General features: G+C 33.5%; 6 protein-coding genes and 1 non-coding gene across 11 annotated transcripts; 5 read left to right on the top strand and 2 right to left on the bottom strand.

Moving 5' to 3' along the window:
* Positions 1-22,079: 22,079 nt before the first annotated feature.
* LOC120270841 (eukaryotic translation initiation factor 2D) lies at positions 22,080-31,831 on the top strand. Its single transcript, XM_039277908.1, is given in 12 exon segments — positions 22,080-22,100; positions 23,285-23,460; positions 25,185-25,296; positions 27,211-27,401; positions 27,524-27,618; positions 27,707-28,031; positions 28,033-28,115; positions 28,828-28,936; positions 29,437-29,714; positions 30,063-30,285; positions 30,287-30,434; positions 31,370-31,831. Coding segments are annotated over 11 exon segments (1,824 nt in total). The 5' UTR covers positions 22,080-22,100; positions 23,285-23,325; the 3' UTR covers positions 31,495-31,831.
* Positions 31,832-31,943: 112 nt separating this feature from the next.
* On the top strand, positions 31,944-38,851 carry LOC120270839 (probable sucrose-phosphate synthase 4). Of its 5 annotated transcripts, none has more exons than XM_039277904.1 (18): positions 31,944-32,029; positions 32,353-32,441; positions 32,542-32,654; positions 32,753-32,785; positions 32,961-33,198; positions 33,289-33,378; positions 33,457-33,665; positions 33,746-33,809; positions 33,893-34,098; positions 35,076-35,562; positions 36,007-36,138; positions 36,246-36,377; positions 36,480-36,656; positions 36,722-36,775; positions 36,856-36,918; positions 36,992-37,828; positions 38,016-38,143; positions 38,243-38,851. In XM_039277904.1, exons 2-18 carry the CDS (start codon positions 32,367-32,369, stop codon positions 38,520-38,522), a joined length of 3,318 nt encoding a protein of 1,105 aa, XP_039133838.1. In that variant the 5' UTR covers positions 31,944-32,029; positions 32,353-32,366; the 3' UTR covers positions 38,523-38,851. The 5 variants fall into 5 exon arrangements, with proteins under 5 accessions (XP_039133838.1, XP_039133837.1, XP_039133840.1 ...); XM_039277903.1 differs by having other exon boundaries at positions 32,348-32,441; XM_039277906.1 differs by lacking the exon at positions 38,243-38,851 and having other exon boundaries at positions 32,348-32,441; positions 36,992-37,847; positions 38,016-38,144.
* A 516-nt stretch (positions 38,852-39,367) lies between these two features.
* Positions 39,368-43,710, top strand: LOC120270616 (glycerophosphodiester phosphodiesterase GDPD4). Its single transcript, XM_039277668.1, has 9 exons — positions 39,368-39,581; positions 39,663-39,749; positions 39,937-40,034; positions 40,522-40,582; positions 41,775-41,855; positions 41,969-42,061; positions 42,719-42,808; positions 42,970-43,097; positions 43,198-43,710. Exons 1-9 carry the CDS (start codon positions 39,399-39,401, stop codon positions 43,361-43,363), a joined length of 987 nt encoding a protein of 328 aa, XP_039133602.1. The 5' UTR covers positions 39,368-39,398; the 3' UTR covers positions 43,364-43,710.
* Positions 43,711-44,832: 1,122 nt separating this feature from the next.
* Positions 44,833-45,373, top strand: LOC120270219 (VQ motif-containing protein 31-like). The gene is made up of 2 exons (XM_039277248.1): positions 44,833-44,973; positions 45,203-45,373. Exons 1-2 carry the CDS (start codon positions 44,833-44,835, stop codon positions 45,371-45,373), a joined length of 312 nt encoding a protein of 103 aa, XP_039133182.1.
* A 2,319-nt stretch (positions 45,374-47,692) lies between these two features.
* Positions 47,693-48,949, top strand: LOC120270218. The gene is made up of 2 exons (XM_039277247.1): positions 47,693-48,175; positions 48,410-48,949. The coding sequence occupies exons 1-2, from the start codon at positions 47,693-47,695 to the stop codon at positions 48,947-48,949; spliced, it is 1,023 nt and encodes a 340-aa protein (XP_039133181.1).
* Positions 48,950-49,155: 206 nt separating this feature from the next.
* LOC120270869 lies at positions 49,156-53,232 on the bottom strand. Its single transcript, XM_039277942.1, has 4 exons — positions 52,937-53,232; positions 50,044-50,386; positions 49,906-49,978; positions 49,156-49,831 (listed from the first exon to the last, which is right to left on the bottom strand). Exons 3-4 carry the CDS (start codon positions 49,928-49,930, stop codon positions 49,275-49,277), a joined length of 582 nt encoding a protein of 193 aa, XP_039133876.1. The 5' UTR covers positions 49,931-49,978; positions 50,044-50,386; positions 52,937-53,232; the 3' UTR covers positions 49,156-49,274.
* On the bottom strand, positions 52,586-52,679 carry LOC120271398. Its single transcript, XR_005540008.1, has one exon. It is a non-coding gene; the product is annotated as a small nucleolar RNA Z159/U59 (small nucleolar RNA).
* Positions 53,233-72,089: the final 18,857 nt, after the last annotated feature.

Genomic DNA, 72,089 nt, shown 5'->3' with positions numbered 1-72,089 from the left:
TTCAGAGGGGACAAAGGGAAATAAAGACTCTGGATTATTTAAAAGCTGATAGAAATGTCTAATGGTAATCCAAGGATCAGCACAATCAGAGAAGATAGTAGGCCAGAAATCTTTAAATAATCTCCCATTATGCCATCGATCAAACCAGAGAAAAGTGTTAGCCCCGTTATTTATGGTTTTCATGATGCTAGATCTAAAGGATAGCAGAATAGTAGTCACTCCCGCCCAAAAAAAGGATTTATTTTTAGGTGGGGAATGAAACAAAATTCCATATGGGTCTCTAACAGAGTAGTTAGCTTGGATGATTTTAGCCCAACCACAGTTTGGATTACGGGATAATTTTCACCACCACTTTCCAAGTAGAGCGTTGTTGAAATGTTGAAGGTTGAGGATTCCCCAGCCTCCCATGTCACGAGGTCTTGTGATTCTGTTCCAGGCGATGAGTCTAAATCCTTTGGAACTCAGGTCGGGACCTTTTCAAAGAAAGTCACGCCGAATTTTATCAATTTCCTAGGTCACCCAGACTGGAAGTTTGAAGACTGACATCTAATAGACTGGGATGGTAGATAGGACATAATTAATAAGAGTTAGATGACCTCCCAGGGATAAGTAATTTACCTTCTAAGAAGAGAGCCGAGATCGAACCATGCCAATAAGCTTTGCTCAATCCATATGTCTGGGCCTTCGACCAGAGAGAGGGACCCCTAGATAAGTGATCGGGAGACAATTTCTGGAACAGTTAAGAATTCTGGCAGAAGTATGATGGGGTTGAAAGTCGTAGTTAGAGGAAAACAAGCAGCTTTTCGAGTAGTTGATTGCTAAACCAGAAGATCCCTCATAAAGATAAAGAATCAGTTTGATGATTTGAAGATCTTCTTGTCCACCAGCAGAAAAAATTAGAAGATTGTCCGCGTATTGGAGATGACAAATATTATCGGTTTGATTCAAGGGGACGCCTACAAGAACTTTGGATTTTAGTGCATAATAAAACATAGCACTAAGGACATCAGCGGCAAGGGCAAATAACAAGGGGGAGAGAGGATCACCTTTCCTCAAACCTCTTTTGCATCAGATATATCCTTGTGTGGTACCGTTAATGATGAACTGAGTCTTGGCAGTGCTAAGGATGGTATAAACCCAAGAAAGCCATTTAGGACCAAATCCTCTGGCAGCAAGAACTTCAAGGAGAAAATTTCAGTCTAGAGAATCGAAGGCTTTTGCAAAATCCACTTTAAAGATATATCCGAGACATTTCCTTTTTTGCAAATTGAAAATGACTTCTTGAGCTCTGACAATATTATCCGCAATGCATCTGCCCTTGATATAACCAGTTTGAGAGTCGTTCACCAGCAAATTGATAACCTCACTAAGCCTATTAGCAAGAATTTTAGAGATAATTTTGCAGGTGGAGTTAATAAGGCTGATGGGTCTGAAGTCCGCAACCTCGCCATGCGTATTAATTTTTGCAATTAGAGCAATATTAATCCAATTAATACGCTCAAGGTTGATTGTACCCTCGTAAAAGTCATTACATAGCTTAATAATTGAGTCTTGGAGAAGGTCCCAGTGTTTTTTGGAAGAAGAACATGGGAAAGGCATCTGGGCCTAGGGCTTTATCAAAGTTAAGATTAAACAGAGAAACTTAGAAATTAAACAATAAAAATGATATTTAAACAAAATCAATTATATTTAAATGAGATACAATGTTATTTATACGGTAATTCTGTTTTACATAATTACATATTAATCTTTTTTTCACATCGGTGGAGGAATCCCCTTTCTCAGTGATACCGGTTGCGCTCCCTTCCTTAAGTAAGCACCAATACCGGAGGAATTCGTGCGTGGGTTGGGTTGTCATTAAGTGAACTGCGTCGAGGACGCCTTGAAGAGGATGGCCTCTCATCCTGCCTTCGGGCTAGTAGTTCAGGAGCAATAGCATCTCCACACTGGATGGCGCGAACGAAGTTTTAAACAGTTAACTCAAATATTTAAACGGTTTACATATGTGTTTAAACGATATACAAAATAGTTAAACAAAGAACTGGTAGTTTAAACACTAAATCACATTTTTTAAACAGAGACTCATGATTTATTACCTCCTTTCCTTTGAGCGATAACAATATGGCTTCTATCGTCACTTGCTTTCTTCCCAACGCATCTCGCTTGCACTTGAGCGGCCGCTTGTGGGACGTCCATCATATCTCTGCAGCAACAAATCAAGGAGGGCCCTCTCTTGGAACACAACTTCAATCTCGGTGAATGTTGCAAACAGTGTCCTCCGGATTATCTCCCAGTGTCGTCCATTCATGTGAACTTTCAACTCAGCCATAGTCTCCACTACCGGTGTCAAGTAGCATCGCCCATTAATTATGTTGACCCCCATAATCACAAGCCTACGACAATAACCATAATTTAAACAGTCTTCAGATAAATTTAAGCAGTAAGCAATATGTTTAAACGGTGACCTAAATTTTTAAACGGGAAGATAAATATTTAAACAGAAACAACAACTCTTAAACATAAACATCAAATGTATAAATAAAATCCAATTATTTAAACGGAAACCTCATTTTTAAAACTGTAACCATATCAACGTAAAAGGGAAAACTTCATTGTAAACATTACACAATATAACAATCGAAAAATCTCTTTCGATCATATATAAAACCCTGGACAAAAATGAAAACGATGTCAAAACCCTATCCGATAAATCTCCCAATATCATCCAATAAAAATAGAACCACAAAACAAAACTGAAAAATCTCTTTTTCTAACATAATCGTTTATAAAAAAACCATAAACTCAACTTCTTCAACGGCGTCCGCCTCGACTCAATACCTCACACTGCAAATTGATGAAATGCCGAATACCTGAGCGAGAATTCTTCTTCGAGACAATGGTGGAAAGCGAAGAAGAACTTTGAGACAAGGATGCCTAGGCGAAAAGAAAAGTGAAGAAAAAGTTCGAGATAAGGATGCCTAGACAAAGAAGAACTTCGAGACAAGGATGCCCAAAAAAAATAACCCCCACTTTCTCTCAAACCGGAAACATGATTGTACTGCCACAACTTCTCATGCAAGGGGCAATTTCATCCATAAAATTCAAAATTAACTCTGTTAATGCCGGTTACAACCTTTGGGAGTTTGAAAATTATTGATTTTAAAAAGAAGGTGTTTTTAGGGATACACAAAGTTAAGGGGTGTTTTTGTGCATATTGCAAAGTTAGGGGGTTTTTCTAGCAATTTCCACTTATTATGATATAAAATATTATATTATATATTAAAACTATGTATACATGTAAGTATATAATATATATTATAATATAATCTTCTATTATGTACATTTTATTATTATAATAATATTATTGCCAATAAGTATATAATATATTTATCTCATATTATATTACATATTAAAATAAGAACAACAATTTCTCTTACAAATGGAGAGTCTTGTTGTCCTGTAAAGTTACTTAAAAAGTCTTCATATTACTTGCAGCATACCAACAGAGAGCAAATTAAAAGATTACATAAACATTCTCTGCAATGATGATTATTTATTTTTAACAGGAACAATCAAATTGCTAAGGGAATTAAGATGAAGAAGGTTAATCTGGTTGTCGTTCTGGAAGAGCAGCTTGGAATGCAGGAAGTTCGTTGTATGCAGCATGAGTTATGGCCAATCTTGGGTATTGAGTCTTGGGAAAAACAAAGAAACGAAAACAAACTTATGAGTCATGAATCTGCATTAAACATATTAATTAAAAATGCACAGTAATATGTAATTTATTGGTGCTTGTTCTTCTGTAAATTCATTGATTTCATAAAAGTAAAGTAAAATGAAATATTACCATGTCAATTCCTAGCCATGTTATTGAAAACTGAATCTGTGGAGCCAAAAACACGTCGGCCTGCATATGATAACTGTCACTGACATCAGTCAAATGAAATTCACATGTTGTCATTCAAGTTGAGAAGTTAGTTTGGGTGGATGAAACTGTTATATGTATGTAGATAGTGGGGTACATTGGTATCATTGGCTTTCTATATGTAAACCCATAATCACACTTGTTCACAAGTAATGAAGATTGATTCTTTCTCTTCTATCATTCATATCAGAAACATGGTTTAAAAACTCATGTATCAATTGGATAACGCTAGTTATTATTGTTGGCATTCAAAGCTTGATGAACATCAGATCTTTATGTGGTGCAAGGCAAAGCCTGGGAAAAATAGATGGTTTTTATAAGCTGGAAAGTGCTTGAAATGGTTCTATGTAAATGTCATCCAAACTGAATTCATTGGAAAATAAATGTGAATAGGAAAAATAAAACCAAATTGACAGCACACAAACCAGTAGGACTTCATCTCTTGTAGCATATTTTCCAAGAACATCCTTTAGGAGCTTCTACAGAGTTGAAATGCAAGTAAAGACCGTAAGCACATAGATGCCATAGTCCTTTCCAATCATATCCATGAATCAGTTGGAAGGATCATTATGTCATAAAATAGATAAACTAAGATCGCTAACTGAAAAAGCTTGATTTTTCACTAAGTATGAAGGACATCATGAGGTGTTGTTCAGCTGGAAACTTAAGAAGAAACCATTAGTTCAACACCGTACAGCTGCAGTACTGTTATTGAAATGAAGTAGAGAAGGAAAAAAAGTGGTAGACAGGGCATGAAGGATTTTTGTAACAATTACAATGGATAGAAGTTTGATTTCAAGCCTCATGGTGGCTCTAATCAGGAACTAGAGAAATCCTAATGGTTGAGTTAGACATTTTAAGTGGAGTTCCAATGGCTGCATATGGGTCTTTCTCAAGTGGTCAGAGATCCAATATAGGTAATTCACAGAATATTGATTGGAGCATCAGTAATATTAGGGGTCTCAAATAGAACAGAATCATAACTTTCTGGCAGAGTTCACACTGCTTAGTAGATTTCAGCGGTAAAGACTGTTTAAGATTGTACTACTTAATGTCATTTTGTTCAAAACAATAGGAATTTGTCAATTTGGCTGATAAGGAAAAGAAAAAAATTCAGTCCATATACCTTATTTTGACTGATAGTTTACTGGATTAAAGCATCCTGCTGTTTCCCACAGAAGTTTGCAATTTGGACTAAAATTACTTAGCATCTGCAGCACCTTTGCTTAGAATCATATTAAACTACTCTTGAAGGTGACACATCTTCCTGAACAATGGCTGATTGCATGTGTGACAATATTTCCAATTTTGTTTGTATTTTGCTTAAAATCACAGGCAGACCCTGTTGCAGATTAGAGAAAAAGCATGCACAACAATTAGAAGGATAAGCGTGAACAATGATATTATCATATTAAAGTTCAGAATGTCACCATAAAGGCCTTTCTCAACATGATGTTGAACCAACTTTAGTTTCTCATCAGCATTAAATTTAGTTTCCATGAATTTCTGTCAAATGATACACAGCATATTAACAGTTGAGAATGCTGTTTAAGAAAAATGACTAAATTCTTAAAAGCAATTGCTGGAGTTTTAAACTTACTTGTATAAGCAGATTGTGAAAGGGTTGCTTGAACCAACAATGCTTGCTACCTGAAATATTGGAGACTATTATCATTGCGTGCGTTGATACACTATAGACTAAATCAAAACATGGATATTTAGAACTGTCATGGAAAAATCTAATCAAATTAACATATTCTCTTTGTTTCCAATTCCTTTATTTCCCTAATGAATTCAACAATTCCGAATTGAGAACGCCATGCCCACATTGTTAACGGGGTATTATAGCATGCTTCAATTTGCATCAGGCCAATTCGGATGCCTTGAACCTGATGTTTTCACAAAGGTATTCACTGGATATACTTCATCATCAGTGGTAATGATATCATTGATCAAATATCATATAGATGGGGAAAAAATAAATTTATAGCCCGTGCATAGTAGAGTACAGAATACCATTTTCAGATTAAAAAACATGAACCTTTATGCCTCATTTAATGGTTAAGACTTCCACACACACACACACAAAGACTAACCGGTAAAAATTGAGTTTCATTAATGTACTAGTGGTTAGGCCTGTTACATAGGGACCCATCACCCTAATTTCTCCATAACTGCAGTTGTGGGAAAGGTTTAGTGAAAGTATATGAAGCTGTAGAGAATGCGCCTCACGCGCGACGTGGGACTATGGACCGAAAGTTAACCACTCACGTCCCCAACACCCTCCCCGGGCCCACAGCGGATGTGGGACCCAAGATCCTAGCTCATCCAAGACACGATCCGCGTATCGACGTGGGACCCAGCCTCGATACCATGTTACATAGGGAATCCACTCACTCTAACTTCTCCATAACCGCAGCTTGTGGGGAAGGTTTAAAGTGAGTATATGGGCTAGTAGAATGTGTCCTGCGCGAGCGATGTGGGACTATGGACCTGAGTTAACCACTACGTCCCAACAAGGCCATGATATGATTTCAGGCATTTAATTAAGCTTTCATGCTTTGCTACCAGTCTCCTATAGAATTTTCCATAATTTTTCCTCCAAAATGAACCAAAAAAAAAAAAAATTCCAAAACTTAGTTTCTTCTCTATTTTGAAAAGTCGCACCTTAATGATTAACTCTTACACAATGACACAAAACGCAAAAGATACACAAGACATTTTAATCTAAAAACAAAAACAAAACAAAAACAAAAATAAAAAGGATGTAAAGGACAATGAACTCATTCATTAAACTTCCCTCTACTAGTTTTTAATGATTAACTCTTTCACTACTTTTATGAAATACCCGATATCACTGATTTGTAGTTTTTCGGACCTTGTCTGATCTTTTGGATCTATTTTTCTTACCATCTTCAGTTTGATTTTTCAAAAGAGTAATTGCAATTTTTTTGCACTTTGAAAGCATTTCCCGTTGAAGTTCTAATATGCAATAATGCCTCTTCCAAAGTCGTAGCAATTTATATTTGTCTCATCAGGCCAATATGTTGGGCTAGTAGAATAGTTCTTTTCTCCCCTGGTTTTTTTATTTATGATAGTATTGTATTAAAGCCATTAAGGTTTAACCTTGGTATAAATTTGGGTTTCCATTTTCTTCTTTGCAGGCATACTTAAATAGTCCTCATGAGCTTGTGGCTGGAAAGTATTCAAATATTGAGTTACAACAATGTGACTATATTGACAAAAATATTATCTTAGTTCATTTTGTCTATATTTATAAATTTACCTCAATCACTAAATTGGTAAATGTAAGTATGTAACTTTGTCTTAGTTCTTGAATTATAAAGAAAATATTTATTATTTTTAATTTGAATTGAATGTAATTCTTTGGTATATGATAAAAGGTTTAGAATTTTTATTATTGTAATGATAAAATAAATTATCATTAATAAAAAATAAATAAATTGCAACGTTCAAATTCCCATAAAATGCCAAACCAATAAACAAAATTAATTAATAAAATTTAAAAGAAAAATTAAAATCTTAAAAATTGTGGCTATTGTAAAATTAGTGTTAAAAAAAACGTAGACGCTAGTCGGGCGGTTAGTCACCTTCTAGCGCCCAAAGAGCCTAGGCAGGGTCTAGGCGATTTTACCTTTTTAGAAAATATATATATTTATAATATAAGTTTAATTCTATATAATACCCAAATAGATATTTACCAACAAGGCAACAACCAAATTAATGCATAACAATCAAATAATAATACAAAAGCTTCCAAAATCCAAACAACTCTAAAACAAAGACTTATCATAAAAACATACATATATGCATATATATTATTATAGTTTATACAAAATAATATAATTTTTTTATTAAAGCCGCCCAGCCAGACTTAACCCGTCTAGTCCGCCGCCCAGCCCGCCTAGATTGTGCCTGGGTGTCTGTTTTGGAAAGCCAACGCCGATTTTTCACCGTTTTTTCACAAAAATAGGCCGGCCTGCCATCTTCCAAAGCCTAGGCGCAGTCTAGGCCGATTTTTTGAACATTGTGTAAAATAACTTGTGCCTTGTATTTGACGGCCAAACCAGATAAGATGATTATTTTTTCATTATTTCCAAAAAAGATATTCAATTATCAGTTTTTTTTATCTAAAAAGATTTAAATGTTAAATAATTTATAAAAATTAAATTTTAAAAAAATTATTTAAATAAATTCATATAAAGTATCTGTAAAACAACAGCGAAATAAAAAACCTATTCGGGTTCAACCAATATAAAAAGGTTGATAATTAAATATAATGATATAATATTATTATTAGCTGGCTATTCTACGTGATACACGTGTTTGAAAAAGATGCATAAAGTTCTTAAATATTATTAAAGTTTAACAAAACCTATAAGGCTATTGCTATAAAATCTTCCAAGACTAACATCACTGAGTGCTTTATATCATTAGTTTTTTTTATAATATAAAAGAGCTTTTTTAAGTATTTTGAACCAAGTGTTTATGAAGTAATTTTTCTAAATACTTTTAAAATGAGTTAATATGTCATATGAGTTATGTCAATTATAACATGAAAATCTCATCTTAATTTATTAGATCCACACACACATTCATACCCTAATAAATATTGTTGGAGAATAATTCACACATTCATATTCATACCCTAATGAACTCTGTTGGAGAATAATTTGAAGTTGTTAGATGATATCTTTGTTTGTTATTTAGTTCAATAAATAGTGAAGTCTGATGCTTTGATATTTATGTAGGGCATTGAGATAATAAAAATTTATTTCTTTATTATTATTATTATTATTATTATTATTATTATTTATTTCTTCTTTCCTAAAAATTCCAACAAACTCTCCACTTTTCACTCCATTAAAACAACATTAGTTCTTAAATATGCAAAAACCAACAACGATGAAAGTAAACATATAATCAGCTGTTAAAGTTTGTAAGCTGTTAATTCAAACGCTATGATGTAGTAAAGATATATACTAAGAGCGACAGATCAGATAAATTGACAGATGGGGGACAGATCAGACAGATTGACAGATGGGCCCACAGGCCCCCTCATCACAAATCAGGTACTGTACATTAGCCGTGAAATTCATCCCCTCTAAGGATCGAACCCGGGACCTACTCTTTATCTCGCTCTTATGGCCAGCGCCTCTCAGCCCGTGTGCCCATCTGTCTGTTTGTCTGTCTAATATGTCACTCTTAGGAGAATGGTCTCTCACAGCTGCCCTCTCAGGAACTTGCTAATATTGTAATATCCTATATATCATATCTTCAGTATATAAAAAAAAAACTATGCACATCTTCTCAGAAAAGGCTAGTGATGGTTTTTTGATACTCAAGAGAAGAAGACATATCCTTAATTATTTACTATGTCTTCTGTAAAACCTATCGGCCGTAGTCATCCGACTTGCTGCGAAACAACACGCTGATACCCCCATTTGAGGGTCCAAGCCAGATGCCGAGGAGCTTATCCATCAGCCCGTGAAAGTAATCCAGGCTTTGTCGTCGATCACGCCCGAAAACGGTGGTTGGTGATAATGGCCATTTTTGACTGCAGCTGGGAGGCGGTGGCGGGGGTGTTTTTCGGCTCAGTTCTGCGCTTGTGTCCTCCTCTTCTCTTTGGTTTCAGGCCTTTCAGCTTCACGATTTTCACCCAACCCTGGACTCCGAAGTAGACTCTGGTTACTGCCATCTGTAAGACTGAAAACAAGCATAAATGTTTAGCGATGAATAAATGAAGAAGAAGAAGAAGAAGAAGCGAGATATCAGTGCACTTACCGTCAAGTGCAAACCCTAACGAGAAGAACTTTGATACTATCGGTGGAGTGAAAAAGAATGTGAAAATCCTTAGCGAGGGGAAGTCTCTTGCTATATATTTATAAATATTTACCAAATTATCCTCACTATTCGGACAAAATTACTAGGACAACATGTATGTTTTGGACATTTATTATTAGGACAAATTTACCATTTTTTTTAAAAAAAAACTAAAATATATTACTGATTTTTTTTAAATAACATATAATTTTTAGAAAATCAAGTTGTCAAAAAATTATTATTATTATATAACTAATTTATTAAATACCAAAAAAGATAAACAATAATATTTTATAAATATGTTTGGCTAAAATTATAATATTTTTAGAATATATATACTAGTTTGAAAACAAATATTTTTTTTTTATTTTAAAAAGGTGGATAAACCACATTCATTACTTAATAAAAAAATGAAATAGAAAATCCACTGGGTGTGGACAAGGACCAAAACATACAAAATGACTGCAGAAAGATACATAACGGCGTAAGCATCTTCCACCGCCTAGAAAAGAAGGGGAGCGAGGCTAGCACTTCAGCTGAATCATATTCCCCCTATTGGCAGCAGGAATACTGGCATCAACAATAGTAAAATCCATCAAATCTAGATTGTGATAGACATGAGAAATATACTTCTTTAGCTTTTCTCTTCTAGGTCCACAAATTATAGAGATCCAAGAAAGAAGTAAAAAAATATATATGGGAGTAACCGGTTTTGAGAATTTGGTTATAATTATTACAATGGCCTTTAGTTATATTTTAATGATACCTTTAATTATATAATTAAATAGTTAATTATATTTAAAAACCATGTTCATTCATTGGCATTAGATTCTAATATTATTATAAAAAAAATTAAATAAAAAGAAAAATAAGTTAAGTATTACTAAATGAAAAACTAAAAAATTAAATGATGCTAAACAATTATAACAAAAAAAATATATAGCAAAAAATACGTAAAATTTCACTACATATCAAATTTATAAAATCAATCAACGACAAGGAAATATAAAAAAATTAAAATAAGAAAAATAATTGAAATAAATTAAATTACATTAAATGCAAAATTAAAATAATTAAATAATATTAAATTTTATTGTAAAATTTAAAAGATAATTAAAAAGTGAAAAATTGAGAAAATTAAACAATGATATCATAATAAGGATTTATATATTAATAAATAATAAAGCACAAACAAAATAACTTTACTCATCTTTATGTAAAATAAAAATTATTAAACAATACTTCAAAATTATTGTCAAAGAAAAAATAAACACATTTTAATAAAAATGATATCAAAAATGATGTCTTGTTTCTTCATCATAAATATGGTGATCTCAACACGTGAACCAGTAGCATTTTTGTTCATTGCTCTTGGTTTTATAGATGTTTGTGCCGTAATGCTAACAGTATTAAACCTTTTCTTTGGATGAGCACTATTAATCTTACTAGGACTTCTGTTCTATATGATCCGTGGTATTGTGAAATTTCCATTGCTTTCAAACCCATGTTTCTTGACATGGATATGGATTAAGACTTGATTTAAATCTTTGATTTGTTGCATGACACACTTTGGAACATTTATTTGCTTTCTGAACATCTTTGGCATGCATCAATCACAAGACAGAAAATTTTATAAAAGAACAAATTCTACTCACTTTTTTATTCACCTCTTGATCTTGTAATAAAAAAAGAAAAAATACAAATGAATTATATTCTCATATAAAATTTTTAAAGTTAAATTGTATAATTTTACAATAGGAGTATATAAGTAATTATCCATTTAAGTAAATTTCTTAAAAAACAAAAAATAAGAAACACTGCTACATCAATCACAAGATGTAGACAAAAATTTCAAAACAGAACAAAAACTAATTAAAGACCTCAAAGAATGCAGACAAGAAGTCAAGTACTAGGCATCCATTTACAGGTAAACATGTTCTTGTTATTAATATGATTTTGAAAGTACAAACAATCAAACAAAGGTAGAATACCCCAATCAGTCCCTCTACTTAGGTCACTCTGCCTATTTAGTATCCCTACTATGATTTGATACTTTTTAGTCCCTCTACTTATTCATTTGGGTCAATCAAGTACACCTGGGTAACGGGAGTTAGTTTTGCCGTTTGACTTGGATGACATGGCACTGTTTTGAATAAAATATCATTAAACAAATAAAAAAAATTAAAAAAAGATGGATTAGTTAATCGGATCCTTTGCATATAAACCCGGATCCGATAAAATCCCCCATCTCCTTTTCCAGTTCCCTAACCCTACCAGTAATCCATCATCATGTAACCTAGCTCCCTCTCCATCTCCGGTGAACATCATCTCCTTCCTCACCCCTCATCCGACCTCACCGCCAGCACTCGACTCCAGCCAATACAATGAAGCCTCCCCCTCAACCTGAGTCACATCTTGAGGAGAAGAGTCATTTTTGCAAGGAAGAAGACATTCCCAAGCTAAGCTTTGCATATAAGCAACTGCAGGCAAAGTGGTTTGCAACTGTTTGTAGGGAAGGAGAGTAATAATTTAGAGTGTCTAATTATTGTTTCGATAATTGTTTGAATGATAATTTTGTAAATGATAATTGTTTGAATGTTGCTCAAATTTTGCAAAATTTTGTAAAATAGTATATGATTATTTACAAGCTTTGTTGATGTGTTTGTACCTATAAAAAAATGGTTTGGCTTGAAATGATAATTCATTTTTATTCAGGTTCTGCATAGCTATGTAACTAAAAAAAAAGTTAAATTAAATTGTGCAAAACCATTCAAACATGCTAATCTTTTTTAAAATAGATCCTGCATCATTCATAGAAAAAGATCCTGTAAAACCATACAATTCAGCCAAATCAATACAGTGATTTAAAGCATTATCATGCATCATTCACAGAAAATAGAGTTTTAAAATTATAGGTATAGTTTCAGACTTATGCATTCATAGAAAATACAATTTCATCTTTTTCATTCACCACTAACAAAAAATTCAGTTTTGTCATTCACAAAAAATATAGTTTCATCATGTTCATTCACCACTGACAAAAAATACATTTTTGTTATTCACAGCAAATACAGTTTCAGACATGCTCACTCACCACTGACAAAAATACAAGTCATGGAATACCATTCATACAATTTTGAAACCCCCAACAAAACCACAAAAAAAGACATGTCAAAAGCAATTCACTGCTTCAAGGTCCAGGGCTTGCTTCATTTGGAGCATTTGTTATGCTCTGTTGTGTTAGAATTTCTGAAAAGTCCATTGCTTCAGATATCTGGTGAGAAATTCCTCTTGCTTGGTTTTCCCTTTCAACAATACTCTTTCTACTGAGTTCCTGAAATTTACAACCACATATAACATGTACTAATAACAAAGGGTTCAATTTATTTACATAACACAATAGTGAATTAATGAGACTAGTAATCACCATTAATTCACTGGTGGTGAGGAAGGTAGTATTATGCACCCCTTGCCTTCCAACAATAGATGCACCATAGTGAGAACCCTATAAGAACACATAAATAGCACAAATAAGCAGAAAATGTGTGATATGCAAATGAATTTAAACACATGTATTAAATTTACTCTTACCCTGAAAGTGATCAGTGGACCATAAGTAACATTCGGGGTGTGTTTTTCCCTTTTTGATGCACCACATTTACTTTTTTTCCCTTGCCCACTTGAAGAAGCAACATCACCATGGGCATGTGTCTCACTCTGTTGGTTATTAGTTGACATCTACATAACCATATTGATTATGATCAGCAAAGTAATAAATAGTAAGCAAAGTGAGAAACTAATCAAACAACTTACATGTGAAATTTTTTGTGGACAACCTAATTTGTTGTGACCTTGAACATGGCAGAGTGTGCATTTCATGACTCTACCTTGCCTTGAGAGCGTTGTCTGACTTTTATTTTTGCCTTCCAATGGTTCTCTCTTCCTTTTTTTGGCAGGACGACCGGGCATCCTGCTGACAATCGGTGCTAGTAGAGGACCTTCTTCACTTGTTGGCCAATGCATTCTTCCTTTAACTGGATTAACATGATGCTCATATTGTAATACCCTGAACCTTTGGATACCTGTTGGAAAATATATTCAGGGTATTACTTTAGTTGCAGTAAGATTTTTCTACAGAGTAATCTTGTTGAGAAACCCCAAGTGGAAAGAATAAGGACCTAAGTGTAAAAGTTTTTAAAAGATTTTGGGTTAAAGAATAAATGAAAAGGATGGATATGAAATGTTTATGGAAACCAAGGACTGAAAGGTAAGATGGAGGGATCTTTTTGAAATGTTGTGTTATAATCTAGGGACCATTGGATAATTTGAAAGGACCTTTTAAGAATAGTATTTCATAATTCAAGGACCATTTGGGAGTTTTTCAGAGACTGTTTTGTAAGAAATTATGTTTTCAGGGACTAAAAGTGAATTTCGGCTGAAGAGTTAATTGAGAGAAAAATCTAGGGCTTGTGTTGTTCATCTTCTTCTCCACCATTTTTGCTACAAGAACCCTCGAGAGTTATGAAGAAATGAGAGAAATTAGAGGTTTTTAAAGAGAAAAACTTGGAGATCGTCTGAGTGAGCTCACGGAGGGATGACTCTGGCTTGTAGAGAGCTTCCTTGTATTATTTTTAGCATGGATGTATGTATGCATGTATATATATGTATATATTGGTTATTTGATGAAGAAAAATGATAGATTTGAGTAGAAATAATCATGGTTTGTTGTTGACTGGACTGATGAATCGTGCAAGTTATTCTGGAAAAAAATCTTGTATTTGAGTTGAAATTGCTTGAAAATGGAGGATGAGATTTTCGGTTTCATCGTAGCAAAATCACCGTAAAGTACCGAGATTAGGGTTTGGTTTAGTTAATTAAGTTGATTATTCACGATGATTAAGGTGTTAATGATGATGGTTGGATTGGAATTGGTTGGGTTTAGCCAAGTTGATTTGGTTGAGTTGGGCTTGATCAAATCAAGTTGAAATGGGTTGGGTTTGGTTCAGTTGATTTTTAGGTTAAGGGTTTTGGACTGAACCAAGTTGGTTCAATGGATTTTTGAATAAGAATTGAATTGGTTCATGCTGGTTCGTTGAAATTGAGTTTGGTTCAGTCAATTAAGCTCTGGTTCGAGGAATTAAGATTGGTTCGGATTGGTTTAGACTGTGTTTAGTCTAAACCGAGTTGGTTTTAAATACAACCGAAAAGCCAATTGGACTATGCGAGGGTCGGGTTTTAACCGATTGGAGTGAGTGGGCCCAATAGAGAGTTGATTATTATTTTTGTATTTTTCTTTTGAGTTTAAATATGTTATTTATTTTTTTATTATATTATTCTATTAGGTGTTGTTCGGGCTTTTGGAAGGGAGTTCCAGTGCTGTAAGAAACCCAAGGAGACCGGGTGAGTTGGTAGTGGCTATTATTTTTAAATAAATAAATTATTATTATTATTTTGAAATAATTGTTTAATGGCTAGTATTTTGGAAATAAATGTTTAAGTATTTCATTTTATCATGTTTAATTGCGTATAAGGTCGAAATATACTTATATTTATTTTTCCCTACGATGTGCCATGATAACCGTGATTGATACATCGCTTTTGTATAATTATACGTGATTTGTGAATAGTGAAAATACATGTATATGTGATTTAATTATTCAATTCTTGTATTTATTTTTTTGATGGGTATATATGCTTTGATTTGGAGTGATTTACGAAAACCATGTGAGCATATTAAAGATGTTTTATCGAGCATTGTTAGTAGAATTGGTTTTCATTCCTCGGTATAGGAATGGTATCGTGGATCCGGGCTTTACTCGGCATTATGCATTGTTATACTTTTTAGCATCGGCTTTGTGGAAAAATAATGTTTATTTCCGTGATGTGAATACTTGTCCCGGAAAAGGATCCCGTGTTATGATTTATACGGATGGTATTATTCTCAGTATTTACTTGATGGCTTTTTTTATGGGCGACGGGCTAAGGCCCGACTCATCGCAGTAGTGGGTCCCCACGGGCCGACCCTTTTAGAGGTGGCGTGGTGGACCCGGTGTTGATTACTACGAGGGCCGCTCGGTGGGAGCGCAGAGCCCCGACCGGATATTCATCGGGTAGCTGGGGTCACCCGACCGCTGAACCGATGGGTCAACGCTAGGACATGAGTTCTCGACGGCTCGAACCTAGCCGCTGACCACGGCGAAGGTTTAGAGAGTTTTTCTAGACCATGTTATCGTCGGGTGAGTGTTGGGTATTGCTTTATTTTTCAATTTGAGATTTATGTTATATTTTTTTGAATCGTGATGAGACCGGACTCTCACAAAAATTTGTTTTCTCGAGAAAATCAAATCGATGTTGATTTATGTTGAATTTATGTTTCAAGAGTTCTTTAAGAATTGTATTTTTGCTAGAATTCGGTATTTTTGGAAAAAGTTGGAAAAATTATTTGAGCGGTTGGTATTTATATACTTCATATACATCAGTATTTAAGTATTTAAAATTATTAAGCCACTCACCGACCAACCGAATGTCGTCAGAGCATGCAGGAGAAGGACCCTAGATTGCCTGCTCGACTATAGTGCTAGTCAGGTTGAGTCCAAGATTGCAGTGTGTCCCATATCTTTCTTTCTATTTATTGTTGTTGTGATCTTGTAGCGGTTGTACCCGCAAAATTTGAGTGTATCAGATTCATGGTATTTATGTATTTGAACCCTCGTAGTTGGTGTGAAGTTGTAAAATGTGATTTGTAAGTTTGATTTGGTTTTTGAGAGCGCCGCTTTCCAGTTAAAAGGGATTTTTAACTGATGGGTGCCACATTTACCTCGGTGGAAGGGGTGAGTGTGACACATATGCCTTCAAATAAATTTTTTCTTGAACCAGTCTGAGACATGATCAACTGGATTTGATCCTTCAAATGCTATTGCTGCTAGGGCATGTTGGCAAGGAATCCCACATTTGCCCCATTTCCCACAAGAACAGGCCTTGCTTGCTATCTTTACAACATATCCCTCTCTAACATGCAACATCAAATCATCCCAATACACTTCATGGGTTGTAGCACCATTCCACTCTACTTGCCATTTAACACATTTCTTTTTTTCTTTTTCAATCTTAGAAATTATGTTTGGTCCACAAGGTGTTGTCCACTTCTTCGCATGCTCTCTTTTCACTACTATCCTACTCGTTACATACTACCTGATGTCCTCCAGCATAGTGATGCTTGGTTTGTTCCTAGCATCTAGGATGACTCCATTAAACGTCTCACACATTATTATCTATAACCTCGCACTTAACTACGTCATTAAAAAAGGCAGTACACCAACTTCAATTGGCCACTTTTCCAACAATTCATCCACATCCCTCACTCCTCCATTCAACTTTTTCATGCTATCTAAATGTTTTTGCACTTCAGCCTGGTTGGTGGATCTTGCAGCACTCCAAAATAGCATTTGAAGTTCTTTCCCTTGGTGCTTCTTCCCCCATCTAGTATAGATGTGCCTAGCACACATCCTATGCTCAATGAATGGTATAAGTTCTCTCACTGCATGTATTAATCCCTATAAAAAAAAAAATGTGAGTTTATGATGAAGATATAGTAATCATAAAGAAAAAATTAAATGAAATCTAACCTTTTGCATGTCACTTATAAGTGACCATCCAAGGCCCTCCTCAACACAGATGTCATTCTTTAATTGCTCAATGAACCATTTCCAGTTGCCAGTTGTTTCCTTTTCAACCACAGCCCATGCTACAGGAAACATTTGGTTGTTTCCATCTCTACCCACTGCAGTTAATAACTGGCCTTTCAACATCCCTTTCAGAAAACACCCATCCAAGCCAATCACCTTTTTGCATCCAGCAATGAACCCTTCTTTGATGGCTATTAGACATATGTATATCCTCTGAAATGTGGGTATATCACTTGGATTTTGCCTATTTGACACCACATTCACAGTGCTTCCGGGATTAGTGGCCCTTAACTCCATGGCATAATTGTTTAATGCCTTGAAATCTTCCCTGAACTGGGCTTCAATCTGTTTAATTACCAAAATTTTGGCGTTCCTACATACCTTGTTGGTAATAAAGACCCCTAACTCCTTCCTCACCATTACTTTCAGCTGTCTTGGTTTAATAAATGGCACTGCACTGATCATTTCTCCAAAATTTTTGGCAACAACATGTGCTGTGACTCTCTTGTTCTTAGTGGCACCAAGAATACATGAATGTTCTGCAATGTAATGCTTCACCACATACGTCTTTCTCCCATTACACCATGAACACAGTATAATCCATTTGCAACCCTTTGCAGAGCACTTGGCCCGTACCCTCACTTTGTCATTTTTTATATATTGGAACTCAAACTGTTTCCTAGTTGAAAACTCAACAAGCACACTCTTGAACTATTTAAGAGACTCAAACCTTAGGTCCACAAAAAAATCTTTTAAAGGCTCATTAGGATCATAGTATATGTTTTGAGATTTATGCCGCTTTGCATCATCTGCATCAGAATCTTCACTTGTGGACTCATAACTCCCAGGGTCTGAAGAGTCCATGTAATCACTTACATACCCAGTTATTTTGCCACTGTCAGCTATTATTTTTCTTGACATGCCTCTACTGTCACCATCAACAGAATTTGTAGGTTGCACTTCTCCTTCATCTTCATTGGCTTCTTCATTATCATGCTCTTGGATTGTCCTCCTCAGATCAGCATATCTCCTCAACTTATCCCTAGCCTCATCCCTATCTTCATCAACATCTGAGTTGCATTCAACAATAGTCACTTCTAGCAATCTCTCATCATCATCCTTACTTGACTGGCTATCATAACTGTCATCTAGGGTTGCCATCCTACACCATATAAATTCAATGAGAAACTTTAAACCAATTTCACCCATAGACTTTTATTATAAAAAGCCTAGACAACTTTCAAAACCTAATAAATTCAGCTAGAAATGCACCACCATGTTCTAACACTTTAATCTTAAAGAAACCAGCCACTAGTTACAATGACAGTGTGATGGTTATACTAAATTAGGAAAACCTCTTTGCTACTATAGCTGCAGATTTGATTGTCTAAAAAAACTATAGTTTCTCTACAATTAATTTGTGTGTATAACATAATCTGGAATACACGTTTATTTATGAGGCTTAGTGTGTGCTAATTTTAGTCAAAGAAATAATATATACATACATACACACGTTTGTGTGTGTGTATATTAAAATTTTGAAGGTGATAAATGCCGCCTCTTAAAAAGTTTAAAAATACTCTAGAAGGAGTGAAGAATATGATTTTTTTCACAAAGAACTCAATGAACAATAGATGTAAAACAATAATGCAACGTATGAGCTTCTACCCTATGTCACTCAATGGTTTCTCATTTGGATGAGAAACCATTGGACTGAAAGCATATTTAACATGAAGGAAATAAGCCTCCAGCTAAGGTCCTTAAATCCTACAATCTCTAGTCCCTTCACAATCTCTAGTCCCATCAATGCCATTACTTTATTTTGCTTATGAGTTCTCACTTCTTTAGCCTCCATCTTCTGAGAAAAAGAAAGCAAAACCATGGCCAATGTTTCTTAAACATAAAAAAAACCTAGCCAACATTTATTACTACAATATCTTTCAAAGCACTGACTCCAACCATACAAATCACTCACAAGTTGAACAAATTCAAATCCTCTCAGCTACAACTAAACAAAACCAAATTGCTTAAATTACTTAGCTTCAGAATAGCTAAGTAGATCAGAGATTCACAGTAAAGAAGGCATGAAGCATTTCAACAAACACTTGAAGCTCAACATCCAGAACCAATTCATTTCCACCAGACAAATGAGAGAAAAAAAAAGGAGCAAGTTTGACATAAATCAGTACTCTTAACCTAATTAACAAAACAACACAATTGAACATGTCAGCAAATATTTGGACTAGGACAAGGAGACATACATCACTCTTAATCCAAAGAAAATACAAATCCACAAACTAGAATAATGCCATGTAGTCAAAATTACCTTAATACAGATCTGCCAACTAGAATAATGGGAATGTCTTCTTCCTTGCAAAAATGACTCTTCTCCTCAAGGTGTGACTCAGGTTGAGGGGGAGGCTTCACTGTATTGGCTGGAGTCAAGTGCTGGCGGTGCGGTCGAATGAGGGATGAGGAAGGAGATGATGTTCACCGGAGATGGAGAGGGAGCTAGGTTACATGATGATGGATTACTGGTAGGGTTAGGGAACTGGAAAAGGAGATGGGGGATTTTATCGGATCCGGGTTTATATGCAAAGGATCCGATTAACTAATCCATCTTTTTTAATTTTTTTATTTGTTTTAATGATATTTTATTGAAAACAGTGCCACATCATCCAAGTCAAACGGCAAAACTAACTCCCGTTACCCAAGTGTACTTGATTGACCCAAATGAATAACTAGAGGGACTAAAAAGTATCAAATTATAGTAGAGGGACTAAATAGGCAGAGTGACCTAAGTAGAGGGGCTGATTGGGGTATTCTACCTCAAACAAATGCATGTGGATTCATATAGACAGTGATTGTTTTGTTCATGAAAACCTAAAGACAATGAATTCTTGGTTTATGAATTATAAACCATAAATTGCAATGTACTTAATTGTATAAAAAGTATTTAATTTCTCATGTACTTAAGAAAATGAAGCATAAGAACATGCTTGTTTTGGTTTCATTCTAAGTTTCTAACTACTAGGAATTAATGTGGAAGAGGTCCTAATATTTGGCCCTCATTACAATGCTAATTATTATACACACAAATAGGAGTTGATGTTTTGATAAACATGCATGTATTGATTTTCCTTCAAATTTGTTGTTATTGAGCATCCACTTTGAAAGGTCAGGATGGTGTGTGGCATTACATGAGGTGCTATGGTCACCATTATTTTTCCATCAAATCAACTCATGCAAGAAGAGGATTGCTTGTTTTTTTACTTTTCTTTTATTTTTTCCCTGCATTTTAAGCTATATATATATATATATATAGGTGCATTTAAATGGGGAAGGATTTAAGCTAAATTTTATGGATATATATATATATATATGTACAAATTAATCACGGAATTTTATGAGAGCATTACACTAAATTCGTATCATTTTATGTGTCCATTTTTAAAAATTTTTATTTCTAAATTATCTATTCACATAATCACTTTAAAAGTTAAATTTCTTATAAATATGCTTAAATATATTATTCATGCGGTTGTCATATTAAATGCAACTTTCAAATAAACCTATCCGCAAAATAAATTACATTTTATTCTAAAATTGATTTTAACGAAGTATTATAAACTCATATTTTTTTCGTGAGGAAAAATAAATCAATGTGCATGAAAATAATATGTATTTAATAAAAAATATGAGAGTAAAAATTGAATAAAGAGAGAAGTGGAAGAGAGAATTGGTAAAATAAGAAAAATAAAATAAATGTGCATGAAATTCTTTAGTTTAACCATTTTTCTTATATTTTATGAAATGGTTGAAATAGACAAATAAAATGTGGTGAAAGGGTGTATGTTCATGTTTAAGTTGTGTTTTTATTTAAATATTTTTAAATTCAAAATGATTTTTATTAGTGTGGTCAACGATCACTTAGTCTATTGTCATGGATTCATACATATAGTGTTTTATGTCCTTACCAAAAAGATGGATTCGACATATAGTATTTTACGTAAGGTGAGGACATGAGTGTTTTGAACTAATAATTTTATGTATGTATATATTCATGAAATAGTTTGTCAATATTTTATTAATTTTTTTTAATTATTAAAGTGGTTCATATAAAAAAAATAGAAGCGAAGAACTCTAACGTAAATATTAGTTCATATTTTCTTGATTTTTTAAATAAAAAAATTATTTATATGTTCCTACAAAGCTGGTATACACTAAAAACTAAAAACTACCATTTACTTATTATTTTTATTGTCTCCATTTATCTTTGAGAAATGAGAAGAAAAAAATATTTTTATAAAATTTATAAGTTAGTTTTCCTAAAAAGGAATGAGAATTATAATCTTTTAGAGGGGCATGCAAGTAATTTTCCACTCAAATTCAACCCAACTTCTATGAACCCCAAATGGACCGATCCCATTCGGACCCGAGTTCAAACCAAACAGGTCAAGTCACGTGTTATGCACTGACCATGAACCAAGAAACTCAGATGTGGTCACGTGTTTTCCACGTGATCCATCGAGATGCTCCTCTTCCCCCTTCTCCAAGCCACCGCCTCTCTATCGCCCTCTTGAAGTTCTTCATCTTCTCTCTCGCTCGCTCTCGCTCGCGAGCTCGCTCGCTCGCTCGCTGCTCAGGTATACATTAATGCTATGCTCCTTGATTGCATCATCTGATCTCTGTTTGGAATTTGTTTGGTCATGTGTGAACTCGTCTGCATGAATGTTTCTTGTGTTTCCATTTGATCCTGTTTTTTTTGTGCTGATGAATGTGTAATTTGTGATGATGAATTTTCTTTTGATTTTTGTGTTTATTATACTTTGTTTGATTATAGAATTGTAGAAATAGAGGGAGATTTCAGAGGAAATTAATGGTTTCTTAGGAGATTTTCATTGTTTTTTTTAATTATTATTAATATAGAAACGTTCTTGAAGTTTCTTGGAGGGTTGAGATTGGTTGTTTATAGTGGGGATGTTGGGTGCTATATTTAGTTGGATCTGTTTACTGGATACGGTTGTACTATGTAGATTTTTCCTAGTTTGGGTTTTTTCAATGTGAATCTTGGAATTTTTTTTTTTTTGGTGCTTGAATGTTTGATGTTCTAATTTATATTGATTGGTTATTTGATTGAACCTTTTTCACATGAAATTCTGGGACAATTTGTATGGAGTTTTGCATCACTAGGATGATTATTTTTTTTTTTTAAAGTTATTATTATTGTTATTGGTTCTGCTTGATTGCTTTCTTGTGTTTTAAGCTTTCCATGGTAGCCTTTTGTCGTTGGTTCTTGATGGAGACCTAGTGCCTTTTTATGTTTTCTTTGTGGTTGGGTAATGCATATGGTTCTTTTAGAATTTATAAAAGCTTTTCTGGAATATATAACTATAATAGTTTTAATGTTTAAAAGCCCAACAAGTATGGACTATATGTGCTCAAATTTTATCTTTTGGTGGGGAAAAATATTTTCTTGAAGAAAATCCAGAGTGTTAATGGAGTTTCAAGTATGGACTACAAGGCTCTTTCAGCTCATTTTAGTGTAACAGATCCAATCATCTAATAAATGTGAGCATTACATGACATGCAGATCAAGTCCTTTTTCTTTTGTATGGTTACATTTTATGGTTCAAATTCCAATATTTCAGTTTTTTCTTGAAAATACATTAATATAGTAGTTTTCTGAGTCATGATTCTATGCTACAATTAGTGAACATCAATGTTCTCCACATGCAACTAGTAATTGTTTTATGGAAAGCATGGATGGAGTAATTAACCTTTGCCTATGTATATTTAACTTTAGCTGACACTGGGGGATTTTGGTGAGGTTTTGGACGATCAAATATCCAAACTTGCAAGTTAAACATCATGTTTAAGAAGTCCTTTGATGTGAAATCCCACCAACGCTTGTCTGGAGCTGATAAGAAGAAATTAAGGAGAACTGTGAAGGACAAGTTCCCGCATGCTTCAGATGCTGATCTTGATCTCATTCTTCCTCCAAAGGTGACTATTTTGTTGCATTTATGGGTTTCTGTAATCAGTTGACTTAATGAACTGATTTAGTCTAGTTGTATACACCGTTTGCAGGCTGAATTTCGTTGGTTTTGTTTTTGTTTTTTTCCTTCCTATCCTTTTTGTCATGAATGACCTTGATATATAGGAATGAAAGTTTGAAAGCATGCATTTATCTCCTGCGTCTTCGATGACTAGACTGTTGTCTTGGATGGCCTTGTTGTGCATAAATGCATAGTTACATAAAGGATTTCATTTTTTCTTTTTCTTTCATTACATGAGTTAGATGAACCTGTCAGTTAAATATTACCTATTTTTAATGATCTTCTGGTCATTTTATTGCATGGAAATTTCATAATTCTATACAAGTTAGCATACAGATGCACCTATCTCTGATAAAGAAAATTGCTAATTGATGTAGTTAAAAGTTATTGAACTTTTGTGTTCCTGTAGCAATTCTTGATTTGTTTATTTGGAAGATGTGCTAGTCAACTAACCCTGAACCCTTTCAGCATACAAAGAGGTAATCAATTTAGGGAATGTGGGCCATTCATTGATTACTGCATCAGGTTTACGGCACCATTTTTTGTTGGTCTATGCGGATGTTCAACTACTAGTTATAACCTTATATACTATGCTAAAAGTTAAGAATCGGATGATTATTATTTTAAAACTGTGCCATATTTGTATCATAGAGTTGACCTGGTTGCCAGATAAGTGTTCATATTTGAAGGCAACAACAACCGATAAGGAGTTCCATATTCATTCTGTGATGATATGGTTTTTGTTGGTTAGATGAGAAAGCCCCCATGTAAATTGAAAATCTACGAGTGCATCAGCATGGAATGGCTGGGGAAATTAAATTTTAAGAAATAATACAAAAAGAATGCTAAAGGAATTTTATTAATTGTTAGTTTTGCAGTGCTTTCTCTCTTTCTATACATATCTGCAGAATTTTCCTTTTCAGAAGTGATTTAAGTTAGTCTTCAGTTCATTTTGAAAAAAATCTCCAATTCTTAGGAATTAATCATCAATCCTATTAGATCAAATTCAACGATGGGAACACCATATCAAACAACCATGTTTGCCAACTACAATGCTACATTTAGGATTTTTAAATGCACAAATATCATATTGTTTAGAGGTTGCTATTCTCTTTTGGACAGTAGCGCAGTGAATGGTACTTAAAATCAGGACATTGACCATTATGGTGTAGATATCTGTTAGAAGTACCTTTATCCATACATTGAAGTTTAAAAACTTATGTTTTTTTAACTCAAGTATATAAACCACAATTGATTAAAATATGCTGTGTGTGGAAGTGTGCAACTACATTAAAGGTATATCAAGGGCAAATTTGTGAATCAAGATCCCACTTCATGCTTTCAATTCTTAGTGTCTAAATAAGAATTACCTCGTAGTTTCATGCTTGAAACCTATAGATATGATGGTAACTTCTCTTTCAACACACCCTCATACAGAGAAAGCAGGAATTTTATTTACTTTTTGGAAGCTATCATCTTCAGGTTTTTCCAAATGGTGGCTAGTTCTGAGGAAATTTTTATTTCTTCAATTGTTATTGGTTTGTTTTATTATTATTTTCTTGGTTGACTTTTTAAGTGTTGATCTTAATGTATTTCATAAATGCTTATTATACGCAAGGAGTTTTATGTTGAGAATTTTATTTTTGATTATTCAGCTACATGTTTGTTTAGGCGGAGATTGTATTAGCGAAGTACCCAAATCGTGCACATGTGTATAGCATAGAAGGAGGGTTTCCAATATTCTTTGATGTTGATGGACGAGGATCTGAAATATATCCTACAGGTTTTCATTGCTGTCTTTCTATTTGTTTATTCATCTTTTTGCAGTTTTGAATTATTTATACTTGGTGAAGAGGAGCATGTAGATTGTTATTTGCTACCTATGTTGCTGCCTTCCTAAGCACAAAAACTATTTCCATGTTGCCAAGTTTTTAGCTTTACATGGCAGATTGATTTGTAAAGTAATATTATTGTTTGGAAATTTGTTCTAAAGGTCGAAAAGGTTTAGCAGATTAATATTCTGAGGCATGGCCTTTCCTGTAGGGCATAATTATCAAGACACATCAGTGAAAACTGGCCATTATTTCTTCAAGTTCATTATTTTGAGAATTAACTCAAGAAAGAAGTGCCGCATAAGATTGATGAGATGATCTCATTTTGGTAGAGCCCTAAGTTTCCGTGCATGTCTTGACTATGCCTGTACATTGTAAACAGTTGGTCTTACTGTAGTGGACAATACTAGACTTCGTGAGAATAATCAGACCAATAATTTACTATGAAGATTTCTATGATCATATCATTAATTGTCTACAGGATTCACGGATAATATCTTCTCTAAATACTTGTTTTCAATATAATTGGATGTTTGAGTTCTTCTGTTTAAGGATGCTCTTTCAATTCCTTTCATACGTCCAATGTTTCTTCACGTAGGCTTCATGTATTTTACAAAAATCTCATGTTTTCTATTATGATCAGTTCATATAATCTTTCATGCTATTGGCATGGTGTTTCAAGTTCTGAATGAAGACCGAGAAGGCGCCTAAAGGTTATAGGAAATGCACTTTGGTGCATATCTATTAGAACAAAATAGATGGCTGAAGCCTTGGCTTCATGCAATAGAACTTCCATACCATGATACTTTTACCAGAAGCAAAGATGGAGAATTATAGCCTTGTGGAACCAATTTTATTTATAATTGAACGGTGGGCTACATATTTTTTTCCTTATGCAACTGATAGAAAAAAATTCAGAACAGACAGGTGTGCCTTCATTTAACATTTTTTGATTTAGGAAAATAAGTGATTAGGTATCTAGAGAAGTGATGCAGTTGATTTCACTGAAGAAGTAAGTTGAGGTTACTGCAGAGAGAGCAACTCTTGTGAAGCATGACTTGAATTTTCAGCTGAGATAGGATTTTTACCAATGCTAGTATTAAGGGTTTTTTTTGTTTCAAGTAAAGTGGCATTATGGTCATAGATGAGATTTTTTGACTCAATGTTCTGATGACATCCATAGGCTTCTCTTCACGAAATTATTGGGCACCTAAATCGATATCAAGTTGCACATTCACCCCCCACCCACCCACACACACACACACACCCCAAAATGTTGACCGTTGTGTGCAGGGACTACCATGTCAATCACCCCAGAAATCATTCATGATGATGATTATCTGAACTGACAATTTCAGTTTATGATCATCCTTTTCTTTTCAAACCTGAAACCTGTTTGATGTTAAAGTATTTGAATTACTGAACTGCTTTCAGTACTTTCATTTTACTTTGTCACCTATAGTTATCAGTTGAGATACATATCTTTTTTAGGAAGTGTCTGTTTTGATATTATGAGGATGGTTAAAGATTTTAAGTACTTACGATGAAGAAATTGTGTGAGCAACATGATTATGGTGACTTATTTTTGAAATTATAGCATCATTTGTAAGGTTTATTTTGCTATGTTACCTTTGTCGAAAGTTGAAAGAGATGTTTACGTTTTTAATTACAGTTCCATTTATCGATTATTGCTTGTCTGTTGGAGTCTAAGTGGGTGTTAGTTAGGAATGGTGTGCATTTTCTCCCTCTAATTTCGAGGGTTGAAAGGATATTTTTCTTTATTAATCATAAGTTTATCTTTCATTTATTCCTTGGACATCTGATTTTTTTTGTACTGGTGTAAAGTTTTCTTCTCGCTCTTGCAGTGTATGCGCTATGGAAAGCTCCTGAACTTTTACCTTGTTTTCTGCTCAAGGGCGGTGAAGTATCTCGGTTTGTTATTGGAGGTGCTGATTTGATGTTCCCTGGCATCAGCATACCTCCTGAAGGTCTGCCTTCATTCTTGGCTGGGCAGCCTTGGGCAGTGAAAGTTCCTGGAAATCCAGCACCAATTGCAGTATGTATTATTTATTTAAGCAGTTAATATTGCCGTTTGAATGCTATATAATTGATTCTACAGAGTAACACATGTTTCTACATTCTACTCAGCATTTTGTTCCATTCAACCATATTTTACAGGTTGGAAGCACCACAATGAGTAGTCAAGATGCACTTAAAGCTGGTTTGCGTGGAAAGGCTTTGCGGATAACACATTATTATCGTGATTCCTTGTGGCAAGTAGAACAGCTTGGGGACTAAATATTTAACAGCAAATCTCTTAGCATCATTGGAAATAATGTATTCTTGGGAAAATTTGTGCAGGGAATCAGTCGATGTTTGTTATGTTCCAAATGGAGGATTTCTTGATGATGTTGTTATTGAGGACCCTGCTTTGGTTTCAGCTATGCCTCAAAATGATTTGAATGACACACACTATGTCACTGTGAAGGAAGATGAAGGGGACTTGCATGATGTTTCAGAGGCAAATGCTGATGTTGTTATTGATACATCAGCCTCTGCTGACATGCCTAATGTCTCTGAAGAAATAGCCACTGATATGAGTGGATTACATGTAACAGAAAATGCTGCTGGTGAAGAACCTGGTGTTGAGAAGGAAACAACGAGTTTGTCTAGTGAAGATGTTGATTTCTCTTCTGGACAAATGCCTTTTACAAGCTCTACATAGAAGTGTCAAAGATAAAGACCTCCCCATGCCTGGGAGCACGCTATGGTGAACATTTTTATATATTGATTTGGCCTTATTTTAGTAACATACTTTTGTATAACCATAATGCCTTGTTATATCTTCTACTGTCCCTTCTAAAGTAATTCTTTATATACTCACTGATCTCATTCTTTATATACTCACTGATCTCATTCTGACTTTTATTTAATTAAAATTTGTATTTTACATGTAACCTGAGTGTCTTGACATCTGTTTGGCATGCATTTTTTTGTGTAAGCCCTCAAGGATGAAGTCTAATTGTGCCCTTCCAATTGAAACTCGACACTATTTGCTCTATTCATTTCAATATATTGAAAGAAAGTCTTATGTTTAGTATCCTATTGATTAAGTTGCTATAAACCCAATGCTTATTGATGCTACAACATCAAAGCTTACTTGTTCCATTTGTAAATCAACTGACGGGATTGATATTGATTCCTAAATCTTGTATTACACATCTAATTTTGTGTTTTACTTTGTATAGTTAGCTAGTTATCTTTTCGAAGGTTCTCTGCTTTCCCATAATTTTTTACTTATCTCTCATTATTTATTTATTCGGTATTGATTCATAAATCTTAGATCACACATCTAACTTGCAGTTTACTCTGTATAGTTAGCTAGTTATCTTTTCAAAGGTTCTCTGTTTTCCCATAATTTTTTACTTATCTCTCACTATTTATTTATTTGGTGGTTCTCACTTCATGCTTATTATTTATAGGTCAAATCATGTATTACCTTGCCGGCCTTCAGGGATCACTTTGGACATCAAGAAATCATCTCACAAGAAACTCTCCAAGTGGTTGCTGTCAAAATCTTCTGCTGGGCTGGTAAGTATGATAATGTCCTGAGTTTATGTGAATGAATGATGCAAGTTTCCTCCACATGGTTAAAGCTTATGCCATGACACTTTCATGTATTGTCTATGCTGTTTATCAATAGCTGCCAACTTGGGTATTAGTATTCACTGGAAGCCAAAGCACAGTAAGTGTTGATGGTTCTGACATTCGGTTTTGCAAATAAAAGTTGCACACTAATTAACAGCTGCGGAAATGATGCCTTTGTCATGGATTTTCTCTGAATGAAAACATGCCATAATATTGAAAGAGCTGTTATATAGTGTGCCCAGAGAGTAGTGGAATTTGTAGAATGTGATTCCTCATTTCCTATATATATATATATATATATTGGTGTGTATTTCTTAATGGAACATTTGAAGTCATTTCTATAATGATGATTTCTATTTTCTAAGTTCCTGAAAGATTGTCATGTTTATACAGACTTCCTCATTCTGATTTCTTTTCCAACTATAACTACAATTTCTGAACAGATATCAGCCAAGGAAGACAAGTATAAGAAAGAGATTGTGTTACTGGCTATTAACAGAACACATCCAGACTACACATCCTTCAAACCAGAGAAAAGATCGACAGAGACTATTGAACCAAAGCATGAGACATCATCTAGTGAAGGCCTTCGGAGCAGATCGCTGTTTGAGGTTGTTGAGATTTATAAATCTAGTTCACATGTTAATCCAATCTTAACTTCTGTTGGAGCTGATACTGGAAAATATTTTAGTGCATCAGAGGCAATTGATATTGTCTTCAGGTAAGGTGCAGTTAATTCCTCAGTTAATAATACATCATGATATGTTGATTAAAATGTTACTTGTTTATTTATTATTTCTATTACTATCACTATTACTATGATCTTTTAGCTCTCGTTGTTTTTGTCCTGCATATTATATGTAATCCTTGCTTCTTAGATCTCGTTGTTTCTGTCCTGCATATTATATGTAATCCCAGTTAAAGCACAAAACTTGGTTTTTGTAACTTGTGCTTTGTTCAATTGTCTGGAACATGCACAAGTTTTTATTTTATTTCTGAGATTATGAGATATGTATTTGACAAAAGAAATAGAAACAAAAATACGAAATCAAACCTTCTGATTATCCAGATACGTGGAGAACGAGAATTTGGTCAAGCCAACTGACAAGGCAATCGTGGTTCTTAATGCTATACTTTGTGATGCTCTTTACAAGGGGACTATCAAAAAAGGTTCTAGTTACCCAACTGAGATTCATAAGAGGGATTTGGGAGTAACATTTTTAAATCGCATGCAAGTTCACTACAGAGTATCCAGAGGAAATGAAGCTGTGGTGCGCAAAGGTGTGGTTAAACCCTGTTCAAATAATGAGTGAAAGGCGACAAGGTAACAAGAAGGTGACAAAAGTGTCAGGATTGGAAGCTTTCTTGATGGATGCTGAGTTATTGGCTTCTGAGCTCCAAAAGAAGTTCGCATGTAGTACATCTGTTGCAGAACTTCCAGGTATTATTTACCAATTGTGCTTGCTCCTTGATTTTTTCATAAATATCTTTTACGTATGTTTGTGGTCTTCTTCTTTCATGATGAGGACATTTTATTTGTTTGGAAGTATTCTTAGGATACCATCTACTCACAAACTTGATGCCTGTATTTTATTTGATTACTGCATAGCGCCATGACTTGCTAAAACCCACACGTAGTTTGCCTTCTTTGTAATCTGGATTGCCACTAAATGCTGTTGCTTCAAGGGGGGTAAATGATTTATCATCTTCTTTGCAAGTATTTAGATGCTCTTATTGATTTATTGGTATTTTCATCCCTGATTCACGACCACTTTTTTTTTGTTAGTTCATTTTTGTTGGTCAATCAGGTTCATAATTCTGTTAATTGGGCCCCAGATATCCAATGTGTTTTAGCAAACATGTGTTCATTTCTTTCTTGAGATTTATTGCTGCAAATTTATCACAAACCTTTTTAACTTTTGATTGATTTTGGAAGCTCATATCTTTTAAGGGTTGAATCATATGGCTATGCATCTGGGGGAGTTTGCTGATATGGAACTGAACTTTTTCTATGCTAATAATAACATAGACTTAAATTCACATGTATGGCAAATTGCGGTGCTTAAACGGCCATGTGCTGACATTGCTATGTACAACTTTAGCCTTGGGCATATATTGAATTTGGAATTCCACCTATGCTATGTCAAAATTTAAACCAATACCCCATCTAAAGTTTGTCATTTGCAGTTTGGTGTTCATGTGTGAGGGAAGATGTAGTGTCCCCTTCATATCCTCATACTGTCGCATTGCTATTGTTTTTAATCTTCTATAACTTAGTGCATTAAGGCAATTCACCTTATCCAAGTATAAGTGTTCATTTTCCTTGTTTTTTTTTTTTCTGAATAATTTAGGTGGTTCTCTGTGTGCATTTTGCAGGTAAAAAAGGTCAGTATGAGGTGTTAGTTCAAGGTGGTGTCATAGAGGATCTTGCGAAACACCTCATGGATCATTATGGTGTTCCAAAGAGATACATTGAGGTGCTTGACAAAACCAAGAAATGAGAAGCAAAGCATGATCAAAATCAAGGTTCGAGTTTCATAGCTGACTTATGTTCATGAGGCTTTTACTCAAGGCTTCCTCCACCTTGAGGGACCATGCACATCTTCTCTTCATCAGAATGTACTCCCAAGAGATACAGGACTTTGTCCCGCTCAGCTTATGCTCATTGAATTCCTTGTGTAAAATAAAGTATGAATATGTCAACATTAGAAAGTGTTCAACCAAGTTATATATCTTGGTGTATTAGAATTAAGGAAATAGGCCTGATATAAAGCAGAGCGCACTTGACAATAAACTTGAGGCTGTTGAAAGTTGAATATTCTGGTACTTGTAAGATCATTGGTTGTCTTCTGGAAGACTCTAATGTTTTGCTTTTATCAATAATTTTTTTCAGATAATTTGCACATCAAAACTTAATTTTTGCTTTCTCACAATACTTTGTGATTACACAAGCAGAATTTTATGGAACTTTCTGAGAGATAATGCAGGGTGGTGGAGGATGCGGATTGGAAGAATAACAAATCCTCCCTTGAATAGGTGAGTAGAATCTGATTCTAAACTTATATAGGACGCTTTTCTGAATATGCCAAGATTGTTAAATGATATTCCTTTTCTTGCTTATAATATTTTTATTGAAACACGTGTCACACATATTGGATGATGTTAGAAGAGCAAAGCTTATTTTCTGTTGTTGAGATGCTTGGAATAGAAAGTACTGTATATGTTTTCATCTCTGTGAATTCTGCTAAGATTAGCAAATATGAATGGACAAAATGTCAAATTTTGGACGATAATGGTTTTGTTGGATGATAGTGAGACTGTCTAATCAGAGTTCATTCTCTATTTTGCCATCAGGACAGGAGCAAGGCTTGCCATGGAAAGGAACACCAAAAGCCTTGCAATTCTTTTCTCTCAGGCAAATTGGAAGCCGAGGAATATGCAAGCAATGGTACAAATTTGTTTTTCTTGTTTAGGCTTTGCCTTTGTGTATGTTCCTAATTCATGAAAGCTCTACTTTTCATCAAGTGGATGTAACAATATCCTCTTAGTCAAAAGGCAAAGCATCTTATTTTGAGAGGAAGCAAAGGAGGAAGGGTAGTGAGCCAAAGAGGAAGGTCTTGCCAAGATTGGATATTCCTACTGGATATCCAACTCAACCAGTGTCAGTCATTTGGCCTTCAGATGGCAACCACTTGAACTTTTAATGCCATTCTTTATCTGATCTTTTTCGCTAATCTCTTCGTCCTTGTTATCATTCAGGAATGGGACTGGATTTGGAATTCAGTTTTCAAGGTGAGGCTAAAAAAGTAAAATAAATATTGATATGATACTCGCATCGCCCTTCAACTTGATGTTGCAATTCAACATGAAAATTTACTCAAGCAGCTTCTTGTTCTTTGCGCCACTATATATGATGCTGCTAACTATATTTCCTGGCTAACTACTACGCTGTTTTCTCTGACGATAGTCTCCCAGACATGGTGAATAGCATACAGAAGGATAGAGCCATGGCAGGGAATGAATGGATCAACGGTTACTTAGAGGCCATCTTGGATGCAGGCACAAAGCTCTCACGAGAAAAAAACATCTCTTCTCCTCTTTCTCCTCCAGCAGGACGAGCTCCTCCATACAGTCCAACAAAATACTTTGTTGAGGAAGTGGTGAACCATTTTGACGATGCAGACCTCCACAAGACATGGATCAAAGTAAAACAATTCAGTACATATTGTTATAATGAAGTATATTACAGTCAGTAGTTTGAAGTTCAAACTTGTCTTTTAATGTATGTGTTTTAGGCGGTGGCCATGAGGAGTAACCATGAGAGGAACCAGAGACTGGAGAACATATGCTGGAGGATTTGGCACCTCACTCGTAAAAAGAAGCAGGTTCCTTACTTGTTGTTACAAACTGAACTTGCCATGTAGACTTCTCGCATGAACTGTTTATATATTTTCTCATGATAGATTGAGTGGGAGGATGAACGGAAACTGGCAAAGCAGAGAATGGAGAGAGAGCACTTAAGCAAGGTTGCTGCAGAAGACTTATCGGACTTATCTGAAGGCGAGAAGGAGAAGGGAGACCCTGAGGTGCCAATGCTGAGGATTGATTCTAACGTGCAGATTTGGCAGGATGAGCAGGCCCAGAACAAACGGCTCTACATTGTTCTCATTAGGTGAAATTGTGCAGCTTGTATTTCTTATTTTTCTAATTTTTACATGAGATCATGACTGAACTTAATATGAAAAATATCAGTTTGCATGGATTGATCAGAGGGGAGAACATGGAGTTAGGAAGGGATTCTGATACTGGAGGGCAGGTATGATACATGATCAGAGATCATGAAATAGAGTACTGATCACGAGGATGATTGAATGAATGGATGTTTGTGATGTCCATCAGGTGAAATACGTGGTGGAGTTGGCCCGGGCTTTGGGTGGTACCAAAGGGGTGTACCGTGTGGACTTACTTACTCGGCAGTTATCTGGGCCGGATGTTCACTGGAGCTATGGTGAACCAGTTGAGATGCTCACCTACGGTGACAGGAATTCCCATATTGACTCTTGTGGGGCATACATCATCAGACTTCCCTTTGGTCCTGGTCAAAGGTATATGTTTGACTGTTTTAAATTGATTTTTATTTTTTTATTTTATTTTAAAATTGATTTGCATATTTTACATGAACAGAATTACTAATAATCTTATTTTATTTCTAATTATGTGTTTGGTTTTTCTTTTTGTTCTTTTAATTGTTTATGAGGTCTAATGCAAATTTCCTCGTTTCCTGTGACTGTTATCTGGCTTTTAACTTTTTAATTTCTTTTTTTTTTTTTTAAAAAAAAGGATGACACATACTGTAATAGTCTCACCAACAGAAATAATTTATTAAAACTATAATAAAAAGAAAATAATGTGCCCATTGAGCCTGGTTCAGTTTATGTCAAGCAAAAAGATATACTTTCTACTGTATGCGAATTTAGTAAATTTATATTTATAGAATTTCAGATAATGCCCAAATAATAGTATAATATAATATAATATATTTTGGATCTATTTGTTGGGATAGGCTTAAAAATTTTTTATTTCTATTGTTTGACTTAATCGGTCACAATTTTAACCTGAGGAGAGCAATTACTATTTTTTATTTTATTTTATTTTTTTGAGAAAACGCTGCACTTTTATGTATCCATACAGGCGAAAATAATCTCTAAAATTAATTTTCTTCTCATATGGGTATACTTTTGAGATTGAAATTTTTTTATATTATATTATTTTGGTGAATAATAATGATTTATTGTGCTCTAATTTTTATACTTTTTGATATATTGTTAGGTGTATAAAAATAATTGTATATATATATATCTAAAATATAAATTTATTTTGTGAATAGTTATACTTTGAGTAACTTTAATATGTAAACATTATATAAAAAGTAAGTACATAATTTATATAATTATATTATATGTTGTAAAGTATAAAAAATATTTTTATTTTTTATATATTGTAAATGGATAAAATTATATATATATATATATAAATATTTTAACACAATATATGTTTGAAAAACATAAAATATGTGCTGCAGGTATATTCCCAAGGAGTCATTGTGGCCCCACATCCCCGAGTTCGTGGACCGGGCCCTGGCCCATATAACGAATGTGGCCCGCTCTGTCGGCGACCAACTTGAACCCGCCGGAGGGAAACCGATATGGCCGTACGTCATCCACGGCCACTACGCCGACGCCAGCGAAGCCGCCGCCCGCCTCTCCGGCATCCTCAACGTCCCAATGGTGATCACCGGCCACTCCCTCGGGCGGAACAAGCTGGAGCAGCTGCTGAAGCAGGGAAGGCTCAGTAAGGAGGACATCAATAGGACTTACAGGATCATGAGGAGGATCGATGCCGAGGAGGCGGCGCTTGATGCGGCGGAGATGGTGATCACGAGCACCAGGCAGGAGATTGAGGAGCAGTGGGGTTTGTATGATGGCTTTGATGTTAATCTGGAGAGGAAGCTCAGGGTACGCCGCCGCCGGGGTGTTTCTTGCTTCGGTCGATATATGCCTCGAATGGTGGTGCGTGAATCACTAAACCCTAACTAATTTTTTATTTTTATTATTATTTTTTGTTTAACTTCAGCAAATAGTATTCTGATTTTAAAATCTTTTGCAAATGTGCGCGAATCTCAAATTTTGAGTGGTTTTCTGGATATAATTCTGCAAAGTTTTTAATTTGCATGCAATTGTTTATTTATTTTTAGAAGCGTGGATATGCCACTGATCGAACTCTCAATCTTCGACTTGAGAGGGAAATGAATTGCCAACTCTTCCAGTTGTGCTTGCTTTCATAATTTGCTGAAATATATTTACTAAATGTGTGAAATTTTAAACCCTAATTATACATATATATATATATGTGTGTGTGTGTGTATGTGTGTGTTTGTGCTTATAACTGCTTGCTTGGTGGAATTTTTCTTTACTCTGGAGAATATTGTATAATTTTTGCTTATAATTCCTCAGGTCATACCACCAGGATTGGATTTTAGCTATGTGCGCATGCAGGATTTGAGTGAGGGTGATGCTGATCTTGCCAAGATGATAGGCCCTGATGGAGCTCAGAGCAGAAGAGATCTTCCTCCAATATGGGCTGAGGTTACATTTATATACATTTCATTTCTTAATTTTCTCAGTTTGATTTCAGATTGAGTCAAGTCCTTAAATTCTGTTATCATTTTGTCTTGGTTTATATATTTCTATAGATAATGAGGTTCTTTACGAATCCTCACAAGCCAATGATTCTGGCCCTCTCTCGGCCTGATCCTAAGAAGAATGTGACAACCTTGCTTAAGGCCTTTGGTGAATGCCACCCTCTCCGAGAACTTTCTAACATGGTAATATCCTATATATCTATATATCTTCAGTTTAAAAAAAAAAACACTATGCACACCTTCTTAGAAAGCCCAGTGATGGTCTTTAATATGTTTATTTTTCAGACACTGATTCTTGGAAATAGAGATGATATTGAAGAGATGTCTGGCAGTGGTGCGACAGTTCTCACCACTGTACTGAAGCTGATTGATAAATATGATCTCTATGGTCTGGTGGCTTATCCTAAGCATCATAAGCAAACTGATGTGCCTGAGATTTATCGCCTTGCTGCCAAGACAAAGGTATTCTCTTAAGCCTTTGTTCAGCATCAGGGACATGTCTTAATCTTTGTGTTTGTTTGCTTAAGGGGGTCTTCATCAATCCGGCACTGGTTGAACCATTTGGTCTCACTCTCATAGAGGTAGGCGTATGCACTGATCCCCTGGTTCTTGTGCAATGGTAGGGTACGTATAATTTGAACATCAAGCATCTGTTTTTCAGGCTGCTGCTTATGGTTTGCCTGTGGTTGCAACCAAGAATGGAGGGCCGGTGGACATTATGAAGGTAAAGATTTTCGTGAACTGGTAATCAGTTGTAGATTTAAACTGTGTTTAGTGACATTTGCATGTTTTCTTAGGCATTGAACAATGGTGTCTTGGTGGATCCTCATGATCATAATGCCATTTCTGCTGCCCTCCTGAAACTGGTTGCTGACAAGGGACTTTGGATGGAATGCCGGAGGAATGGCCTGAAGAATATCCATCGTTTCTCATGGCCTGAACATTGCCGGAAATATCTATCACATGTTGAGCACTACCGGAACCATCAAACTGCCACTAGTCTGGAAATCATGTCACGCATGGAAGAGCCGATGAGTGACTCTCTCAGGGATGTTGAAGACTTATCACTCAGGTTCTCTGTAGATGGAGGTGACCTCCAAACCAATGGCAGTGTTAGCTCTATTGTGGAAGCTCTCCATCAACATCAACATGATCTTACACATTCCCTGATGAACAACACATACATGTTTGGTCCTGGGAAGAGGCAAAGGATGTTTGTGATTGCAGTTGATTGTTATGATGCCAACGGTCAAATAGTTCTCCATGATTTTTCAGTGCTCATCGGAAAATTAATGGCCATTGGAGGAACTAATGGCTGCACTGGTTTTGTCCTTGCAACGGGAGCCACTGGAAAAGAAACTATCGAGGCCATGCAGCAATGTGATATACCCCCAAGGGGCTTTGATGCATTGATTTGCAGCAGCGGAAGTGAGTTATACTATCCATGGAGGGATCTCATGCCTGATGGCGACTATGGTGCTCATATTGATTATCGATGGCCTGTGGAGCACGTGAAATCGACCATTCTTAGGGTGGCTCAAATGGAGAACAAACCTGAAGAGGATTGTCTGATTGTTGACGAGGAGGCATGTAGCTGGCATTGCAATGCATACTCACTTAAGCAGGGAGCCAAGGTATGTGATCCATAATTGGGTGAGTAGCTGACATGCATTTTCTGCAATACTAAATTGACTTATAAAAATGAATTCATGAACATGACACCTACTTGAAGCTTACATGCATTTTCTTCAGACTGCTTAGATAAATGGTAAACAAGTGGTATTAATTCAATAGAGAGATGATTTGTGGACTCTGTTCCAGGTTAGGAAGCTAGATGCTATTCACCAAAGGCTGCGCATGCGTGGTTTCCGATGCAATCCTATCTATACCAAAGCTTGTACAAGATTAAATGTTGTTCCATTGTATGCTTCAAGGTCATATGCACTAAGGTCAGATCAGCGTTGACTCTCATAAAAGGTTTTCCCCATGAATTTCTCTAAATTCCTTATTAACATCTTGGCTTTTCTACTACTTTTCATTGCAAACAGGTATCTTTCAGTAAGATGGAACATTGATCTATCAAAATTATTAATATTTGTTGGAGAAAGAGGAGACACAGATCATGAGGAGCTCCTTCCAGGTATCCACAATACCGTAATTCTTACAGGCTTGGTCACAAGTGGTAGCGAGACACTACTCCGTGATGAAGAGAACTGCAAGATTGATGATATCATCCCATTGGAAAGCTCAAACATAGCCTGGCTACCTGCTGAAAGCTTTGATGCTTCAGCTATCATGGCTATTATTGAGAAGGTTAAAGCAAAATGATGCTACAAGGCCATCAAATATCTCATCGATATACACATGAAGATGCCAATGATCCTCATAAGAACTATATATACCTTTAGTCCAGTGTTGGATGTTATGAAATGGATCATTTACAGTTGAGGGCCATTAACTCTATTATAGAAAAGGGGATGGCTTTACAGGTCTTGATAAACATGATATACTTGTAGAAAAGCTTTATTGATATATATATATATATATATATTTATATGAGATTGAAAACCATAAACACAATGATTGTACAAGCTGTTAATGGAAGCAGTTACAATGGAAGTGAAGAATATCATGACTGAGTTTTTTTTTGGTTAATCCATACTCAAATAATTATTTGGATTTTGAATATAATGATTTTTTTATTGTTTATTTATTTATAATCAAGCAAGCATATTTATTTCCGTATTTAGATATTTATTACTTTCTCAGTTCTTAAATACATGTTGGATGTTGCATAAGAATTAAGAATAACATTAAATTATTTAAATTTTAATATAAAAAATAATAAAATTATTAAACTATTCATTTTTTGAAATCATGCAATTTTTTTTGGGATTATAAATATTAGTCTCTTCATTTATATAACTTAGAAAATTAAAAATGGGTAAAATTGGAAAAAAAAAAAAGAAAAAATATTACCTTGATATTGTAAAATGACCATTATTTTAAAATATTTTTTTTTTAAACAACATGTATTTAGGAACTGAGGAGTAACAAAATTAAAGTAACTTAATTATTACTCAGAAGATAAATAAAAATCACAACATATTAATTACGGTAGAAATTAATAATAGTCTTGTATTACTGACATTAATAAATGATTAGAAAAAACAGACACGAGAACTCGATAGCACCGAGAGAGGGATGAGCTTCGTCCCTCGGCCATGGAGGAGATCTCGGCTTCCTTCCCTTCGCTCTCCAATGGCGAACGAGGTCCGCCTCCCGAGACTCACTTCTAGGAGGCTGCTCCGGCTTCTCCCAGTGCTGGTCCTCCTCGCCCTCGTTCCTCCCATCTTCTTCCACTTCCGTCTTCGCCGATTCAATCAGGTACGCTTTTGGTAATCGTAATCATTCATCCATGTTTTCTTTGATTTTAGTTGCCGAGAATTGAGTTTTTCAGTGATTCAGATGCGATCTCGGAAGTGCGGATGGCTGGAGAACCCTCCACTTGTGTGCGCTCATGGTGGTGATTCAAGCAAGGCTTTTCCCAACACTGTGAGTGATTAGTAGCTGGTGTGAGTGTGAAACTCATCTGATGTTCTTGACTGGGCTATGAAATTTGTGATTTTTTTATTATGATGTTGGAATTCTATATAAGGAAAGAGACGTTTTTGGTTCTTGATATGTTATCTATATTTATGAGTCTTTGATTCAGTGGTAATTAATGTTTTAAATGAATCAGATGGATGCATATCGATTTGCCATTGATTCTCACGTAGATTGCATTGAGATAGATATATCTCGATCTTCTGATGGAGTATTGCTTGCTCTCCATGACAGGTATATTTTAGTTTCACATTTCTTAAATTCTTTGAGGTCTAGTTATTTAATTATGTTGGTTGTGTTTGGATTGATGGAAAGAGAAGGAAAATAGTGGAAAGTATGTGGAAGCAAATTGGTGCATACTTATTCTTATAAAGGCCTTTTCAGATTGTCATGGATTAAAACCTCAAAAAAGTTTGCTGCTTGCTAGAGACCAATAAGTTTGATATCACTGATACGCTCAACAACATAGCCTTATGCAATTAGCATGGGAGACTTGCACCCTCAAAGAGCAGCCTAAGAAATGAACCGTTCATTTTGACTGAATGTCAATGTCAAGTCTAACCTTCTCTGAAAAAGTTCTTGACTAGTTACTTTTATTTATGCATTTAACCTTAGATTTTATGATTTTTTTAAACTATCTACAAATAGTTTTAAGACAATAATATTTCGAATTAGGTAACAGCGCTTTTGTCTCCACCTGATTCTCACATTATCCAGGCAGGGATCTGCAGAGGATATCTGGTAATGATACAGCAAAAGTTGGCTACATGAGTGTTGATGAGGTGAGATTTTTTCTTTGCGTATAAGTGGGTATTTTAGTTTTAATTCACATTGAAATGTTTGTCAAGGCATTCAGTTGTTTCTAGTCTTTTAACATTCATTTTACAATGGATCATGGGGCTAAATTTAGATTATTCACAAAATTTAATGCAGGCAGTTTGCCTTTAGATTTATTCTTCATACGGATCTTGTATATCCCTAAGTTCATAATTTTAACCACTCACACAACTATGATGAACAACTTTTCTTCATGTAACGCCTGATCTTTAGTGTTTGACAAGAGGCATGTAATAGAAATATTTATATGGATAAGAGGTGAAATCAAATAATCTCATTTGGGATTAATGTTCTGTTTATGACTTAACAAGTTCATCTAGAAGCTTATTTTTATTTTCAAGCTTTGGTTGTAAAACGTAAATGTCAATCATTCAAGCAGATTGAGCCTCGTAGGATATAGGTTCACTGGAATGCGGTATGGAGATGCCCCATTAGTTTAAAGAAGAAATGGTTTTGCATTACTTGCCCAAGTTTTATTAGCACAAAATTTGCTGCAACAAAAAAAAAATTCTTCCTATGTTTGCTGAAATGAAACCGATGTTGAACAGTATAGCCATTGTATCAACTATATTATTATGAACCTTGAAATGTTTGTTTTCTATTTCAACAAGTGGCATACCAGTGCCTGAATTACTTGCAGAATCATTTAAACAGTCACTATTGCAGGTCACGTATGTGATAGAATAATGATAATACTGCTGGAATTTTCTGTATTTTCGTTCTCCCTTCCATGCATGGTGCCCTGTCTTCCACAGTGATATAATTCAACGTTCATCCAAGTGATGCAGCATGTATAAAATGGTTTTGGATGTCTTATGGCTTTTCTTTTATTATCTTCCTTTCTCTTGGAAGCATAATTTGATTTCTGACTATTCTTGTATTTTATCAGCCAAAGATGGTTTGTAGCATAATTCTAACTGGTCATTGAACACGTAACATTCACTATTAAATAATGTGTATTGCTGCCTTCTTAGTTCAATTTCAACATCTTGTCATCTTCCAATATTTTCTTATTCCCATAATAATGTTGGTTTACATTGTAGTTGCTGATGCTAATATAGCTGTTTACACTTTCTTGTTCATTGAATCTACCTACCCTTTTTTTATATCTTTTAATTGGTTTCATTTATCATGCAGATAAAGAAATTAAATTCTGGCTTTCAGACAAGACATGAGTCTACCAAGCACAAGGTTCTGGCTGCTAGAGACGCTTTAGAGGTAAATTTCTGCAATAGCTCTCTCTCTATCTCTAGCAATAAATGATTTCATTTTAAGTTGGCAACTTAAAACTGTGCATGCTTAATTTTTTTTGCAATTTGATTGTCCTGTAGTTGGTATCAAAGTCGGTCAGGCAGGTGATCCTTGATGTCAAAGTTGGGCCTCCATCCTATGAGAAAGGCTTAGCAACAGACATACTCTCTCTTGTAAGTCTCTTTCATGTTTTTGTTCCTTCAAAAATTCTGCCCTTCTGGTTGGCCAGATTCATTTTTGTAGTTATGGTTTTATGGTTGGTTATTCTTCTCAGACTTTTGTACCTCTGGTTACCCCTGGTTCATACTCAACTCCTAGGACCCTAATCACTCAACCAATCAACCTCTGTCCATGAAAGTTTGTCTAGCTTTGATTCATTTCTTGTGTAGAAAAGCCAACGAAAACATTGATTTCTTCCTTTTAATAACAGTTGAAACAAGAAAGAAGAGTAATTATATTATAAATACATACAACTTATTGTGTGCGTAGGGGTTTAGCTAAATGCATGGGTTATTCCATGATCTGCTATTGTATGCTGATTTTACTAGATGAATGGGCATTGTTACATTGCCAGCTACAAGTGTCATGAACTTGCAAGGAAACCTGTGTCTGTGATAGTTTGCATTTGTCATTGTCACAAGGATCTGAAACACTCAACAACAAACTTTTTGTTATTTTGTACATCTGAATTGGAGCAGTTCTATTTCACAGCCTTGTAACCTCCAATGATATTTATACTTGCCGTTCATAGCTTTTGATGTTTAATGCCCAATAATAAATTCTTTTTCTGTTTCTTTTTCTATTCCTTTACATGTTGAGGATGTTGACAGGTTCAGAAAACGAATTGCAGAAACTGTGTTGTTTGGGCAAAAAGTGATATAATAGGAAGAGATGTGATCAGGTTGTCACCTGATATTTCGGTAAGATGCTTCAATTATCATGATGTAAATCTGATTACTACCGTACTTCTAGTTACAAATGATTGTCTTACCTTTGTGATTGCTCATTTTATCAACTCTCTTAAACCCCTCCATTTCTGCAAGTTCTTTGCCTAACTTTTCTGCATTTGTTTTTGTTCAAGGTCGGGTACATCGTCATGGAGGACCCTTCAACTGGTGCAAAAAGCCGCATACTTAGAATGAGAGGTGCTAATATCGTCGGGGTTTATCACCCTCTGATCGACAAGAAACTTGTTCGCACCTTGCATAGGTGAGATTGTTTATACTATGGTCATTTTCATCTACATCGATTAATTCTATACGGTATCCTACTCTACAAAAACATGCTAACAAAGATAGCATACCAACAGACAGAATAAAAAAGTGTACGCCTGGACTGTCGACGACATGGACTCAATGCGGAAAATGTTATTCGAACATGTCGATGCCATTGTTACAGGTCAGCCTTCTCTTCTGCAAGGCCTAATGCAGAACATGAAAACAGAATGCCTGGAGGAAGGTTTCCTTTTGCCCTGATAAAATTAGGTGATTATTCTCTGAATTATCAACATTATTATTAATTAAGCCAATTCAAAGCTAACTACACGCCATTTTATAATTCCCTACTCATGTTTCTTATATGTTTTTATTAGTTTCAGCAGTAATTATATCCATTGATTGAGATCAAAATTCATAGATGTCATCTGTGTGACATGGATAAACATTGTATTAGTTACAGGATTAGTGATACATATGTATTTTAGTAAAGTTAATTAAAGTTTGTTGTATTTATTATTTTTTAAAAGATAGGCGGTTGCCCCCACTAAAACTTGAAATGTCCATTATGCCTTTTAGAGTCATTATTGTATTTATAGTTACAAACATTTTTTATTTTTTTATTTTTATATCATTTGACCCATTAAAATTAATATATATATATATATATAATAAATTCCTCCTCCACTGAGTAAAGATCCTGGATCATCCATGCTCGTCCTCACTGTAGTCAAGGAAATAGAAAATAATTTTTTTTAAAAAAATAGTAATGAAATACAAGGGTATGTTTAAAAAAAATATTTTTTTTCTTTTTTATATTTATTATTTTTTAAAATAATAGATTTATGAGAGGGGCGTTCAAGTACTTTTAATCAGTCAAACATACACCCTATCCTACAACCGCAACCTTCCATTTTGTCCAAACTGGTTTCATCCCATTGAAATGCTAAAATCTTAAACTGCTTCTCTTTTTCTCGCTGGAATTTCAAAAGATATTTGCCATAAAATACATGTTCAAACTCTCTCTCTTTCTCTCTCTTACATTCATTCAGTTTCTCCTTCAAAGCATTCTCTTCTTTCAAATTAATGAAAACATATAAGAGCATTTCCATCCAATCCGTTGTTTCTTCTTTTCATTCTCTTCAAGAAATCATATAAAACTTTATCTTTCATTTTCATTCTCAGCCTTTCTCCAGTAATACTCCGGTAATTTCCCCTGCATGCGTTTCGGAGAAAAAAAAAATCACATCTAGGTGAGTAATTCTCTCATTCATCCTTTTAATTTTTTTGCAATTTATAGTGCTCATATATATTTATATAGTTCATAGTAATTCTGAATTTGCTGCAATTTTTTTAATAAATTTTATAAAGCCATCTCTTTTTGACTCTAATCCAATCACTGCAATTAATTATCACAAAAAAAGTCATCGCTCTTTGTTTTATAATTCCTTTTAAACAACAAACCTACAAACTCTGCGATGTTTCCTGAGTACATCTCACAAGAAAACAACAAAAACTCTAATGCAATTTAATTTTTTTTTTTTTTAAGTCCTTTTCTTTTCCGTTTTCTTTTTAGTTCTTTCCTTCCCTGCCTTCCAGTCATGGAAATCTCATCTTCCTAGAAATAACGAATGAGAAATTTCACTAATATATTTCTAATATATATATATATATATATAGGCTTTCCGTGGTCTTCCTGAGCACTTTATTGTGAAAAATAACCACATAAAATGGTGGAGAAATCACAAGCACAAGGCACAACATTTGTTCATGCAGATGCATGCAACTTCATGGAGGTGGTGCAACGTCTCACTGGTCCTAACATAAAACAACATCCTCCTCCTCCTCCACCGCCACCAACATCGCTGAAGGTCACCGGAATACGAAAGCCGACTTTTCAAGCTTCATGACAGAGGGCAAGGCTTAAGGTCATCATCATCTTCTTCTGCTTCTTCTACTTCTTCAACTTCTTCATTTAGTCTCATGATAGTGAAACCTGATACTCTTCTTCATGCTCTCTATTCTAGGGTTTTATCTCCGCCTTTTAAGTCATTGGTTTCACCTTCTAAGAGTTTATCACAACTTGATTTTTGTGAAAAGGAGAGTTCTCCATCGTCTTCTTCATGTTTGAATGAAGCTGAAGAAGAGAAGGCAATCAGGGAAAGGAGGTTTTATCTTCATCCTTCTCCAAGGTCTTTGTCTTCTAGGGTTTCAGACCCTGAGTTGTTGCCTTTGTTTCCACTCACTACTCCAAGGTCTCAAGGACCTTGACATGTTTTATTGTTTTAATTTTTATTTTGTTTGATGATTTTCCACAAACTGTGTATTGGTTCATTGATTGAATGGGTTTTTGGATATAAAATGGATGCTTAATATTGTCTGATATGAGAAAATGGGTAAAAAAAATTTAGTAGGGTCATACTACGTACGTACCATTACAACCTTCCTTTCAGACAATGTCTATATCTATGATTTAAATCAGAATCAATAAATTGAAAATTATCTTGCAGTTCAAGAGTAATCTGAAAATCACTTGTCTTGTAGTTGAAACTAGAGGTTTTAGGATTCTTGTCAATTAAAACATATATAATGCTTTAATGGGGATTCTTGTCAATTAAAACATATATAATGCTTTAATGGGGGTAAATTTTTATGTGGTTAGCGTGTATGACTGATTTCCATTTTTGGTCATTGTGTTTCAATTTGTATCTTTTTTATTATTAGATATTGATTTGTTTTCACCGGGAGGTCACTTGGGGTTTTGTGGCCAATTTTAAATGACGTGACAGCTGAAAATTCCACGTTGTTTACTTTATTTTCCGGATTTAGTAAGCCGAGTCAGCATTCGGCTAATGGGTTCTCTCTAGCTAGGATGAGAGAAAATATTAAAATAAAGCGACATGGTATTTTTTATTGCCACATCATTTAAAATTGACCGGAAAACCCTAAGTGACCTCCCGGTGAAAAGAAATAAATATCTAATGACCAAAAAGATACAAATTGAAAGTGTCACACCCACCCCTTCTACCAAGGTAAATGTGGCACCCATCAAAAACCAAATCAAGACTTACAGATCACAATTTACATCTTTACACCAACTACAGGTTCAAATACATAAATACATCAAATATAATAACTCAAATTTACAAGTACAACCGCTACAAGATCACGACATCAACAAATAGAAAAAAAGGTATGGGACCCACTGCAATCTTGGACTCAACCCTGACTAACTCTATATTCGATCAGGTGATCTATTAGGGTCCTGCTCCTGCAACTACAACATGTTCAGTTGGTCGATAGTGGCTCAATAATTTTAAATAATTAAATATAGTGTACATAAAGCATATAAAGATCAATTTCTCAAATAATTTTCCCAACTTTCACAAATACCAGAATTCTAATAAAATACATTTTTAAAGAACTTTTGAAACATAAATTCATCACAAATCAATATCAAAACAACAGATAATATAAAAACCATCCTCAAATCCGCAGTCTAAAAACCCTCCCCGACTTAGTCGCCGTCGCGACTAGGTTGGGAGCCGCCAAGGTCTTCATAACCTTGACGTTGACCCACCGGTCCCATGTGGTGACCCCGGGATCCCGATGTATCATCCAATCAGAGCTCTACGATCCCACCCGATCTGGACAAATCAACACTCAGGTCAACCACGCCACCTCTAAAGGCTGGCTCTTGGGAACCCATTACTGCAGCAGTCGGGCCTTAGCCCACTATCACCATCCAAACCATCATGTAGATGCAACAATAATACAATCTGTATAAATCATATCACAGGGTCCTTATCTAGGATAAGCATTCACAGTACAATACATGCATAATACTAGTAAAGTCCAGATCTATGATATTATTCCTATACTAGGAATGAAAACCAATTCCATAAATATTGTCGGTAAAACATTTTAATATGCACATATGGTTTCACAAATCATTCCAAATCTAAGCATATGTAACCATAAAAAATAAATACATTAACCGAATAATTAAATCACATATACATGTATTTTCACTATTTGCAAATACATATAATTATACAAAATGGATGAATCAATACGATTGTCATGGCACATTGACGGCCTAATAAATATAAATGTATTTCAACATTATATGCAATTAAACATAATAAAATGAAATAATTAAACCATTATTTTCAAAATACTAGCTTTTAAATAATTTTTTCAAAATAATAATAATAATCCAATTATTTAAAATAATAGCCACTACCAACTCACCTGGTCTCCCTTGGGTTTCCAGCTAGACATGAAATTCCTTTGCAAGCTTGAATATTTTATTCCTACAGAATGGGTGTTTGGGTAACAAAATAAAAAAATATTACAAAAATTATTACATATTTTTTTCTTATATAATGAGTGTTTGTTTTGCATAATAAATAATTATTACATAATAAATATAACCGTTGGTAATTAAATTTTGAAAAATAGCCGTTGTAAATATAGTCGTTATAATTATAGCCGTTATCATTTTTTCCTATTTATACACAACATAATTCATTTGCATTATACACATAACTGAAAAAAAAAATTCATAGTTCTAACCATTGTTTCACTATGGATTCCTTAAATCTTTGGAGGAAAAGAAATGAAGAAGATGACCTACTCATGCTCAACAATTGGTCAAAAGAATGTTTAGCTCCTTCCAGCAATGTAGAACATCACACATCCATTCTTACAGGTGATGTTTATGTACAAGAAATTCTTCAAGGTCATAAGGAACGTTGCAAAAGAGAATTTCGTATGGAGCCTTATATATTTCAAGCACTGGTTGATCGTCTAAGAGAAAAATCTCTCCTCTGCAACTCAAAACGGACAACAGTCGAGGAGCAACTAGCAATGTTCATGTACACTCTAGCTCATAATGCTAGTAACAATGATGTGCAAGAGCGATTTCAACATTATGCAGAAATGGTGAGTCGATATTTTAGTAAAGTACTTAAAGCTGTTAATCGACTTGTTCGTGAATATATAGAACCTCCATCGACACTGGCATCACCGGTTATTCAGAATACCCAAAATTTTTTCCCATATTTCAAGGTAGGCAAATCTATATATTATGAAGTTTATTGTGAATTTTTTTTCGTCTTATAAATGTTTATATGTTTGTTTATTTTTTAGGATTATGTTGGTGCTATTGATGGAACACATATTCTAATCACGATTTCTTTGGATAAGTAAGATCCTTATAGAAACAGGAAGCAAACATTATCACAGAATGTTATGGTTGCATGTGATTTTGATCTTCGTTTTGTATATGTACAAGCTGGTTAGGAAGGTTCTGCTTCCAACGCTAGGATTCTCCAACGTTCGATTGAACAAGGTTTTGAAGTCCCACGGGGTAAATATTATCTAATAGACGCAGGATATGCTAATACCCAGAATTTTATTGTTTCATATAGAGGTGTCCGGTACCATTTGCAAGAGCAAGGTCGAGCGCAAACTAGACCTGACAATTATAAAAAACTATTTAATTTGCGACATGTGTCATTACGGAATCATGTTGAACGCATCATCGGCATTTTGAAGATGAGGTTTCCAATCCTTAAAGTAGCAACTTTCCACCCAATAGACTCTCAAACTGATATAGTGGTTGCTGGTTGTATGTTGCATAACTTCATCCGTATACATAATGGTACAGATGCTGTTGAGGATTTCGATAATGAAGCCGAAGAAACTATTGTTCCTAATGGAGATGAGTCATACGGAGAGGATGTTGATACCATGAACTCTGAGCGAACTGCAGGTGCTCGTAAAAGAGATGAAATAGCAATGCAAATGTGGAATGATTATTGTAGCTACCGCCGAGCCTAACCATAGGTGTGTGACAATCATAAAATTGTTTCTTATCCATTGTATCGCAGAGTACTTTTGGATGAATGAATCTTGGGTCTTGTTCGAAACCATTGCCTATACTGAAATAGCATTATAGAGTATATTACAAGACAAAAGGATACTTATTAACAAATTCATGCCAAAAAAAAAAAAGACCTACAATCAAAATTACACATAATGAAAGATCCCCATAACAACTTTAACAAGTTCAAGATTACATGTTCATAATCAAAACAAGTTCATGGGAAAAAAATTGTGCTTATGAAAACATTCAAGTTTAGGATAACAAGTTCATAATCATCTTCTACTCAATTTTAGAGAACATCGTTTTGAGCCATGGCACTTTATGATTTTCCTGAAGACATAAGAAGAGTTCACGATAACTCTTATCTTTAATGAAAATTTGGGTAGCTTTGAACATTTCTTCTTCAGTGAAAATGCCACTCATTTCATTAAACACCTTCATGCAATCTTCTATTGTGTGTTTTTCCACTACTTGAGTGCCCTTGAGAACTTCAAGATATTCTTTGTTCTCGCACTCTCGAATTGCAATGTATTTATCCATATTGAATGATGAATCTTGCAGCTTTTTCCCTTTTCGCTCCCTTTTTCTTCTGTGTCCATCTTGATCTCTTAGTTCCCGTAGAATTTCATTGCTTGAACTTTGAGTGTGAGGATTCCATGGTTGAGAACTAGGCGGTTCCACTTGCATGATATCATCATCCTCAGTCTCGTGTGTAGGTGATTGTTGCCTTGAATCATTTGGAGTAAAAACACTTGGAGTTGGGGTGTGCACTGGTGATTGGGAGATATCTTCATAATCTTCTATACCACGAGATCGTTTGCCTTCAGCATATCTCCCTACATTTTAAATATATAATTTGTTAGTGAAGTACATGTTTATAAATGTAAAATATTAGAAAATATATGCTTACCCTCATAAACCTCATGTAATGCCATAAAATATGGAAACGGTCTAGTATGCCACTTCCTTGCATCTCTATTCCTCTGTTTGATTTTTTTCAAATCAGATAGTTGTAATTAATGAAACCAGTTATTATGTATGTACATACCTCTAGTAGTGGTGCCCAAACATCATCAGGAGCGGGCACAATATGTCTTTCATAATCCCATCCGAACCCACTTAATTCAGAAAACCCTTTTAGAAGCTTGTAAGTTTTTTTCAACTCTTGCTCTAATGCTTTGACTTGGCTTATGGTGATGCTTGGATTGGAAAACTTGTCATGTCACGTACCATCTTGTTCCATGCTTCTTTGGTCCATCCATTTTGTGAACGGTACGTAGGAGTATTATACTTACCTAATAACTTTAGTAGGTGAGCCTTGTGAATTTCATTCCACTTTGCCCTAGCTTCATGTCTTCAGTCACTTGCCACACCTTCACTTGCCATAAGCACTGTAAAATATAATGGTTAGTACTCAGTTTTTTGGTAGAAACCATCACACATATATAATTGAATTTGTATTACATTTTGGGAAGAATTTGGGTGGTCCCTGCATGTTACTGGAAATTAAATATATTTTGAAAATTACAAAACTGCAAGTCTTTAGAAAGCCAACATGACTGACATAATTTATTTACCATAGAAGTAAGGTTGACCTATTAAATATGCATTACAAGCTGGGTAAAATTAACTTACAAAGGATCTATTAAAGGAGCTAAACTCGAGGAATCAGTTGAAGAAGATGGAAAGAAGTGATCAAAGAGCTGATGCTTAAGCCGACAAACCTACTGAGTATGATATCATCAGTTGCACATTGCAAAATCATAATCAATAGAACAATCAAGCAGTTGAATCATGAAAATTATAAAAAGTTAAATGTTAAGATTGCACAAATGGTTGCCAGTTTAAATAATATTAGAAGCAGAGTAGTTCATAATGAAAAGCATAAAAGCAATTTAAAAAACAAACAAGAAAAAGAAAAAGTTAAGGGAAGCAACATAGTACACAATTAATTGCTAGACTGTCTTCAAGTTGCAATTAACCGTTTGTCTCTATCTTACAATTATCTGAAACTCTTTTAAAGCTACATAGGGCCATGCATTATTGACATTGGGAGGCCATAACATTATAATTTAATCATTCTTTAAACTTAAGCAGCAAAAACAAAATTGACAATCTCTTGATATAGTATTGGAGACTGATATTCATAGGTGTTTGATATTAATTAAACTAAAAGAAGTGAGTATGGAGAAAATAGGATGGGAGATCTTGTTTGAAATGTGAGTGGCAATGGGTATGCCAGTCTTCAATATCATGGCTTCTTAACATTCTATCCCACTAGTTGCAATATCAACTAGAACCTTAGCAGTGAATCATCTATGCAAATAAAGTATTACGATTAAGCACAATTACTTTAAGGAGAGCAGAAATTCTGTCTGAATATAATATCAGTCAAATGAACTAGACAACCTTTTCTCCATTAACTAGATCCTCAAATAATGATTGTTTAACACAACTATGAATATCCTTAAGCATTGAGAAGACAACACCTCAGAACAATAGCATTGAGATAAGCAAGATCCTGAAAAAAAATCTCAATAAGAACGGACAAGCAATAACCAAAACTGTATAGTACCCATGGTGTATCAATGGCAGAATAGTCGATAGATGAAATGTGACCCATCAAAAACCAAATTGAATAAAACTACATGCTATTTCCAACAAAATAGGCAAAGATTTCAACTTTGAACAGGTTTGTCACTATTCATGATAACTAGGACAACAGAAATGCTCTGCATTGATTCACTTAATTTCGAATGAAATCCAGACACAAATGGACACAAATAGAGATCATACACCAGTTTGGTCTAACAACATAATTAAGAATACTCATTGAACAGAATGAATCTATGCTTTTGAAGTGAGTCATATATATGTCAAAGAGCATTGAGAGGATATTTAAGCAAGTGGCACAACTAATGAAAGTTTAGGTGTTGCATATACTAACAAAAAACCTGCAGAAACATTCCATTCACCATATTGTTGTCAGACCACTACTTTAATAACTGACAAACATTCCATTATGTTCATCTTTGCAGTATTTTTTAATGATTTTTTTCCATTCATTTTAGCTTCTAAATAAGAAGAGGATTTCCATTAACAAGCACTTTTATTCCTTTAAGCATCTAACCGAGAAAACAAAATCATTTATATTGGATTACATAAAGTTATTATTTATTAAAAAAAACAGTTTTTCATTAGAAAAATTACAAAGTTACAAACCATGTTCTTACAATCAGATTCTTTTTTTTTCACCAAAAAGCTCTACATTATTTTTACAAAAGGCATTAATTTTCATAATTAAAACATCACCAAACTTTTTCATTTCATTAACGAAAAAGAAGCCCTTCAGATTAATAAAAGCCTAACAAAACTTGCAGCGCCTGCAACGCCACCAATCAAATTCCCTCAAATACCACCTCTTTAAAAACCCAAATAAAAAGCTCTCATAGACAAGCCCCTCGATAAGCTTAAGCCCTACACCTCAAACACAACAACACCAAACCTAATCAGCAAGAAACCAGGCATCATCAGAGGTGCGCCGTCACCATATTCCATTCACCATAATCTATGCTTTAGAAACGAGTTTAGTTTCCTCAATTCAGGAGTCCATAAATTTGCTCCGAATGGGAAAACATTCACCCTCGGAAGAATGAAAGTATTCTATTGATCTTCATAGAAAACAATCCAAAACCACAACGACACCAAAACAATTCAAGAAAAAAAATCAAACCTTTCTGAATGAAATCAAGATCAAACATTTTTCTGAATAAAATCACAAATCTTGGATCAAACGCTATTGCAAGGAACCATTAGAACCCGCAAATTCAACAAAACCTATCACAGAGATCCAACTTTTATACATCAAATCCTTTGAAATGAAAGCATGACCATTAAACAGAGAAGAAAGAAACAAATCTGAAAGTGAAAGCTCAGCATACCTCTCCGGTTTCGCCGCTGCGTGAAGGATGAAAAGAGGTGGAACAAGAAACTTGCAACACCAGCCCTTTTATAGACTCCGAGAGTCGGTGCCCCAGATCAAACCCTAAACCTTGTTATCATGGCTTCAGGCGTCGGCGTTGCCGCTCATCGGCCGGCGACACGGCTGTCAGAGGTGGGAGGGTGCTTTGGGTGTTCCACTCCGGCAACGGCTTCAAGCTTCTGGCGTGACAGTCGGCAACACAGCAAATTGAGGCTCGGTTTTGATCTTTGATTTTTTGAGAAGAAAGGAGTTCATGCGAAGGAGAGGGGGCGAATGAGAGGGGTCACGACTTTCATAAGAAAAAAATATTCCAGTTCCACTGGAATATTTTTTTCTGGCAGAATCCCCACATTATGCCATATTTTTGGGGTGTAAATTAGGTACCCAAACGACCATTATGCCATAAATCCATGAAAATATTTTTTTTTCTGCCATAATGTACGGATTATGTAGGATTTTTGGGTAATTCAAGCAGGGCCTTAGGTCCTTATTCTTTTCACTTGGGGTTTCTCAACAAAGATTGCTCTGTAGAAAAATCTTACTGCAACTATAGTAATATCCTGAATATATTTTCCAACAGGTATCCACAGGTTCAAGGTATTACAGAAAGACAACGACCAAAATAAAAATCAGCCATAACATTGTGACCATATGAAAAATTTACCCTACTTTAATGGTTTTTATAATTATTATTGTTTGAAAAAAGTATTAACTTTTTCAAAAGTTAAAATAAGAGTTTATGTACACACATTCTTCCAATGTATATATATATATATATACACGACCAAGTTTAGTTATGATATATACATAACAAGAGATGTGAAGACAAGCAGGAGTCATTTTCAGTTACCACAGTTTTTCTTGACCATTCCCATCCACACAAATTATGTCATAGTTCAAACCACCCTCTATTCAAAGAAGATCTAAACATTCATGCACTTAATTATTAAAAGATCTTCAAACCATTCTCAGCAAGAGTCCTTATATTTCAGTACTACTACAGAGGTGACTGCTCTATCGTTTCTCTCATGCTCTCTATTTTTAGTCCCTTGTCCTCACTTTCCATAGCAAGAGGGACAAGTATCTCCACCGACATGGGCGGAGATCACCGCTGCAGTTCGTCAAAACATGAGCCATCTCCTTTAGTTGATGGTCTTGTCCTGGCGAGACTAAAAGAAACTACTTCGGATTTTGTATTCATAGATCCTGATGCTAATTAAATCTCATGCTAAAATTCGATTATGATCTAATACTCCCTTTATGGTAAGTTCTTTGGTAAGTCTTATACACTTGAGCTCATTAAAACGAACCTATAATTTAAATGGGGGGCTTTTGGAGTGGTTCATGTTTTTGATTTAACGAATGGTTATCTCTTGATTCATTGTGAGAACCATGACATCATGCAGAGAATCCTCTTGATGGTCCGTGGACCATCAATGGAGTTATCCTGCAACTAGCCCCTTGGCATTCATACTTTGAACCTTCTTTGGCTAAATTATCCACTATTGCCATATGAATTCAATTATATAACCTCCCGTTTGATTTTTAGGATGGAGAATCGTTGGAAACTATTGCCTCTCAATTTGGTCGTCTACTCAAAGTTGATGAGTTCACTACATCTTTATCCCGATCGAGAGATGCTTAGGTTTGTGTCGAGATTGACCTAGCCAAACCCTTAAAGCGTGGTCTCTGGATCGGTGATGAAGAGCATTAAGGCCTTTGTTGTTGTGCCCTACGAGAAGTTACCAACATTATGCTATCTGTATGGCTCGGTCGGACACAGGACGAATATTTACAATCGGAGTGTATCATATGACCAGATTCATCCTTTCCACCCTCCCAGTCTGGTCTTGGTAATCGGAGGAAGATGGAGGTCAGGAATGGTCTGGGAATCGCTGGTATAGTCAAGGAGGCATGTATTTCTTCTAGTGTTTCGGTCAGGTAGGCGATGACCTGAATTCAAAACTCCCCTTGATTAATACTTCAGAGATTGACTACGGGCTGTAGATGCTTGTCACGAGGTGTGGCATGGCCAAGCTAGAGGTTGCGGCGGTACAGGAGAAGGGACCTCATGTGCATCATGTGCGCCCAGCGAGCCGCCAGTTGAGATGAGCGCCTTGCATGGTTCCCAGAATACTATTACATGTACGCCATGTGGAGGGCCTAGAACACATGGTCGGGGAGGCCATGTTGGTACTAGCACTCTCTACAGTGTATCTCTGACCACTGATAGGCTTCAGCCCAGAGACAATCTTCCAGTTTCCAAGATCGTGCCTAACTTGATTGATCTCTTCCATCCATCCAATGGCTCCTAATTAATGATCACATCGGCTTTATCAATGGGGGTCTTCCCAATAAGCCATCTGATCACGTACCTGGGTTTGATCCATCCCATCATAACTTTAACAACTCTAATCTTGTGAAGAAAGGCAAGGCAATCATATTCGACTCCCCCCTCCCATTATCATCTCTTCTACTAATCTTCGTTCACTACAAGATGGAGAAACCTCATAGGACTCACATATGATACTAGTTGATAAAGTAGAAAGATGCCCTTCGACTATCCTCATCCTCTTTGAACTCCAGCAACCAAGAAATGAGCGAGTATGAGGATGATGAAGATGGTATCTTGGAGGATGAAGAGTTGGATGATACTATGACCATGGACCAAATACAGCAAGGTTTGCGGTGAGAGGTGCTTGTCCGCAAGAATACTTATGCTCCGGTAGCTTCCCTCAAGAAGGAAAGGATAGATCCAAGTGATGATGGAACTAGTTCTTATTTCTGCAATCCCATTTTCATCTTCTCAGTTCCTTGCTTTTCTTATGGAAGTTTTTCTTCTATTTACTTTATTATCTTTGGTTTTTCATGAATCTCACATCCATTATTTGTTGAAATTGCAGAGGTATCTCCGGCCGGGATACTTCCACTTGTGTTTTTCTATTATTTAAGAAGTACAAGCCTAAGGTGCTCTGTTTCGTGGAAACACGAGCAGACAATAATAGACTCTTGGTTTTGTGCTAAACTAGGTAAGGACTAGAAATGGGTGGCGATTATGGCTAATGGTTTTTTAGGTGGCATTATCTCCTTGTAGAGAAAACAAATTGGTAGAATTACTCCGGTTGTCATCTCCAGCCATGCATTGCACATGGTAATCTCTTATGGTAATAATGTTGATTGAGTTCTTTCAATTATATATAATGCCACACTTATTCAGGGACAGAGAATGCTTTGGCAAGAATTCTCTGGTATGACTTCTCTTAACCTTGCTTGGGTTATCACTGGAGACTTTAATTCTATTACTTCTGTCAATAAGCATAAAGAAGGTTCGTATGGTTATTACTCTCGTAAATCTCTATTTTTTGCACTTCATTGTTTTAAATGATATGTTGGATGTTGGGTATGTTGGTTTCTGATTTTACCTGGTGCTACAATCAATCTGGTTTAGCTCGTCACTGGGCAAGATTAGATCGTTGCCTGGTTAATACGAACTGGACTACCAATTTTGATTCTTATGTGGTTAAACATCTTCTCAAGACTTTTTTGAACCATTCTCCTCTTCTTCTTACCGCTGTCCCTTACAGTTTTTGTAAAAATAAAACTTTTAGATTCGATAATTACTACTTGATTACATTAATTATCATGTTGTAGTTAGAGAAGTCTAGAATTTTTAACCACATTCTAATCCTATGCATGCTTTTCCATCATTTGCTTTCTCGTACCAAAGCTAATCCCATTGCTTGGCGAACCAAAGTTCATTATTATTATTATTATTATTATTATTATTATTTTTATTTTTATTTTTATTTTGCTTGCATTTTTGTATAGGTTCCATTTGATTTGAATAAAGAAACGCCCACTCTAGGAGCTAGTATGGAGGTGGGCTCCGTGGTTTTCTAGTTTGGGGAGTCAGGCTTGAAGGAACCCTTTCCCACTCTTTGCACCTTAAAAATCATGAAAAATATAAGTAGAGGAGTATATAAATATTAAATAAATAATAATTTTTATGCATATATATATATATACAAATATTATAAAATAATGAAAATTAAATTGTAAGTCATATTTATATTAACGTAGAGAGATTATCAGAGTGAAATTAGAATATAAAAATTTATATAGAAGAAAACTAAAATGTTTGATATGAAGCCATAATAATAATAATGATAATTTTAACTATACCAGCTCTTATGGTTGTAAAATGGTTTCTTATGATATAGATGTGTTTTCTCCAGCATCTAATGATTTTTATTTTTATTATTTTTTTAAAAAACATCTAAAATTTAAATATAATGATGTTGGGATTTAATATAGATTATAAATAACAATGAATAATATAGACACTATGATAAACACTTGTCATATTGTTGGAATTGAGTTAAATAATAAAGAAAAAAATGTGATTATATGAGGTATAATATTTTTTTAACTTAATATTCATTGATTTTTTTAAACAAATATTTTTTATAAAAAAATTTTGACTTATGATTTCTTTAATATTTTTTTCACTGGTTTTAGAATTTAGAAATAGACTTGCAATTGAATTAAATCCATTTCAAAATTAGATTTTAAAACCAATATTGATTTTAAACAAAATTTTTGTAATATGTTTTAAAATATAATTAATTTTTATATTTGAAAACATATTAATCTATTTTTTATCCATTATATTTTTATATAAAAATTAACATAATAATTTTATTTCATTACTCTATACACCAAATTACAGCTTGTTCAACAAAAGCTTTCTTTCAAATCCTGTAGAGTTGTTGGTATAAGAGGCTGTCAAACAATTTAAGTAAATAATTTGTAATACCATACTATATGGCTTTGTTTGGTTAGGGGAGGGAGGAGGGGTGAGGGGGTGTGGGTGTTGTTTGGCTGAGGGAGTGAAGGGGAATGAGAGGGGGTGAGGAGGGGTGCCTCACCCCTCCTCATCCCTCATAATCCACTCCCCCAAATTGGGTCTTTTGGGGGAGTGGATGTTTATTATTTTTTTTATTTTTTTTTAAATAATGCAAAATACCATTAATGCCCTTCACCTATATGTAGAATTCCTATTATATCCTAGTGATTGTTTGTTTGGGATTGTGAATATGATTATCATGAGCATAATTTTTGTTAAATATGAAAAAAATAGGGTATGCTTTTCCAAGTATGTTTTTCACAATTTTAAGTTTATGAAAAAAATATGACAAAAAAATAGGAGTATGTTTGAATGATCATTGGGTGTTCACATTTTTAACCAATATTTATCAATTATAATCAAGATGTTATGACTCCTCATAATTTTTTTTTCGAATAAATATTTTTCTCTAATTATTGTGTGTGTGTTTTATAATGTTTATCATATATTATATATTGTGTTATTATTATTATTCTACAATTGATTATTATATATATATTATTACCTATTTTTATTAGTACAAGGGCAAAATAGTCAAATACACATTACACTCTTTTTCTCTCCTCCCCACTCCTCTTTTCAACTAAAAAAAAATAAATAAATAAACTACTCCTCCACACTCCTCCATGAACCAAACACAATATTTTCTCAAACCCTCCATACTCCTCCCCCCTCCCTCACTCTTCCTCACTCCCCCTCCTCCCCCCTCCCCCTCTGAACCAAACAGTGGGATAGAGTTTTTACTAGACATACATCATTAGGAGTAGGACACAATAAATCATTTACGAAATAATATAAGGAAAAAAAATGACAGATATTATAAGGACTCATGCATGTATATCAATAATATCATGTTAATAATAAGTACCTATTATAACAAAAGATATAAGATATATTCATGTATCACATGGTTGATAAGGTCCACTAGAGCATGATGTACATCCATGTTGTGTGAAATGGAAGAAGAAAGAAGACGTCTCCTATAAAGACGAGAACTCATCCACTTAAAACCATTCTTGTTATACACAAAATGAAGACATTGCATGTGCCATCCACCAAAATACAAATGATATGTTGCCATTTAATTAAACCATGGGGAAAGAAATAATAGCAATTCTTGGTCAAATCTATATATCAAATAGAGGGTGGGCAAGAATGCATATTTTAATGTTTTATCTTCTAGGCGAATTATGAAGTTATCTTGATATATCTTTTCAATCTTTAATGTTTTTATCTTCTAGGCAAATAATCACCTACAAATTGCTTATTCTTTTTTTACTAATCATATCCAAGGATAGCATATGAGTAATAAATGAAAATGTCTCTATTTATATAAAATATATTTTTCAACATATATATATATATATATATATGCAATTTTAAATTTTTAATATTTAAATAACTATGAAGTTCAGATAATATATATATATTTTTTTCCTATATTTTATTTTTCCTATATAAATCTCTAAAATGTAGGTGATTATTAAAAATTTAAATTTATACGAGAATAAAATTAAATTTATGGGCTCTTGGAAACAAAACGAATTTTAACAAATATAGTGTCTAAAATGCATAATAATTCAAAATAAGATAATATTGAAGGAAAAACAATTATATAACAATATCATGAAATAATAAAGGAAATGAAAAGTACAAGGATTTCAAAAAATTACTTCACTGATGAGTATTTAATTTCAAAGAAAAAGGATTTCTTCTTTTTTTTTTTTCTTGGAAAATTAGTATTAAAATTAACTCATTTTATACAGAAATATGTGGTGTTTTTTTTTTAAACTATTAGAGGAACCAAATCAATGGGGAAGATGCACTACATAATGTAAGGAGAAAATTTCATGGCTCATTTATAAATGTCCTCATTTATCTAATATGTGAATTTTTTAAAAAATAATTTTTGATAAGAGATATCATGCTAAATGCACTTATTTATGGTATGGCTCTATATAGCCTCATACTAGATGTGCCAATTTAAACTATGTTCGCTTTTTTATTATTATTAATTCCTCTAAGAAAGATCATTTAAATGCCCTCATTTTGTTTTTAAGGACTCATACAAATTATGCTATTTTGTAAAATATTCACTATGTTTTGAAATTATTAAATTATCCTAACAGCTATCATATGAAAATACATTTATTTGTGATTTGGGCCCATAATGTCTTGATTTGGGTGTCTATACAATTTTTTAAATTATTAATTTTTATTGACGGGTATGTTAGCTTTATTACTATATTAGAATTTCTCTCAATATGTATTTTATAGTATCATTATTTTGTTATTAAAAATCAAATATTAGGTTAGATGTAGCTAAAATAACAAATTATTGGGACTATAACTCTAATGTTTAATGAAATAATGGTCTATCCGTAGTGGTTCTTTTTTATAAATTCAATAATTTAATTAGTTTTATTTAAAAAAACACTCTAAACATTGTTTATCTCCAAAATATTAATAACAATTCTAAAATATAAAATATTTATATAAATATTTTTTTAAAAATTTCAAAATATTTAACGTAAAATAGTAATTTAATTAATAAATATTTAAAACGGTATTTTTTGTGTTTATATTTATATTTATTTATGTTATTAAATGATTTTTAAATATATCACAATGAGTTATATACCAGACAAGGATTTATGTTCTAGTTTATTTATCATAATAAAGCTTTGGTATTTATCTTATATTCATCTTAACAATAAAATATTATATAAACATCAAAACTTTATATATATATATACACACACACACACTCAACGCTGGATCAATTATGCTCTAATTTTTACCTTCTTAATAATAAAAAATTATAGATATACACAAAATTAAAGTTTCAATTTATAAATATATTAAAAAGAAAACTAAAGCTTGATAATCCAATTTGATCCAATCATTATTCTCGATGAGGTGGTCTATCCTCCATATCATTTTTGGTTGGTTACATCCAAAAATTATTCCATTGCTTTCTCTCGTTCCTATTTGGTAGAGCCTTTGAATGTTATGTCAACTTCCCTTTTAATTTCTACTATCATATTGGGTTCTAAATCCATTGGTTCTTCTTCTGCTATTATGAAATTGGTTCTTTTTATCCTATTTGCCCTTCTTCCATTATTAACTTGCCTTCATATTTCTGTCGTCCTTCTTCAATGTTCTATTTTATTGCTAATTTTGCAGAGAGCTCTTCTGCCTAGCTTGTCTTGTAATTGTCTTGTACCAAACTTTTGATATATATTGCACTTGTCTAACAAGGCCTCGAAACATATTGATGCGTTTTGGTTCTTAGTGATCAACCTTAGGTAAGACAAAATGGAATAATATTAATATTATACATATATAGATACATACCTTTGAAGATTCGCCTTGTTAAACAATCAATAAAACAGCCACATGCATATAAAACATTTAAAATTTTATTTGTTTGCTCATATTAATCATAATCCCTATAATTATTAAAAACTTTTATAGATATATAGTGTTATATATATATATATATAGTTTGTAAATTAAAGTGGGTTTTCTCGAACATCTAACGATTTTTATTATTTTTTAAAACCATCTAAAATTCAAATATAATGATGTTGGTATTTAGTATAGATTATAAATAACCATAAATGACATAAAAATTATGATGAACACTTGTTATGTTGTTTGAATTGATTTAAATAATAATGTTTTACTGAAAAAAAAGTGATTCTCGTGAGGTATAATGAATTATTTTTTAATTTAATATTCATTGATTGTTTTAAAAATATTTTCTTCAAATTTTGACTTATAATTCATATAATTTTTTTTTATTATCCTATTCATGTATGACATTAGCTCAGCATATTTCTTAATATTTTGTTTTCTTATATTTTGGAAATAATTGCATAGCACATGGTTTATATGGTTTTCATGTAATATTTATTTTAAGTAAATTTTAACACATGATATCAAACTTCTGCCCGTGTAAAACTCCAATTATAATTCATTCCTAAAGAGAATTTAAATTTGTGATATTAAGAGAAAAGGTTTCATTGTTATTTCTCTTTATCTAGATTTGTTCTTTGATTAATGTATATGTTTGCAATAAAATATAATAAAGCAAAAGGTTATAATATTAAGATGAAGACAATCATATACAGATATTTTGAAATATCAGAGCAAATAAAAAATATTTCCAAATTAATAATAATTGGAAAGGATTGTCTACATAGAAGATCAATTTTTTTAAAATATTATATTTATCACTTATAATTTAAAAAGATTTTCGTAAGTTTCATTCCATTTTTTTTAGTCACTTCCGGATTCGGATTTAGTGATAACACCTGTCACATGTGAGTTAATTCTTTCAACAAAAATTCGAACCCTTACCACTCTACACGCCACACCGGAGATTTATTTGATGTCACTAACCACTTAAACCAAATGGCTTTGGCAGTTTCATCCATTCTAATTGAAGTAATTTATTTTACAATATTTTTAATCACTTTAGAAGGCTATTGCTTTATTATCTTGTAGGTTTGAGTATGGGTCTTTTGTGGGAGAAGGCTTATTCTTCACTTTCGAGGGTTGCATATAAGATAGTTTTATCATTATGAAATTATAATATTTGATATATCATTTTAAGTGCATGTGACAGTATTTCATTCGTCGTTGTGTTAGCTCACCCAATATGGTAATTTTTTAGGAGATCACTAAGCCATGATAATTGGTGTACCTCTATATCTGTATATCCTTAATTATGTACCTTTGACACCTCTCAAGTGGCCTGTGCTTGTTGTCATTTGTTAATAATAATAATAATAATAATAATAATAATAATAGTGCAAAGTATGATATTTACTAATTTTTAATGTGCTAATTGGTACGATATAGGTTAGTTTTCTCAAATATTAATTTCTGTTAACTGATATTATGTTAAATGCAATCATCTGTTTAATATGGGCTCATAATAATATTTGTGCTAATATTTAACCTTTGGATAGTTTTTTTTAACTATTATTTATTAGTGACCAATATGTTGGCTCATATCTATACATGCTATCTATGCATATTATTAAAGCAGATGTATAATCTATTTCAAGAGCATTTTAAGAAATAATTTTAAATTTTTTTAACAGTTAAATTTTTATTTATATTACTTATAATATTAATAATTAAAAAACATTAACTACACCTAATTATTTATGCATTAAATGTCCATAAGACCTTTTGAAATCCAAAGTATACAATAGTTCATGGTAGAAATTGTTTAATTATATATATATTTTTATATATATGATATTGCCTCAAAACTCCTCACAAAATTTTAAAAACTCCAATACAAAGCCGGGGAAAATGCCTAGTTACAATAGAAGTATACGTATAAATTGCTCTGAGAATGATTCAAGAAACAATTTTAATATTTTTATTTATATTTTAATAACTTTAATTGCATAATAAACATTGATTTTATCATCATGGTCAGTTTTATATTAAATATTTAAAAAGATCTTCTAATGAAAACGGATGGGAATCTCATTGAAGAGGGTTTTATGGAAGATTTTTAAATTTTTTATATAGTTAAAATGACATTGTTTTGACCATGGCCATTAAATCAGTTTTATATTAAAAATTTAATAAAGATAAACAAATGGTAATCTGATTTTTTTTTTGAAGAATAACTTTTAAATATTTTTATTATATTTAAATTTGTATATATATATATATATTGCATGTATTTAAAGTGGCATATTGATTTGATCATGGCCATTAGATTGGTTTTATATTAAAAAAATTTTAATGTGATAAACGAATGGTAATATGATTGGAGAATAAATTTAAATATTTTTTATTATATTTAAATTTTTATTTATATTAGATATGATGATATTAATAATTGAAGATTTCAATTGCATAATAGCCATTGATTTCATCATGGTCATCAATTTTAATTACATAATAATAGGCAATGATTTCATTATGACCATTTAAATCGGTTTTAGATCAAATACTTAATAGGATCTTCTAATGGAAACGGATGGTAATCACATTAGAAATGGTTTTAAGGAAGATTTTTTTGATTTTTTTTTTCATGTATTTAAAGTGCATTTCATTTGATCATGGCCATTAAATCGGTTTTATATTAAAAATTTAATAGAGATAAATGAATGGTAATCTAATTGGAGAATAATTATAAATATTTTTTATTATATTTAAATTTTTATTTATATTAAATATGGTATTAATATTTGGTAATTATTATTGCATAATAGCCATTGACTTTCATCATCACCATCGATTTAAATTGCATAATAGGCATTGATTTCATAATGGGCATTAAATCGGTTTAATATTAAATATTAAATAGGATCTTCTAATGGAAATGAATGATAATATGAGGGTTTTAAGAAAGATTTTCAATTTTTTTCATCATCATGGTCGGTTTTATATTAAATGATTTCATCATAAGTCGGTTTTGTATTAAACATTTAAAAATATCTTCTAATGAAAATAGATGGTAATCTCATTGGAGAGGGTTTTATGGAAGATTTTAAAAAAAAAATTCATGCATTTAAAAGAGGCATTGATTTGATCTATAGTCATTAAATCGATTTTATATTAAAAATTTGATAAAGATAAATGAATAGTAGTCTGATTTTCTGATTAGAGAATAAATTTAAATTTTTATTATATTTAAAATTTGTATTTATATTATTTTTTGCATGTGTTTAAAGTGGCATTGATTTAATCATGCCCATTAGATCGGTTTTATATTAAAAATTTAATATGATAAATGAATGGCAATGAAATTATAACAATGTGGGAATTTAAATTTTTATTTAAAATAAATAAATAAAATGTGTTGAAATAAATTGAGATAAAAGTCTTGGTGTCTGGATATTTGCCAGAAAAAATCATTCTGAGTTAATCCATATTTGATGAGATTTTATATAATACTAATTAAACAATTACTTTCAGATGTCATTAAAAGATATTTATTTTTGGCTTGCTAATTTGCTAGTATAGAAGTATCTGAGAAGGGATGCAATAGTAACAGTGGAATAAAAAATAAAAAGTAGAGTCATGGCCCAAATCATCTTCACATTTAAATCTGATCATTTTGGATTAATAAAAAAAAAATCCCTCTGTTATGTAAATTGAACTCTCCAATCCTACTTCTCTTGGTGTTGTGAAAAAAACTAAAATTATAAATTTACTATGTTGCCCTCCATAAGTATGCAGTATTCACAATAATAGTGGAAATAAAAAATTATCTATTGTGATTATTTTTCCTCTATATTGCACGGGTATAACTTTAGTTTGTGTTATATCATAAACCAATGTATACATAATTAATTGTTTGAATTTATAGTTAAATTTTATTTATTTAACTTTTAAATTCATATATTTTTATAATTTGAATTCAATTTGGACGAGTCCAACTTTTACAGACTAGTCTAGATTTGGACTCAAAATTTTAAAAATAAATATGATTGAAAAAATATTAAATTTTTATCCATAGATTCAAACAAGATACTCATCCATCCATATGTATAACTATAAAACCATACATAAAAAGTTTTAGTAATTATCAAATTAATATTTACGGACTAGTCTAGATTTGGACTCAAAATTTTAAAAATAAATATAATTGAAAAAATATTAAATTTAACTTTTAAAACATATGAAATTTATCCATAGATTAAAACACGATACCCATCCATCCATATGTTTTTAGTAATTATCAAATTAATATTTACATTTACCTTTAAAAAAATTAAGCTAAATTTTTTCGTATTATCTGAATAAAAATTATCATTACCAGAAATACTTTAAAAAAATTTAAATAAAATTCTACTTTTATAACATATTTTATAATAGTATAGTGAAGGCTTAATTACATAATGAGTGAAATCAAATTTTAGAAGATATACATGGCATGTGGTTGTTTGATTGAGTGCATGATTTTAGGCGAATCTTCAATTCAAAAATATCTTTCTATCTATATCTCTCTATATATAATATATGGGAAAACATCATCTAGGGACGTCCCTAGATTTCAATTCTAGGGATGTTTTTAAATCTAAGCCGTTGGATCATCATCGATGGTTGATTGATTATATAAACACTGCACACCTTTTTACTGTTCATGATCACTGTACAACACTGTAGAACTTGGTTTCTACTGTTCATAATGATAAGATTAGTGCACAAAACTTATACATAAGATTAGTGCTTTAATTATGAAAAATATTTTAATTAAAAAAATTATTTTTACAATTAAGTTTATGGAGCAAACTATCAAGCCATGTTTCTATTCATATTATATAAGAAAGGGTAAAAAATGGAAGAATTAGAAAAGCTTAATAAAGAAGGTAACGCATTTAATATATATATATATATATATAGGACAAAACCCAAAGAAAACAACAAAGAAAATTAAAGGGCCAGAAACTAGAGAAAACAGAGAGAAAGAAGACACAGAGCAGAAAAAGAGAGTTACCTACCCGTACCCTCAAAGATAAAAAAAACATACCCTCATCCATAGGTTACTCGCTTTAAATTATTAAATTAAATTTAAATAATAATAATAATTAATTATACATTACAATACAATTTTTAAAAATATATCTATAAATTTAAAATTACAAGTTGATATATATTTGTTTATCTTAAATTACATAATCATATAAAAATGACGTCTATTTAAAACTCAATGGTAACGCTACCTTTTTTTTATGTTTAACTATCTTGGTTTTTGTTTTAAATTTTTTTTCATATATCTACTATTTATATTTATATTTTTTTTTTTTTGACAAAGTCGACGAGCGACAAAGCAAAGGACAAGCGGGTACGGAGGTGCACCAGTTACGGTGGCTTGAATGACCTCCTGAGGATAATCCCCCCGCCATGCAACCCTGGAGGGGAGAACGAGAGGTAATCCTCACACAGAACTCCCACAGGAGACCCTAAATATGAATTGTAAACTGAGAGGTTCGAACTCGAGACCTCTCACTTACAACCATGGGTAGTTACCATTGGGCTAGGCCAAGGTTCCTACTATTTATATTTTAAATAGTCTCAAATTTTCTAAATGTCTAGTGAGATTTTGAATATAAAAGATATTATAAGTAATTCTCATAAGTTATATCCAATTGATTTTTTTATTAGTATCATGACGTTCTTATAATTTATAGAATAAATTATTATAACATATTTTTTTATTTGTTTTATAATATTTATTTTTTAATTTAATTATGATTATTAATATGTATCTAAAATTCAATTTTGATAATATTATACTTTATCAAATATAAATATAAATATTAAATAAAATTTTAAAAAATATATTAAGATAAAATTTAAAGTATTATTTTCAAATTAATTACTATCAAAATAGATTTTGGGTAAATTGTAGGTAAATATTTAATTTAATAAAAAATTATATGTATATATATATATATACATATGAAAGTAAGGGTACGGGTACGGGTTTTACCCATACCCTCTTCAACGGGTAAGGGTAAAGGTAAGGGTACGGGTAGGGTAGGGGCATACCCTTACCTGACCCGTACTCGCTCAAAAAATAAAGGGTAATATCCTTACCCGTACCCGGTCAAAGAGGGTATTACCCTCCCTCTTTGACCGGGTACGGGTACGGGAATACCCGTCGAGAAAAGTACAAATTGCCATCTCTAGAGCCACTTCGCGTCAGCACGTCCAATTTTTTGATAAATGGAATGGTGTGTCGATATATTTAATTTGCTAAATGGAATTTGTGTACTAAATTTCTCATTTGGTTTATATTGAATCTCTCAATGAAATGCAATAAATTTTGTACTGAATCTGTCAATGAAATGCAACAAAATTTATACTAAATTTCTCAATGAGTTGTACTGAACTTCTCAATGAGCAAATGTTTGAATGTTTGATTCTGCTTCCAATTGTTGAAATGGAATTTATATTGTCCACAAAATGTCTCAATTGGAATTGAAACTATCTACCGGACAAGTTGGTAGATTAGTATTTTAAGCTTCTTTAATTGTAGATTGAATAAAATTTGTCAACTTTACTGTTGCAGGTTAGTATTTACTTGTATTTATTGTGCAGGATTTACAAGCTGGTGTATTACATTTTCTTTTCTAAATTTGCAGGTTTCAACAGCTGTGAGTTAGATGTAAATTTGTAAAACTCCTCATTATTAATGCATATTCTTGCAAATTTTCAGTTCAACAAAGATGATTTACATTGTTTTACTTTTAATGCATATCATTCCAAATTAAAATCAAAATGCATTTTTGTTCCTGCATTTTAGTTTTAACAATGGCTGCAACTTTAAAATTATGATGCGCTAATTGTGCTCACTAAATAAAGCCTTCAACAAAAAATTGAAATGCATCTATCTCCTAGCAAAATTCAAGCAAAAGAACTTCATAGCATGCTCCTTTACTTCGCGAAAATTTTTACCCACAAATTGGTCATGTTAGTTCTGGCGGGATAGTGCTGTGGTGTTTATCATTCAAGCTTTCATGCAATGTAAATACACACCCAGTCAAAATAAAATCAAACACACAAGAGAAAGAAGGCACATGATACGATTAACCAGTTCGGCTCAACATGCCTATGTCGGGTTAATTTTTCAATAAGTCACCCAACTATGACTAATTATCACTTCGGACACCAAACTTCAAAATGTATTAAACTGGTCACCCAACTAATATTGTCTTTCACCAATCAGTCACCCGAGAAATTCAAGCAAATAAAATCCTGTGTGGCAGCCGGAATAGCTGAGTCAGCAACCTTTACAATGTCATCAGTCTAACTTGGCTTGTCCACGTCAGAGAAAGTTGCTAACTCGGCTTAAGACCCTCCACATCATCATCAAGCTTCTTTCTTATTCATCTTCTTCCTAAATTCAGAAGGAAAGAGGCAACGATGTCTTGCGAAGACAGGGTAATAGGCCCTAATTGAACCTGATGTTGCGGATATTTAAGAAACATAAGGTGTAATTTTAGATGCCCTAATCTTGTTTTTTTTCCAACTTCGATTATTAGTTGTTTGTAATATTTAAACCTTTTTTAATGTTGAGTGTTGAATGTTTGTTAGCGTTGCAGATCATCAAGCCAATTTTAGGTTGTTGATAATTGAAATGGTTTATCTCACTAATATGATTAGGTTTTCTAAACATTATCAGCAAGAAAATGGCTTCTATTGACCATGGTTAATTGGAGATAGCCAGGGAAAAAAAACTAGCACATATCGAATCTGCAGAAAATGGCTGCTATTTTGATCAGATCACATAGATATCACAGAACAATTGACATTGATATAAAACAAAAATTGTACTTATTGGATTTGGGTTGTAACATCATACAAAATAACTAGAAATAATATTGAGATCAACCATACCAAAAAAACAGCACTTCATTTACCCATATAATTATAAATGTTTACATCTTTGGATTTGTAAGATGTAGGATGGTTGTATTTACAATAAAGCATTATCAAAATATTTCTGCAAACTGTTTCCAAAATAGAATAATAAACTACAAAACAATTTCTTCAAAACTCATTCCAAAATAGCAGAACGATAGCAGAATGAACTACAAAGTATTGTATGACTATAATTCCAATCCATCAGAAGCTTTTCAGATCCTTCCTCTACTTGAAGCCCCTAGGGAATTCAATTCCTTCTCTTTTCCCAAGCATCTGATTCTTTAATTTTGTCCTCAATCTCCTTATGTCTTCTGGCAGTACCTGGAGCAGAATGTTTGCTTGATGCCTCCTTTGCAGGTTGGTCCATTGGAGGTTGCTTCAACTGAGTAGCAAAATGGGCAGGTCCAGATGAGTAGCAGACTTGAGCAGATTTTCTAGATTGTGGAACATTGCTAGCTATGCATTTACCTCCTCTTATGTTCAATTTTCATCTCCCTGGCCCATCAGTTACTACAACCTGTGATAAAATAAGTAATCAACCATTTAAAATACTACTAAAAAAACTTGGTTTGTCATTTAAAACTAACCTGTGATAGTGGTTCCCCAGCATTCTATGCTTGTAATATGGTCCTTTCTTGTTGAATGACTCCAGTTAAAGTGTCAACCTAGTGTGCTACATAACACAAAATAAATAAATAAATATAGGTGTGACAGAATCCCTTTATATGTTAATATAATTGAACTCACTAACCATTTCAAAATGTTCCTACAAAACATGGGAGTCAATTGCATCCATTGGATCACATTCAGTTACTTCATCTTGCACCTGATGTTATTGCTCAATTCTATTTTCATCAATAACCTAGGAAGCATAGGTGGTATTTAATTGCAAGCATAACCAAATTAAGAACATAAGTTACAACTATATAAATGAGATTTACCTAGTTCCTTTTATGAAATCTTTTGGTGTGTCCTTTAGCACCACACACGTACTGCACTTCATTGACACTCCTTTCTTGGTCACCCATCCATTTGTGAACCCCCTGATCTCCTCACCTACTCCCCTCCTTCTGAGCATAGTTTTTCTCCCTCTCTTCTTATTCAATAGTTTAGGAGGTATCATTGGACCTTGGTCACTCTTTGGCCAACATTTCCTGTCCTGTGTGGGGTTCAATGTGTGTCTATATGTCTCTAGGAATGTACTAACTTTGTAACAATCATCTATATAATTTTCAGGGTTGTCTTTATTATAATAGATGACTGAAATGGCATGGGAGAATGGAATACCTGCTAGTTGCCACTTCCTACATGTGCAACTATCCCCATCGTTGTCAACAATAAATTATCCATCAGGCTTCTAAACTTCATACCTATCTTGAATTGAGGATTCTTCATATCACACTCTTTATTAAATTATGAGTATCTAGCCTTGTTTGATACCAATTCATCTTCATCTGTTGATGAGCAAGAATTCAGCTCATCGGACTTTGCATAATCTGACTAAATATGAGAACCATCTTCATTCTTTGGAGGTTATGTTTCAATGTCCTCATAGGTTCTTCTTCTGATTCATCACTAAGATTATAATTAGAATCTTCTAATTCACTATCTTCTTCATTCCTTTCCCTTTATGACCACCATTAATCAATGTACCTTCCAAATCAAACTCTTTTTCTTCTACATCCTCTGCTTCTACCTCTTTTTCTTCCTCTTCATTGACTACAGGCTCTTCACTAGGTTGCCTCATTACATTGTCCCCAACTTTGGAACAACTAGTCCTAACAGCTTCTTGATCAGAACCATTATCAACCTTAAAGCACACATACACTTCCTTATTGGGGCCAACTGACATGGCCATTGATAGTGCATCTAAGTCATTTTGAATTTCTCTCAACTCCTCATTTCCATTGTTTACGTCTAGCCACCATATTGTACAATCCTGTACATCTAACTTGAGACTCCTAGCCATTGACAGCAACTCAATTTTGAAAATCTAGTCTCCACAATAGTAATCCACATGGCCAATTAACTTCTTTATACCACCTACCCTATACTGCATCTTAATTGTAATAAACTCAGCAGTAGGTACTGAAACATAAACCAAAGTTTATAGTTACTGCTCTGTCATGTCAAGTGTTCAGAATTAGGTAACAATCAAATAGAACAGTTCTTTCTCTTACACAATCACATTGTTAACAATCTTAAGAAAACAAAGATTGTTGTAATTAAATATTCCACAACCATACAAATCCTAGGACAATAAACAAACCTAATTTAAAAATACCAAGAGCTTATAAACATTGGGTGAAGTGATGGAGAGATTCCATTTAACAGTTACAAGAAAGGAAACTATTGATTCAAGTAGAAAAATATGTAAACCACAACAAACTCTACCAATATGAAAAAATTGGCACATAGACAAACTCCTCAAATGAATATGAAGTCATGAAACACTAACTGTTAGAAAATAGTCACATATAACAAACTCCTCTATAAATATCTAGTACAATTAAATCTTCTTACTTCTAAGTCAATCATTACTATATATAAACATCAACTAATCAATCATACAAAATTTTAAGCACAAGTTAAATTGACAATGAATGGAAACAACAAATGGTTTATGTAATAAATTAGATAAAAATTTGAACACAACAAATGGAAACACAATAAATTAGATAAAAAAATATTTATTCCACCCGTGACCACAACAAATGGAAAAAAACAACTCCTTTATTAGCACATGCTCAAAATGGGACCAAGCTAAAAAAAACTAGGGCAAAACTATGGGAAG

This window comes from Dioscorea cayenensis, chromosome 10, assembly GCF_009730915.1.
Source record: "Dioscorea cayenensis subsp. rotundata cultivar TDr96_F1 chromosome 10, TDr96_F1_v2_PseudoChromosome.rev07_lg8_w22 25.fasta, whole genome shotgun sequence".
NCBI lineage: Eukaryota > Viridiplantae > Streptophyta > Magnoliopsida > Dioscoreales > Dioscoreaceae > Dioscorea > Dioscorea cayenensis.
The sequence above is the reverse complement of the archived record's forward strand: the minus strand, read 5'-3'. Positions and strand labels throughout refer to the sequence as shown.

Bases quoted from the DNA above. Each gene is read 5' to 3' on its own strand.
- LOC120270839 (XM_039277903.1), top strand. From the start codon at position 31,992: ATGCGGATTGGAAGAATAACAAATCCTCCCTTGAATAG. The intron at 32,030-32,347 runs GTGAGTAGAATC...TTTTGCCATCAG, and splicing joins ACAAATCCTCCCTTGAATAG to GACAGGAGCAAGGCTTGCCA. The intron at 35,563-36,006 runs GTGCGTGAATCA...ATAATTCCTCAG, and splicing joins GATATATGCCTCGAATGGTG to GTCATACCACCAGGATTGGA.
- LOC120270616 (XM_039277668.1), top strand. From the start codon at position 39,399: ATGAGCTTCGTCCCTCGGCCATGGAGGAGATCTCGGCTTCCTTCCCTT. The intron at 39,582-39,662 runs GTACGCTTTTGG...TCAGTGATTCAG, and splicing joins GTCTTCGCCGATTCAATCAG to ATGCGATCTCGGAAGTGCGG. The intron at 39,750-39,936 runs GTGAGTGATTAG...TAAATGAATCAG, and splicing joins GCAAGGCTTTTCCCAACACT to ATGGATGCATATCGATTTGC.
- LOC120270219 (XM_039277248.1), top strand. From the start codon at position 44,833: ATGGTGGAGAAATCACAAGCACAAGGCACAACATTTGTTCATGCAGAT. The intron at 44,974-45,202 runs GTCACCGGAATA...TTTTGTGAAAAG, and splicing joins CGCCACCAACATCGCTGAAG to GAGAGTTCTCCATCGTCTTC.
- LOC120270218 (XM_039277247.1), top strand. From the start codon at position 47,693: ATGGATTCCTTAAATCTTTGGAGGAAAAGAAATGAAGAAGATGACCTA. The intron at 48,176-48,409 runs GTAGGCAAATCT...CAAGCTGGTTAG, and splicing joins ATTTTTTCCCATATTTCAAG to GAAGGTTCTGCTTCCAACGC.
- LOC120270869 (XM_039277942.1), bottom strand. From the start codon at position 49,930: ATGGCATTACATGAGGTTTATGAGG. The intron at 49,832-49,905 runs GTAAGCATATAT...TTTAAAATGTAG, and splicing joins ATTACATGAGGTTTATGAGG to GGAGATATGCTGAAGGCAAA.